The 72,089-nt window shown below is 37.3% G+C and overlaps 1 protein-coding gene across 1 annotated transcript; it reads right to left on the reverse strand.

Annotated features, from left to right (window-relative positions):
* Positions 1-19,631: 19,631 nt before the first annotated feature.
* Positions 19,632-52,624, reverse strand: TMEM161B (transmembrane protein 161B). Its single transcript, XM_066569174.1, has 12 exons — positions 52,575-52,624; positions 46,569-46,672; positions 41,991-42,071; positions 37,517-37,614; positions 35,688-35,844; positions 30,832-30,983; positions 30,256-30,316; positions 28,397-28,537; positions 25,216-25,329; positions 23,970-24,144; positions 21,840-21,936; positions 19,632-20,970 (listed from the first exon to the last, which is right to left on the reverse strand). Exons 2-12 carry the CDS (start codon positions 46,640-46,642, stop codon positions 20,693-20,695), a joined length of 1,428 nt encoding a protein of 475 aa, XP_066425271.1. The 5' UTR covers positions 46,643-46,672; positions 52,575-52,624; the 3' UTR covers positions 19,632-20,692.
* Positions 52,625-72,089: the final 19,465 nt, after the last annotated feature.

Here is a 72,089-nt window from a genome sequence, read left to right on the forward strand (position 1 = left end):
AGGTCTTCTTGCCCCTGGCATGGGAGTGGAATGATAGGAGCTTTAAGGTCCTTTCCAAACCAAATCATTCTATGATAGCAACAAAGACCATAAAGCCCCACTTCTCACCTGATTTCAGTCTTCCTTTATTGTCATTCATTGTTAACAAAACAGCTTAGAGGACCCAGGCGAATCAGTCAAGACAGGCTTAAGCTGCAAAGAGAACTTAAAGGGAAGAGCAAGACAGCTGTCTGCTACAGCCATAACCTAGCTGTGCACTCTGAATCTCTCAAAACTAGATGAAGGGAGTTAAATTATCCTAGAAGATGGTGGGCAGGGAGATGCATACACAGCCTCTGAGCATTACAACCATGACATCCATAAGCACTGATTGATAGCTCAGTGAAAGTATGAACCATCTATCAATCAAATCCTGCTGCTGGGCCACAGGTTCTGAAAGCTCAGCAGCTTTCAGAAGGGATTTTTTTTCTGGGAAGTGAAGTCTGGAAACAAGATATATGATATACAAGTTGGCAGCAGTTCTCTGCATTCAGAGGGAAGAGGTAGGTTGTAGATAGGAAGGGAGAGAACTATATCAAGAGCTAATCTTTCTGTTTTTCTTTGTTATATACACAACCCTACACATACATACATAGGAAAGGATCAGTGTTCAAAAGAAGGTGTAATTAAGATGTAATAACACGCAGAGGAGTGACCTGCTGTACTGCCTGAAGATGCTAGCAATGGCAGCAATGGGAGGAACAAGGTTTGGGGGAAACATTCCTGGAGCAGGCAGAGGTACCCTAAATAGTAATGATGCTGCTAAATTCTTAGAAAGGAAAGTATGGTGAAAACTTGAAGCTATGAAAGGGTGAGGAATACTCCTGGTGATGTGGAGTAACCTGTCACCCTAAAGAGGACAAACAGTAGAAAATAATTTTGACAGAAGAGAGAAAAAGTGATGGAAGAATGTCCCTTGAGATTGTAATTTGTACAACCTTGAAAGGTCCCTTGAGATTATAATTTGTACAACCTGTGAAATCATGCTCTTGGAAGCTCCAAAGTGGCCCTGAAGAAGATTAATTATGCTGATTTGTTGGAATAAGCTCTAGGAGAGAACCTGGCACAGCCGGAACAGGATTTTGCAATGGATGCATCTGCCCACCGTCCTCAGCAGAGAGCAGGACTCTGAGGGAAAAAATACCTGCAGCATATCTCATAGTGTTGCACTTTGTCTGCCACCAATTCCAGTCCAGACCTTTTATATTGTCCTTGTTGCTGTATCACATGAATTCTCACCTCTCCTGACATCACTTCTTCCTTCTCTCACCAGGACTTGCACTCATGTTACACCATGTTGTGCTTCTACGGTGGGAATTCAAATTTCCAGTGCTATGGCGGCAGCCAGGGCATAGGGTAGGCATTTATTGACTGAATGGTGGGTAAACTTTGCACACCACAGTAAAGGTCAATGAGCCTTTGTTGCCTTCCAACTGTCAAATCACTCAACCCTTCATGTATGGGCCTGTGAGTGCTTTGAGTGGGACTCTTAGCAGGCCTTCCTCACCACCCAGCTGCAACACTTCAAACCTCCAGGAATTTGCAACTTCATGACTAGAATGTCTTAAATTTTATGTATGTGTGTGTAAGACTGTGCATAATTATATTTGAATTACTGCCACTTTTTAACACTCCTTAGTCCTAAAATGTCAGATTTATCCATGGCAACAACTAAAACAGTCTGCCAGGCCTTATCAATAGTATTTCAAAATGATAGCTATACAGGGTATGGCATATCGGACAAATGTGTCCTTAACATAAATGCTCTAAATAGGAAAGTTTAAAGATGCATTATTATGGATAGACCTGAATACTAACACAAATTTTACATGAATACTCTTAATATTTTTTTTTCTTTTTTCTTTGTGTGAATGTTCCCATCAACTTTGAAGGAATCAAAGTGCTGTCACTTGCCTCCAGGCAACCAACCCTTGAGAAAACAAATACACATCTCTGAACAGGCAAACATAAAGTTAGGGAGGTAGAACCAGATAATCTTGCCAGTGATCCCTTGCAACCTTACTGTGGTTTTGTTTATGATCTAGGTTTTACAGTCATTCAGAAGACAAAATACAATTTGAAGCACAGCTGAGAAGATGTTGGATTTCAGAACAACACATAAAAAAAAACAAGACACAGATCATTCCAAATGCATAATGCTGAAAAAAAATCAAGATTTTGCAACAAAATTAGCGTAAATTTTTCAAGAAATTTTACTTTATTCTGTGTAATATTAACTGGAAAATGCACATTATAGGATTTGTGAATGCTAGTTATTTCAAGGCAAAATGTCTATATTATAAATCCACAGCTTTGAGGCATTCCTGCCTGACTAGGATGGACACCTGAAATTGCTGAGCGATCAAACTAATTTTTTCCCATATTGCTTTTCAAAATGAGATGAAAAAATTGAGGGAAAGCCATGATTTACACTCCAAATATCCAAACCACACCATCGCATGATTAGACAGTTTCTCTACAATTCATAAGACAACTTTGAATAGGAAAATAAATTCATGTCCTGGATAGTTAGTAAAAAAGTGACAACTTCAGGTTTTTCTGTTTGGGTTGTTTTTGTTTTTTAACTAGCATGTAATTTTTTTGAAACTCATTTTTGCAAACTGTTTAGTCATCAGATCTGTGAGGGTAAAATGCACCCTCTTTTTCCACAGCAAGGGGGTGATGCCCCTTTCACACGAATTCTGCCACCTCCAGGATTGGAGTATGGTGGTAGAGCTGCACTGATCCCCCTCCCTTTTGCCTGGCCAGGCTGAGTCTATGGGATGCTGCTGCTCACTGGAAATATTTATATAAGCTGAGGGAGACTTAGAGCAATAGCACCAACATGCAGATTGGGAAAAAAGACAGGAAAAATTATAAGACCATTTACAGGTTGTTCACACAACCTTGCTAAGAGCTCTACAAAACTCATTACAACACAGCTAGAGTCACTAACAAATTGAAGCACTTTACAAAACTTGAAGTGCTTCAATAATTCTGAATTGCTCTGAAACACTTGTGCTCCAAACACTCATATTCCATAAAGTCTCTTTCAACCACTGCAGATTTATAAAAGGAATATAGTCGAAATTATGGTAATTCAACTCCTTCAATCACAGGTGTGAAATGAAATGGTTCTGTATTTTTCTTGTAATTTTTGCTATTCACAAAGTAAAAAAGTGGATTATAGGATGCAAGAAAAAATAAAAAAAGAAATTACTTTTCTGGATTAAAAAAAATTCAGTAATGCAACATTGTCTAAGCTACCATGAATTCTTTCTTTTTTTTTTAATATCCACTTCATGACCAAAAAAACCCCAAAAAATGAAGGGGCTGGACAATCTTCAGAGAATTTCCTTTAGTATTGAAAGCGTTTCCTGGTCAGGAGAAGATGTACACTTTAAGCAAGATGTGCTGGGAACTGAAAATATATTAGAAAATACATTAAGCTTACAATTTTTTTTTCCTATTACACCACACAGCAGAGAGCAACACTGAATTGTCTAGATCAGACATGCTTAACCAGGAAGTTGTGTGAATAAGGCCTATCTCAGTTTAGCTACTAAAACAAAAGAATATTGGTATGTGGGAGGAAAAATTTCAGAATAACTCAAAAGGACAGGAAAATTTATTCAGCTTCAATTAAGAAATAAATTACAAAAACATACTAAACTAATAAAAATCAAAAGAATTAGAAAATATGGGTTTCACCACAGTTATTAACGTAATTCACAAATATCTTAGTTCCTTGAAGAGAGTGGTTCTTTGGATTTTGATTTTAAGAAAATACCACTTCCTCTCATGCTGCCTACTGACAAAGTATAAACTTATCTTCCCAGGAAAATGCATTTCTGCTCACACTGTTGTTCTAAAAATCCTCCTGTCTCTGCTCCAGGAAGAGGTCTGAAGAGACATCTGCTGAAGCTGATAATCATGCAGTGGCACAGTATGGTATATGAGCAATCCTACGCTTAAAAGATGTGAAAAACCAGAGAAAGCTGCAAGGGAGAAAAATGAATGCATTGACAGAACTGGATGCAAAAAACTTCTTTTTTCTGGTTTCTGCCCCATCCCCTCCCCCACCCTTTTTTCTTTTTAATCCTTTCTTCGCTCCCCTCCCATCAAATAAATTAATCACAAAATCTAGGTCAGCACAAATGAACAAAGTGACCCAGCTTCAAACTAAATGGGTAAAACAGCAACAAGTGAGGTTGCTGTGAAGGCATATGCCCCAGAGTTCAAATTGCTAGGGAACAGCTTCATGCAGCTCTAACCAATTTTTAAATGTGCTTACTCTTGGTTTTTACAAGTGAGTTTAAAACCACATATTGAGCACTAATTTCTGAAATATATCTTTTGATTCATCAGGGACTAAGAGAGCATCTGTCTTGGTTTGAAAGACAAGTGTCAGCTAAGGAAGGCAGGAGCCTCCCTTGAAATGGAAAATGTAAACCCCTTCTCACCAAATTACTGTAATTTTGAAACCAAGGGGCTATCAGGCAAAGATACGGGAAAAAGGAGTAACAGTTATTTACTAGTATGTATAACAAGGCAAACAAACAACAACAATGGCAATGAAAAATAACAGGGCACTTTCCCCTTTGGTGTAGTTACGGTCACAGACGGCAGGAATGAGCAAAACTCCCGGGGTGGTGGGACGATTTATGGGAAGCACCGCAACTGTAGCTGGAACCACGGGGCGTCTCAGCAGGCAGGGGGTGCAGGGCTACAGTCCAGCAAAGCTCTGAGCACTGGCAAAGTGGCGGGGCGGAGCAGCAGGCAGGGCAGGGAAAGGTGGGCTCAGGATCCGGCCACCCCAGCCGATTATGAGAAGTCCTTTTTTCAGTGAGGCAGCTGTTAATAAGGTTCCAGTTCAGTGGCTGCTTTCATGAGCGGAGGCTCACCCCACAGCAGAGAGAGAGAGAGACAGAGAGAGAGAGAGAGAGGGAGAAAGGGAGAGGATATCTCTGCCCTACGCTGGAAACCTCAGGTAAAGAATGAGTAGCCAGCTTCTGAGTAGTACAACTTCTTTTCTATTTATTATGTATCCAGTCATTAATGTCTCCTAGCGGCATGTATGAGGGAAAATTCCTTAAGTGGAAAAATCCCTTAAGTGGAAAAATCCAAAAGGAAAACTCCTAAAACCCCAACAGCATCTGTGCCCAGATTCCCTTAAAAGCTTTTCACACATGAAATCTGTAAAATGTGTGTCTTTATTGGTGAAACACAAGTTAAAAAGAAACAAAAACCCCCAAAATAATGAAACCAAAACAAACCAGAAAAATAAAACAAAAAAAAATGCTGTAAGTACATGGCAATTCTCTCAAAGAGTAAGAAAAAGTATGGAATAAAGGAAGACAAGAACAGGAATTTTTCAGAAGGTTGCACACAAAAAGAAAATACCTGCAAAAGTAAACTACATGACATTCCTCAACTATACGACAAAACCAGTTCTGTGAAAAGGAACTGCATGTGCTACATGAAACAAATGAAGTAACTCTCATGTAGAGATGGATCTCATACTCATCTTTGTCCAGAGCATAGAAGGGGAACCTGCTGCCTCCCCGATTTTTCGTCACCCCTGGGGCAATATCCAGCCCTCATATAAAGGGTGACTGTTCATGGGAGAAAATAAAGGAGAATTCAATTGTGATTTGCAATGGGCTAAACACTGCTACATGTAAATCCAGTATCAATGTGCTTCTACTTAACCAACAGAAGACCAGTTAGACACATGCCTGAGTATAAATGTCTGTGGTAATCACATATTCTTTGAACAGAGAGAGACATAGCTGTCCCAGTATTTTCTTGGGAAGCTGTGAGAAGCTGTGAGAAAGCTCAGAGAAATAATTTAAACAATTATTATCTCTCTTTCTGTAACTGTTGTTTATAGATGTGATTCTCCAGAGTGTGCTATTCATAGTTCACCAATAGTGTGAGAGAAGATTCCTAAAGGCCAATCAGGTCTTAGGTCCAGCATTGTTTCTAGATGAACCGTAGATTTCTAATAATAAATTTTTTTTTCATGCCTTCTGATGATGGGGTCTCTGTATCACCTTTGTCTGTCCCCCAGTACCCCTTCGGTGATAAACGTCTTAGCAAAACAAGACCAGGGCTTCCACAAACATTTAAGAACTCACTCTGAGGTGGACAGGCTTGAACACTTCACTCTGTAAAACTATCTCTCCATGTTTCTAACCATGTAATGGTCTAACATTTACCCACTAAACAATTTAGTTTTGTTCCTCACACAGTGGGCACCAATTGTTCAGGATACAGAAAGATGGGGTCAACTGACTAGGCAATAAAAGAAGGTTTATTGGAAAATCAGTTTCATGGAAGGGTGAGGCTGTAAGGTTGTTACATCCAAAGCCATCACATCAGAAGCCATTCTGATAGTACAGCGTACAATTCATTGTAATTCTAGTTACAATGTCTTTTATAAATTTCTTGTCCAATCAGCTACTTCCACAAAACTCCCTAGCATCTTCATAAATCAATTGCTAATTGCTACGTTTTACACAATTTGCTGCAATGCATATTTTTCTATCCAATCATATAACTCTACAAAAACTTATTGCTGTATCTTCTACTTTTTACCACCTCTATAACAAGTTCTATAGGTAGACTTTAAAACTATTTTTTTGATTTACAAATTTATTTGCTTACATGAGGCATATTTCTACTTGCTTAAAACATTTCTGCTTAAACTACAAATCTTTATTCGTATTTTATGCTTGTTTGACTATTCTATTTTAAACCTTCAAGCCTTCTCCAAGGTCTTAGGTGAAACACTGTATTCATTCTATCTCTGAGCTTGTAAGTCTGAGGCCTTAGGAATTCTCTGTTCTTGCTCCTTCTCACACATTGCTAGTTCAGATTCATTGCAATATTGCTTGTTCAGGAAATTTAATGTAAAAACCTTTTTAATTGAATGACCTGCTAGAAGGATATTAAAGTGATCTCATTATTTTAAAATTTCTTAAAAGAAAGGTTATTTGCATAGTGATAATTTTTCACATGCAAGACCAGTGGCTTTTTTCAGCATTCAGATTCCACATCTTCTTTCTCACCTTACATTTAATTTTTACAGCCAGTAGCAGACAGGTTAAAGAGACACCACAACCATGAAATACAGTCAAGTAATTTTAAAAGACTTTAAAATACAGCTTAAAAGCTAATTTTATATTTTAAGTCTATGAGGCACTTGTATGTTGTCATTTTCTCAGATGACAAGATATATATATATAGTACAAGATATATATAGAAAGATATATATAGTACATTGTATCTATATCTATAAATATACATATGTATATACACAATATATATATATATATATTGTACGTTGCCATTTTCTCAGATATATGTATATATGTCTCCCAATAAAGACTTTGCCAAAAATAAAACCATTACTCTTCTATGTAGTTGAATCAAAAGGTACAGAAGATAGAAGTAAAAACAGGATTGTAGAGACTGAATGCAAAATGAGGAAATAAATTTTATTTAAGCAGCATATCCTGCCCACTTCAAAACTTACTCTTCAGTATTTCAGGTTGATGTTTACATACCTAATTGATTTGTTAAAAAACAGAAATACTACTAAATCCACGTAAGCAAAGAAACCAATTTGCAGGGCACTTCTTCTGTCCTGCTGAAGAGCTGCTCTATTTAGCATAGCTGGGCATCAAAGGCATCAGCAGCTGACATTTGAGCGCATTTATCTCTAATGCACATCACAGATACTGCATTCTTGGCAAATGCCGCCTTCCTTGGTACAGCTCTGCAGTGGAGAGAAAATACCTAGAATTTTTTATGTTGATTAGCAAGTTAAGAGAACACAGACTGAAAGCACTGTGTTAATCAAAATCTGGTAAAAATAATGGTAAAGCTGAAATTAACTATTAATTTTGTAACAAAAATTCTTTTTCTGTGAGTTTAGAATAACTGTGTTTTGTATAGATGCAAACATCAGGAACTTATGGAGCTGCCAGAGATGGGAGGTTTTTACAAAAGGCAGCAAGCCTGGACTTAATACAATTTCCCAAAATGATTAATTCATGCTGTGGGGTAACTTAGGTATGTTTTAAATCTTGCAACAGCTCTTTCTCTAAAATGTCTAAGAAAAGTGACTTTTCTAGTGGGAATGAAGAGAGGTGATAAATAACAGTGGATAGGAGAAGTAGTAACATGGAAGGAGAAAATTAATGCAAGAAGAAAGCTGTATTTCTTTCATAACCAAACTCAAAATGAAAGCGGACAAACAGTACACAAATAAGAGGAAGTATAAGAAGAATCTACCACATGAAGACAGGGGAAAAAGCTAAGAAAGCTGAGAATGTCTAGGGGACAACAGAAATAAGAAAGTTTATAGCTGTCATTTAAGAGAGATTAAACAAATAAGCTGCTATGATGCCAGGATGATTTTCTGCCTTTTCTTTTATATACCTTTTATGTTGCTTTCATGTATCCTCAGTATTCTTATATGCATATTTGTAATTCCTTAAGTCTGATAACAGCATAGTCCTAGTATTTTGTTAGGCCAGGAGACCAAACATCCTAAAGGTCTTGTAGTATAAGGCCAGAAACCCTTACATTATCTTGAGAAACTGAGGCCCCCTCTAGAACACATCCTGTAAACTAGAGATTTGGCACATCCAGGAGGGTATTCCTCGGACGGGGGAGTATTATGCCATTCATCCAGGCCTTCCACTGGGGCATCCTTGTTAGATATGCTGATTTGTAAGGTCTATAAATTGTACATGCAGTCTATAGTGTCTGTGCTTTGCAGCACATGTCACCTTGGTGAAACAGAGCACCGTAAGTATGCTTACTAAAATACAGAGGTAAAAACCCATTATTCCCTAAACCATGTCTGGCTTTCAAATTTTTTCAGACCAGGATGAGGCATTAGCTGGAATACTCTTGTTTGTTTTTCAAAATGGCAGGCCAGGATACAGGAAAAAAACTAGGGAATATTAAGACAAATTAAATGTATAGACATAATCAGGAATGCTTGAGGAAACTCACTGGGTACCATGGAGTTGGTGGTTATATCTTAAAAGACGTATATGTAAACTTACACACAATGCATGTGTGCATGCACTTCTGTGATGACAACACATTTCAGTGTTTCCTTAAGATCTTGGGGACTGGACTGGATGACCCTTAAAGGTCCATTTTAGCGCAAACTATTCTATGACTATAAGATCCTAGTATGTTTCTGTAGAAAACAAACAAACAAAAAAAGTTAAAGTAGTTTGAATTGAAGTAACTTTGATGCATTGGAGAAATGGTCTAAAATTAGTATTTCTTTAGAAAGAAACACAACAAAGTACTAAGTACTAAATTTAATAAAAATGAAAACACATATATATACAAAATATGGGAAACAATTGTTTTGCAATTAGTACTGTCTAAAAGGAGCTGAGAATTATCAAATATCCATGAAAGAATCAGAGCTTCAAAGTTGTTGCAAGACAACAAGTAAAATTAATTGTGATTTGCATTAATAAGGCTACCTTATTAGCACTTGAGAGGTTATTATCTTGGTGGGTAGCATAAGGGGTCGCATGAAAAGACCATGAACACAGCATTCACCAACATCTTCAACAGTACTATTTTGTATGAGTATACACAGCGTGAGTAATAGTTTTGTAAATCTGTAATTACAAATTCATGTAGGAGCATTTGTGCCTGGTGGACTTCTTTGTCGGAGACGATGACAAAGGCATGGGATGCAAAGAGAAATGGTAAGTATATACCTGGGCTGCCTGGCCCACTGTGTCTGTGGGAGGACACAGCTGGCACCTTTGGAGATTGCTCCACTGAAAGCAACACTCCTCACCTAAAAACTGTGGTCAATAGCGTTGAATTCAGCAGCATTTAGAAAATGAGTTTTCATAGAAAGTTTTGCCTTTTAAGATATCATGGTCTTTAGAGCAAAACTTTTGTATTACCTTACTTTATATTTATTTTCAAATTTGTATTTATTTTCAAATTTATATTACCTTTTTACTAGACGCCAGAAACATTTTAAAATCTCTTACCACTAAAACTTTTTGAAAGCATTAAAAGCAATGCAGTATAAAAAAATGATGACGCATGGTCTGTGTTAAAGAAATTAGATTTGTGCCTTTAGTGTGGCAAACCAGCCACAGTTGTGCCAATCCAAAAGTTCGAAAATTCCAATCCTAAGAATAGAAATTGATTAAATAGTCATTTATTTGTTGATCGCTGGTGCCCTAGTTTTCCTAGAAAAACACATGAAAAACAATACACACCACCTCATCCTACAGTTTTACAGCATTAGTCCTACTTGTTCTGCAGTACACAACATCTACTCCTGCTTGCCCCTTGTGTTTTTTAGTAACTCTCATTCCTCACGTAGAGATGATGTCTAACAGCATGCACTGAAATGACAGATAACCACATCGTATTTTCCTGTGGAAAACAAATCCCGGTCCAGAACAACTGTTTTCATTTTGTAAATTGCAGCCCAAATTTCTTGATATATAACTCAGCTGATGTCCCTCCCCATGTCCCTTTTCTGTGAGCTCATGCTCTCTGTGGAATGGCAGCAACAGCTTAATCCCACTCCATGAAAAGAGGAAATGGCAATCCAGAAAATATACAGATGTTAGGGCTGAAGATTTTTGTATTTTTCTCTTCTTGTCAGGCTGATACCTAGATTTCACTCAAAGAAAAAACCAGATTATATGACCAAATCTTGAAGGTTTGTCCTACTCACAATATAAGCCAAATGAATAGGAAGCAAATGGACATTGCTGATGCTTGAAGACCAACCTAACTCCAACTAAGAGCCTGGATTCTTTTAGTTTCTGACAATGCACAAATTCTACACAGTATATTTCTATATATCTATAGAAATGACAACGTTGGGAAATCATACAAATTTTATACTTGTTAAAAAGCTGCTTTAAAATCTGACAGTTGAGAGGAATGAGAGGCTGGTTATCCAGAACCACTGAAAGTAGCTTGTAAAGCTCAAAATTCAGAGAGAAAAATTATTTATTTTCCTGTCTGCTTTAAAAAGAGACATATCATGCTCCCATTTCATAAAAAGCTGACCTTCCCTCAGAGTCAATGGTGCTGCACCCCCTGGAAAACAACACTTTAATCTCAACTCCAGAGTTATGTATAAAAACTACTTTCTTTTAATATGGAATGGAGCATGAATACTCCTCTAAAAGAGGCTTTTCTGGTCCATTTCACGGTTCACCAGGTAACAGCCTATTAAGGATGCAAGCAACAATAATTGTGTTTCATATTCTTTAAAAAATTGTCATAAAATCCAAATCAAACCACCAACATCTTCAACATTTTCTCAGCCCTACCTAGACCAGACAGCACAGGACAGGTGCCAGATGCTTACCCTTTTGCCTGGAGGATACTTCCAAGCTTTCCTCTTCCATGGCACATACTCAGCTAAAATAAACATTTCAAAAATTTGAATACTCCCTATGGAACTACACTGAATCATGCATGTTTGCACACGACAGCAGAGGTCAGCTGAAGACCTTTTAAGTCCTTTGAGTTACAGAGTCTGGACCTGGTGGATTCAAAAGCAAGATTTCATGTGACCCTTGAAATCCAAGGCTTGCTTTTATCCCAGAAGCATACTGCCAAAGCTTTCACTCTTGTATTTTGGGCTAAACCATTCTACTGCCTTTGGATTCCAAAGGCAGCCTGAAGCTTCAGGCTGCATGGAGAAAGCAGAAGGCTAAGCTGCCTTCTGAGACATAACCAGATCTCCCACTATAGTTCTGTTCTTTCCTCTTAACCATCACTAAAAACCATTTTTACACTTTCAGGAAAGGGTCCCACAGCTCAAATGCCTTGTAGACTTTCAAATTCCCATCCCAAATGGCAACACTGGCTCTTCTCAGCACCACACCACACTTGGCTTCTGCAACACAACTGATGGCTATTGCTGAAGGGGTCTTTGGTACCACTTTGGGTTTAGGCTAAAGAAGGATGTTTCCTTAAGGATTTATTTTTTGCAACTGTGGAACTATTTGAGCAATTTTGGCATAATTCACCTGCATTTGTTGCATACACAGAAAGAAAATACATGCATAACCAAATCTGGTATTCCAAAAATCAAATTCAAGATGGTTACAAGATTATTAAGATTATTAAGTATACTCTTTCTTAGTGCTGCTATGATCAAACAAATAGGAGAGACAATATAATGTTTTTAAATACATTTCTTTTTATAAGATGCAAACACAACCCCTTTCTAAGCGCTAGGAAGGGCAACAGTCAAGAAGGGTGACAAATCCTTTGAGTGTAAAACCCAGAATTTCCTCCACTTATCATGGTGTACCACGAATCTTTCTCTAGAAATGGATCAAAAATTTAAATACTTAAATACACAAAAATAGAACCACTCATATGAAATCTGTAATGGTTGTGATTAAACTGCTGTCCACATGAATAAGACACTACCTGCATTGAGACTCAAAAAGTATTTATTCTGCTACGCCCAAAAGGAGGAGGGAATAAATAGCCTACTCAATTACTTCTATAAGAAGTAAAAAATTTACACTCATAGAAAAACTGATAAGAAGCCTGGTTATTACATGCTCTTTGGAGATTTTGCAAGCTGATAAAGAGTAGTATATATCACAAAAAGTAGGAAAAAAGCACACTGGTAGACAATAAACATTTATTGATCTTTGGCTTTAGAAATTGTCGTATCTTGGATATGGGAAAACCTATGTAAAAACTGAGTTTTTTTTAATTCTTTACAGTGCACAAGTGCAAGGCATGCAGAGTACATGTAAGGATACTAAAATACTATAGGAACATTACTGCAGTAGATATTATATGTCCAACATGGGTTAACGCTTTACAAAGGCAAACAAGTTGATGGAGCCACTTGATAAACAGCAGATAACATAGTTTCTCTTAGATTTGCTGTGGTATTACCATGAGCAACTAATAGACATAAATTTCATTTTAATAATGTATGCATTATAAAAGCGGAGTTAAGCTGTAACATTTCAACAAAATGAATAGGGAATAAGAAAGTACAACCTTGCTTCAGTTTTGTGAAATTAAGTGTTGTTAAAGAAATTTAGGCATTTAAAAGACAAACCAATTCTTATTATTTTCACATTAATACAAAATGAGCAAGGCAAAACTAGCTTCTTAAATGCTCTACAGTAAAAAATGTAATGTAACTTCTTACAAGTGGTGTAAGGAAATATTTAGCAAGCTTACTGTACCAGGTTTTCCCAAAGAGTGTACTATATACAGTACGGATTTCTATAGCCACTTTTTAGAGCTAAAAGCTCAACATGCTGTGACAAGCCTTCCTCAGAAGAAGGCTTCCTTTGGTAGATTTGAATCAGTAACACCATCTCAACTTAAAAGCACTTCACATGCAGAATGTATCATTAACGCAGGAGCAGGGGCCTGTTGTTTCCTCACTTTTTTAACCTCCTTGCTGTAGGTTCTACCTTCAGCTCTTGCATTCCTGAAGGTGGACAAGCAGTTTTAGAGTAAGGGTGGTTTCACTATTGAATACTCTCTAACAGAATTCTACAAAATTCTACAAGGTTCAACTTTTGGAAGCTTGGTGTCAGTCAGCAGTATCACAATTGGTACTATTTGTGCTCCAAATCCATAAGGATTCAGCGACCTTCAATGCTGCCTTTCTGAGCCCAAGCAGGACTACTTACCTGGCTGAAATCACCCATGTACCTGGGGTATAATTAACACCCAGGAGTCACTACAGAACTTTGTAAGTCAAACCATTCCAAATCTTGTAAATATTTGCCCTCAGTCATATAGAAAACATTGCAGATGTGGCAGAGGGAGGGGTGTTAATTTAAATTAGGGGTGTTCAATTATCAGTCATATATGGGCAAAATTGTTAGATTACCACTTAAGTAAGAGGAAAGGAAAAGATTTCTTCAAAATCTTATTTGTTTCCAATATGTAATAGCAAAAAACCACACATGGATATTACATAAGCCAAAAACTGTATGAAAAAAATACTTTCATAGCAAATCCTATTTCAAGGGCAATCAGAATCACCCACGATTAGGCACTTTACAGTATACAAAAAGAATATTGGAGGTTGTTTATTTGCTGTAGTAGTTGTACCCAAGTATTATCCACACCACTAAAAAAACCCAAATATAACCAAAAAAACACCCCAAAGTGACATTTTTCAACTTGTGCTGTGCTTTTCTGATCACAGATTCTGATGAACATTTAAAAGCATAGAAGCCAATATGTTTTTAAACAACAGGTAATGCAGCACCATATCCATTTAACGCAAACACCACTTGACACCATCCTCATTGTGAAGCATGACAGTCTTAATACTTGTAAAGCTGTAACTATAAAAATCATTTTAACAGTATTATAGCAGTAAGAGGAAGCTAAAATTTACATATATAACACCAGAGTCTTCTCCATTTAGCAAATACTGAAATGCAGGTAGGGGAATCTTTTTGTCTCAGGTCTTTATTCTAGAGTAGAAAGTATTATGTGCTTTTCACTTAAAGACAAAAATAAAAAACACTATTTACCGATAAACAACATTGAGTTTGTGTGTTCCCAGTAACAGTGAGACAAGTAGAAGATTTAAAGTAAAATATTTACAACTTGGAAGATGTTCCCTGTGCAATGTGTAATATGTCTACCTTATGAGAAATTTTAGGCTGAAATTATTCAATAGCATCTTTGCATTAATATTTGCTCACATAAATGGGAAGACTGAAACATTAGACAGCTTTCAGTATCTTCTATTACAGAATTTTTTCCTTGTATATTCCTCCTAGAAAGCCTTACATACTGTTAACAATGGAACAAAGAAATGACCAAAGATAGGAAAAATAAAAACTGTTGGCACATCATGACATGGGTATGAACTGCAGTTATGAAATATAATTTTTGGTGCCTTTTTCTTTGTCCTATGCTTTTATGAAAAATACTGTGAATATGTATTCTGGAAGCTTGGAGCACATAAGGGAGGCAGAGTTACTATGAACAGAAGAAGAGAGAGTAAGTCTGACTTTAAGGAATTTTAAGCCAGGTTTTAAAAAATATAACGCAGCACAATAAAAGAAGAATGACTTACTACTAAGGAGTTTGTAAAAAGCTATTCAAACTATTTTGAGAAATGTATTTTATAGACAGCAGGGTCATATGGATAGTATGTTGTTGTGAAAAAATGCTGCAAGTACAAATTCTAAGGGCTCTTGACTGATGTGTAATCACATGGAAAAAATCTGGTATTTACAGGTGGATTTTGGACTTTACTATAAAACTGCATACCTGTTAATACGTCAGCCAAAGCATCAAGCTTTAAAAAAACAGTGTAGAAGTTTTTGACTTCTAGTTGCAGGCACCGATAATAATTTTAAAAAATGAAAATATGAGCCATGGTATTAGGATTAAAAATAATTTCCATTAAAAACACCATTGAAATCAAAGGTATAAAAATACATATACACTGGCATGCAAAAACAACATCCAGTGCAATATTACCCTCCTGGCAGTCCACAGTGAGAGAATGGAAAAGTTAAGTGCAGCATATACAGATGTCAGTAAAAGCAGCCTGGAAATGACATGTTGGCTTCATGATCTCACCTAGAGGTGGAAGACCTTTCAGTCTAGTACTCAGGAATGCCAATGAGACATGCCATCTACTTCATCATACAGCACATGACTGTATGTGCCGCACAGGTCACAAAGCATGGCAGGCCTTCCGAAAAAAGTAGTTGCACAAAAATCACTCTGAAGCACAGACACCAATCTGAATCAGCCTGCTTAGTGAGATCAGACATCTGCCTTCTAAGCATCTGTTGTCTAGATGCTCTTTAGAGTAGGTATCTGCAAGGTCAAAATATTGCGCTTTCTTTACCATTTTGGATTTAGGCTGTAGATGCTAAAAATAACAGTCTTACTCATAATTCACATTTAATATTTTATTTCAGATACAAGTAAACTGCTGCTGCCTTCCTCCATTAAGATTTTGCTCAGGCATACAGATTCCTCCAAGAGAACACAGAGTATTCTTTGGCCTTGTTCTTGTTCAATGTCTCCATTTTGTCTGGGCACTCAATTCTTAAACTTTTAGTTGAAGTATCTAGGAACTTTATAGTGACAACATTAACTGTGGGGTTAAGTCTGAGTGTAGAGGTGCTGTGTGGAACACATTAATGTGCAAAATGTGTCATGAGAAAAATCATGAAGCATAGTATTTAAAAACTGATCAAAATTATCTCTGTGAAAAGCACAGATATTTGAGAATAAAGAAACATAAGGCCTTTTACCTTGGAGAACCTTCCAACAGCTTTAATACTTTAATAATCAGATATGCTCAATTTTCTATTTCATACATCCCAAATGCCTATTACCACTTAGGTGTAGTTATTGTAAGGAAGCACAGCTCTTTGAATTGTTCCTTGAAAGTTAGCTGAAATTTCTGTGCTTGCTAACCCTACACAGAGTGAGGTGATGCTGCCTAAATGTTGTGTTGATGTCTTGGTAGCATTTTTGTTCTTAAGACAAATTTGACTTTACAATCCAGGGAAGAACGCATCTCTGTTTAAACACCTTGCAGTACTTGTGATCAAAATGAGAAGAACAACTGCAACAGAAATTAATTTTCTGTAAGTATCTTCTGTACAAGGATGTTCTCTTGTACTGATGCTACTATTTAACCTGTGGATCCTTTATGCAGGCAAATTCTGGAGGAGGGAAAGACTGTGCAGCTAAGAAAACCTCAAAAACTGGCATAACCTACAGTTTGAGAAGGAATTAAAAGAGGACAAGTGCAGCCTGAGAATGTCACCTACAAAGTGAAAGAATAGGCTTTCTATAGTCTACTCTCCTGTTCTTAATCAATGTCTCTTAGCTCAAAAATAGCCCAAGTGTTATGTTTGGACCTCTCTGAACTTGCTGGAAGACTTGGATTTTTTTGCTGTCTTAACCTTTTGTCTAAAGGGACCCACATAATAAAAGTGCAGAGTTGAAACAAGTAAGAACAAGTTTGTTCATGTTTCAGATGGAATTTTAAGTTATTTGAACTATTTAATGGAACTAATCCTTCAAAAATAGATAAATTTAAACTAAACAGAAGTCAAAATACAATCTTGAACTAGTTTAGCCTACTTGGTTCTGAGAAGGGAACACAGGGACAGTACTGTAGATCGCCAATGGAAGTCACATCACTAGGAGAGGAAGGGAGATCAGAATTTAAGAAGAAACAGACATGGACTCTTTGCCAAAGGAACATTTCCTTCTAAAATCTCTCAGAAACTAAGGGAGATCTCACTGTGGCCTCCCAGTACTTAAAGGGGGCTTATAATAAAGAGGGAGAATGATTTTTTGCACAGGCAGGAAGTTATAGGACAAGGGGGAACACTTCTAAACTAGGAGAAATTTAGATTAGGTATTAGATGGAGACTCTTGCCTGTGAGGGTGGTGAGGTATTAGATAAGGTTACCCAGAGAAGCTATGGCTGCCCATCTCTGGAGGTGTTCGAGGCCATGTTTGATGAGGCTTGGAGCAACCTGGTCTGGTGAGAAGTGATCCATTCCAGATTCATTCCAACCCAAAACATTCTACAATTTTTTTTATTAAGTAGTGGGCAAAAAGCAAGACAAAATGTTTAAGAAACCTGAGTAACACCTACCAACCTTTCAGTCACATTTTATTGCTTTTCCATTTCTGCAAGATGCTTTCCCCCCATTGCCAGGTGCCGCTAAAGGTCTTCAGGAAACAAACAAAAAAAAGCATTTGCCAGCTGCTGTTTCAAAGGAACTTACTACAGCAGTAAGCAGATATTCCTTTGACCCTTACACAATATATATGGAAGTCAGGACTATCAGGGTTGCTACTTTACTTTAAAACACATTTTTGATCATATCACATACTTGTCTGAAGCACTGCTCACAACCTTAGCAATATGGTCTCTCTGGTTTCACTGTCACCACATGTTTCAAAGGCTTTTATTATCATATTTTAGTTTTTCATAAGCCTTCTGGACTCATGTCAGGATTAAATGGATCCAAAGAAAGACCATCTCCCACTCACTGCTGACCAGAAGGTCAACCATTCAATTCTGCACAACATTGGTTTGTAGAAAAATGGAACAGCTCAGTGGCTACAAGCACTGATCTTCATGTTTGTAACACTAGGTGCCTATTTTTCACTGTGATCAGTGTAATGTCTGAATAGTAAGCATGAGCTCTTAGCAAAAGCTTTGTGCAGTTCAGCTACATGATCCTTATTACTTTGCTGAATGCATTATTATATAACTACAGTTCACTTTTGCTTATAAGCTTCCAGAATGACTATGTCAGCAAAAACTGTTGCTTAACATTATTTTGAAGTATTCTCAAGTATCCAAAATTTAATCCTTCAGACTTCAACAACAGGTTACATCTCCTATACAGTGAGCTTCATCATGCAAGTTCATGATCAGAATCAAACTGTTTTGCATTGTTTTATTTTTCTGAACAAAAGATTGGCATTGAACACCTAACTCTAACTTAAAAGCTGGCCTTACTAATTCTGTAAGTAATGATGTATCTTGTAATGATATATCTCGAACTAATGTGAAAGTGGGTGCAGTATTATTGGACCTGTCATTTTTGTCATTCAATTATTCATGTGAAAAATACTTCCAAGGAATGATTGAAATTTGAAACTATGAGGTCAAATATTATTCTTTAGGCCAATTCACAGTTAAGCGCTTGTCCCTATTAGTTACAAAAAGTTGGTGTGAAAATAACAAAGCTTGCAGTCCCAGTCACACTGAAATACTGCAATGAAACCAGTAGCATCATGCAAGGTGTTCTCAGATGTCCCAAACACATGCAGTAGGTACTATGCTGGTGTACACAAATCTTTCTCCAGTAAATGCAACTTAATAAACTAATAAATAACTTTAAAAGCTTTCAACACAGCAAGATAGTTTATCACCAGCTTAAAATCTTGACTTTCTGCATTCATTGAGTTTGTTCTCCCATATGGTAGGTTTGCTACATATTAAAAAATTAGTTAAGCTTTTCCATTTATAAATGCTTATTATATGCCAAAGCTGTACACAAATTCAAGAGAAAAAGAACAGTAACATAAAACCAGCTAGTATTAGCTAAAAAACCCACTGACCTCTGTGAAGTTTAATATTAACTGTTTAAAAAAGCTACTGCATATAAATCCCCATTCCTGTTTTGCAAATACATAAAACATCTGAAAAACTGTAAATAATTTTATGACTGGAATATATCTATCCAGTTAAGCAAAAATTGTAAAGTTAATACTTTGCTCTTTTTCTTATTACACGGCTGTTTTATTATACAGAAAATCTATTTCTGAAGCCAAGATATCTTAATTGTCATTATATGGTCAAGTTAGCACAGATTAAAGTGGCAAAAGATGATGATTTGACAGAACAGAAATTTTAAGATTAACAGTTTAGGTAGATCTTTTCTTCCAAGACATAGTAAGTTCTTTAGTATAGCTAAGTACCTCTAAAGAGGCACAAAAACCAAATAGCCCTTTCAACTGAATTGAAAAAAAAAAAAAGAAAAAAAAAAGAGAAAAATTTAAAAGTTTAATTTCAAAAGGGAATCTTGAAATTATTAGATACATATACACCCTTCTCCTATAGCACTGTAAGATACATTCAGGAATTTAAAAGAAAGATTCCATATTTCATACCTTCATATATATTATATATTTAATATATAATATACATGTACATTACACATATACATACACTATCAGTCAGCAGGATTAAACTGTTTGGTTTTGAAATACTTGACTGGTGTCACTGATTATTTTCTATTCTTTTGTAAACTCAATGGAACTTATCTACTACCTCAAAAGAAGAAATTTAAAAGATCCAGACACAATGTGTGGATCAATACTAGCACCAATACAGATGGCCATTATTTCAAAATGACTGCAGGGACTGAAATAATATAATTGTTGTAACTCTCTTCTTACTGCACAAGCACTCCTGCAAAATACGTAGGCAGCAATACCTGTCAGGTACATACATCTACTCCTGTTAAATTTATATTTTATACAACTTTCCTTACTGTAATATACAGTATCTCTTTTGTCCTGTTGGATTTTTAATTTTCCAAGGAGAAAAGTGATCAATAGCTATCCAACAGATTTTTTTTTTAAATCCCCTCTCTCTCCTTTCACTTGTATGGCTCAGTTTCAAGACTTAATCGATAGGCAGCCACCATCACTACATCCAGTACCCTTTGAATACAGTTCAGTCAGTGACTGTTGATGCTTAAAAACCAAATTTTTGAGTTTGGCTTGCTGTTTATGGAAACCAAGATACTCAGAGGTCATATCTTTTCAGCATGCTTATCACCATCTACAACACAATAATGTCAGTCAGTCCCAGGACTATAACTGAATTAGTTACCTACCATTTGGGTAACAAAAATAACCAACCCAGTTGCAATTTTAAACATTTTAAGATTATTCGCCCTGAGAACACCAAGGAAGTCTTTAAAAATAATTCTGATATGTTTTCTCTTCACATATATAGTTTTCTTTTCTCTTCATCTCCTCTTGGGTACCTGGGATACCTTGTATCTAGAATCTGACCTCACACTTGCTCAGTCAGTTGACTTGTTCATGCCACAGTCAAGTACTGGTGATAGAAGAGACCAAAAAGGCTTGTAGAAAAAAGGCAAGCAGCAATCCACCAAGTGAGGAAAGACAGGAGTCCCCGGAACAGGAGAGGAGTGAAAATATTCTTTAGGCTTCCCAGAGCCATTGTTATTTGTACTACAGTTACTTTCATCTTTCCATCAGCAGGTGGAGACTCAGAATAAACAGAATTGGGAAGCAGACTGTTTTCTACTGGAGTGTCAGAATTCAATCCTGGGTAGATGCCCCAAGAATAATTACCTGTTAAAAATAAACAAGTTAACAGATTTTTGTAGAATTAAATTCAAGTTCTGTTAATTCAATCACTCTACAGTCTTTGATGTATATTTTAATACACACACAGAAAATGCTGTTTTTATAACTTAGTAAATACAAAGTATATTCATCTGCATGACTTCCTGGTCATACCAGGAAGTAGGATGAATCAATCCTACTTCATCCTGGGGTAGGATTCATCTTGTATTTTGACATCCTAACATCTACATGTGATATAGCTGCCTTGAAACCTCTGTATGTCCTGGGTATGACTGATCTTACCAGATGGAGACATCTACTCCAAGGCAGGATGAATCACAACTTACTAAAGCCAATCTCTATCCACTGCCTTTTTGCAAACAGAACGATACAACCGCATGGCAGGCTATGAAATACAAGTCTTACAGGAAAGAAAGACCCAAACCAGAGCTACTTCAGATCTCCCACTAACTACATGAACCCCCTATCGCACAATTTCCATTCTAAAAGCCTACTAATGATAAAAAAAGCTGAAAAATTCATGTATGAGATGCTAATGAAGTAAAGTCAATCATATTTTATACAGTCCACTTTTAAAATACTTCTAAAAAGACAAATATTTCAACAGAAGTAAACAGTTTAATTGGTTGCATTACACAATCTCTCAGAAATAAATAAAACAAATTAGCATGTAATTGGAAGATATCAAAAGCAGCAACAGAAATAAGTACTTACAAGCCACATATGAATGTTTTAAAGTACATGATCTTTTTCTATTGCAAGTACTCATGAATTCCAATTCTCTTTAGTCAGGTGAAAATAAAAAAAGCCCCATGTAGAACCGAACAAACTACTGTTGATCCAATTTTGCCTACCTAGCGTTTTCAAGAGCAGAGTTGTGTGAAGAAGCATTACCAATGGTGCAACATACTGCAGCGCAATTACACAGAGATAATAGAATACCCGAGCCACCTAGAAAAAAGAAAGAGTATAAGTTCATGATTCCTGGTTGATCAAAGCAGAGTTTTATGAACATGTCTAGAAAAAGCAATTTATTAAAAAAACCCAGTATTTGTGCATCAAAGCTGTTTTAAGAATTTTCTAGTAACTCTTGGCATGTGACATATTGTCTTCAAAAGACCTAATAAAGAAATCCCCATAATGAATTCTAGTTTCAGGACATTTACAGATCTGAGAAGAAGGGCTGAAAGGAAATAATTAAAAGCATCAATTCTGTTAAAAAATAGAGACTCAATTTTGCTTCTGCAGACTGTATGCCATTCATTATTCAATGACTCCTACTTTAGTACACCAGAAACAAAATTAAACATACATGTTTAATTTTTCAAGTTCCCAGCCATTTACAAGCTAAATCCTATTTCAAAAATGAAGTAGTAGTCCAAAGCCCCATAAAAGGTAAATGAAAGCTTTGTTAATATTACAGTCCTTTTTCAAAAGTGAGATATTTTTAAGATTTCCAACTGGAAAACACTTGTATTTTAGAAACAATGATAAGTTGAGTTTTCATTAGATCAATAACAGCATTTAAATGGTCTTTATTTCAGTCATACACTATGTTTCATCCTAGTCCATTCAGATACATCCCTCCCCCTACTCTCTCATAGGTTCCATTTTTCTCAAAATTGTAACAGTACATATTTTTATAAGCTATTGACCTAGAAGATTCAATTAAATAAAGACAGAAAAAAGTGATAAAATAAGAGCAAGCAAGCAGTGAAATAAAACTACCCATGTTTTATAAAAGAAGAGAATGCGGGTTGGCAAAAATGATGAAGATAGATGTGACAGTTTTGGGAATACCTCTCAACAGGCTTCTTAATGAGCATGCATCAAAAAACTAACATGAAAAAGAAAAGTAGTAAGACACTGACAGAAGAAATAGCATGAGACAAAAAAAATTGTCAAAAGATTGATGGAATATGACAAAAATAACAAATTAAAAAGTAACGATCACTGTAGAATGACAGACAGGAAAGAATTCACTGGCAGAAGTTCCTAAAAAAGGTAAAGCAGATATGATTAGTAAAACAAAACAAGACATAGGCCATCTAGTAACTATGGCCTTCTCAAACAGAATATATGAAGATGGAGAAATGGATATAAGAAATGCCACATGGAGAAGACACTAATGTTTAACAGATAGGAAGAAAATTCCCAGTATTAAAATAGCACATTTACAGCAACTGGCACAGTTCCATCCTAACCAGCTGCTACTATATGTACTCCCTAGATTTTTTTCTGGAGCAAATTCCTAGCCGCTTTGTAAATAACTACTGCACCTTCAGACTATGACATTTAGACACTTAGTGTAACTACATGTAATAATGACAATCCTAGAAGAGGAATCTCTGTCTTGCGGCATGCTACAAATATTCCTCCTGCAACAGACCCCAACTCTGCAGAATCATTAGACAGCACGCTCATACAACAATAGAAATATAAGTTTATTTTGCAGACAACACACAACAGCCATTTGTTCAAGGTATGCTTTACAACTTTTCTTTAAAAAAAAGAAACCTCAGAAATTTTGTCTTGTCCACAATATGGTAAGTAATTTTTTAACTAGGCAGGTGCACTTCTAAGAGGTCTGACAGAATTAAACATCTGTCATTTTATTCCAAAATATAAGCACCTTGTCATAAATTTTCCCTCAATTTAAAAATCATAGTTGGTAACAGTATATTACCCTTCCATAAAAATTCACTTTTTTCTTTCCCATGTTGTAGTTACAGATCACCACTCATTGGAAGGGATCTTTTATAAAAACTTCCAAATAACCAAGGAAAAACTACCTGCATAACAGAGATGATACATCTCTAAGTATTTTGGTTTGCAGGATTTTTCTGTATTTTTATAGGAGATATAGTCTAGCAAACTTCATTCAGATTTGAGCTCTGCTGCCACAGAAGACAACAAATTGGAAAAAAAATCATTTCCACAGTCAAAATACTACAAATATATAATCTAAGTGCCACCATACTTACCATTTTCTGTAAATCAACCATACTTATTCTACCAGCTTCCTTTTTCATCTGGTCGACACTTTTCTGGGCTAAATTCAGATAGGCCTGTAAATGATGACGCATCATAGCCAACCGTAAAACACACAACAGGATTATAATCCACAATCTGATGGTATCAAATGTATCTTCTGACATTCTGTGGATAAAGAAAAAGGGTAATGCCGTTTTCCAAAGACCACCTACTACTACAGTTATTTGTTTTTATCATCTGTAAAGTAATTTTGAGACAAATTGTCAAAAACAGTTAACACACAAACTATAGTTATGAAGTTCACATGCAAGTAATGCCTTCTATGTCTCTTTCCCATGACTTCTCAGTAGCCCTACAGCATAGATCCAAATTAGTATTCATTTGTCTGTAAACAATAGCAGTTCTCAACTGCTTAAATTCTAAGAAATGAAGGCTGGACACTAAAACCGAAGGTTGCTCAGATAATTACAGGTTTTTGGACACACAGGACTAGATAGCAAATAGTACTAGATTGTAAATGGGTACTTCAGTTACCTGAGATACCCAGTAAAAGCTCAACCCTCATTTTAAGACAAACTGAGGAACAGAAGACATACAAAATATGTATATCTGTTGTGTTTTATGTAATAGCTCAATGGTCACAGGATCACTTTAGAAGCTTATCTCACCTCTTTCAAGTCTATTTTGAATTAGCAAGACTAATTGTGACAATGACAATCAACTCTACTTATACATCATTTCAAATACCACTCTTCCTGGAAACTCTTTCCCTTTCTATATTTTAAATATTTTACCTATCAATTCAATACCACTTCATCAGTATGTAAATATTAAGACAAACCTCCTAGCTTAGTTCTCATGCCAACATATCTTGACTGTTTTCACTGAAACCAGTTCTCTCCTACACCAATATCCAAGATATAAGGTTCCAGCAGGTAAATAATTAAATAAATAAATACCAGAGAGGTGGTATTCCACCCCTACAAAAAACAACACAATACTGACAAGGAGTCATCAAGAGACAGCAGTTTTTTGGGAACCACCACCTCAACACTCAACATTCTGCTACTCATTCTTTTGAAATAAGAGATGCTCCTTATAATTCAGCTGCACCTTCCACAATAACTCTGACAGCCGATGCTACTAAAGTCTTTCACGTTTCTTCAACTTGCAAAGAGCGCTAAGACAATGTTTTGTTCTCAATACCCCAGAAAGAACATTTAAATGAAATCTTACAAAGGAATGCTCTCTTTGCCCAAAGGTGGGCTCATAATGTAGTCCTTAGTGATTGGTTTTACCCACAGTAGAACCATAAATAAAGGTGCCAAGAAGTTTATATGTAGCAATGTTCTGAAAAAGAAAAAAAACAGGGAACTTAGTAAATGAAAACAATGACCACACTGTTGAAAGTATATACAGATTCAAAACGAGAAATATTAACTTTAAAATAATTGGAAGAAAGATAAATAAGAAAATTTCTTCCCTATTTTATAGGTATGCCTTACATTTCAACAAAACAGTAACATTATGTATTGTGAAATCACACTGGATTTTGGCTTTAAAAAGAACAGGATAAACAGTTGTCAGAGGTCAGATTACACAGTTTAATGAAGCATTTTATTTATAAACCCTGATTAAAGTTGGTACTTACATTAAAGATACTCAGACAAAAAAAAATACTGTAGAAAACTGCACAACGAAAATAAAAGTAGTACTCTTTAGTAAACTTTGAGTACAACCTAGCTGAATTTTAAAAGGGGATAATAGTTTTTGGAGTTCTCCCTTAAATTAATATCCTTCTTTATTTCTAAACTTCTGAATCTTATTCTCTATTTCGAAACCCATTTTCCCCAATCATTTTTTGTTACTAAAATGAAATGAGAACAGTGGAAGGGATTGGGTTGTTTTGTTAGTGCAGTGTTTCCTCACTAACAGAATCAGGTTTGTCTCTACCTTCACTACAGTACTTCTGCACTACAGAAAAAATTATGTAATCAAAAATTGTTCTAAAGAACACAAGACCTTCTTGATTACTAACTATCAAGCTTCCTAAAACCACTAAAATGTTTGCATATTACAGAAGCTGTCATCAAACACAAATTTAAATCTTCGGTTTCAGATGAAGAAATAAGCCCTGCTAGCTATTAAGTAGTGCTTGGGAATGCAACAGCACCAAGGATCAGTCCAAAGCATTTAATTAGATTATTAAAGCCTTTTACCTGAGCTTCTACTTATTTAGGAGATCCTACTGAGTTAACGGACTGGAGTGATGGACTGCAATGTGCCAAAGGGTGATGGGAATCTCTATTTTTTTTGTTCTTGTTTTTGTTTTGTTTTTGTTTAATGGAACAGGAGGTAAGGCTGAAATACTCTTGATGCAGACTCTGGCAAAGGAGGAAACGTGTATGAAAATTGTACAACTTTGTTAAGAAGACTCCAAATATATGCAAGTAAGGATACTACTGCCGAAGAAAAAAAATCAAACTAGTTCTCAAAACCAAAAGGGACACCAGATGATTTTTATTCTGTTTACCTAAAAACAATGAACTTACTTCCTACATTCATAAAAGAATCACAATTAAATTTTGAACATATTAGTAAGATGGTTCTTGATCATTAGCCTTTAACTTTTGGGGCTTTTTTTGGTCAGTGCTTCCTGCAAGTTAAGTGTTCCATTCCATTACGGAATAGGTTTTGTGTTGGATATTTTTGAGTTGTTTAGTTTTGGTTCTTTTGTTTTAAGAGAGATTTGTGGGTTTTTCGGGCGGCTTAAGGGATTAGTTTGATTACCTTTTAGTTTGATTACCTTTTTTTTCTTTGGTTTTAGTTGTTTTTGTATTTTGTTTAGTTGGTTGGCTTTTTCTTTGCAGTTGTTTTGGTTGGGGTTTTTTAAGCAGAGTATGTATCTGACTGCAAAGACAGACATTGTTTTAGTACCCAACTTAGAGAGCTTTCTATCAGTGGCAAGTCATCCTCATTAACAACCCCCCTCTTTAATCCCTGTCAAACAAGTGTAGTCAATAACACTAACAAAAATGCATCAGCAAGGACAAGTTATGTTGTTCAGGTTTATCAGAACCTATCACTTGACAAATATTCTTTATAATGGCTTTATCTAATTATATGGATACCTTATCATGTATCCATTTAATACCCATTTAATGTAATTTTCACATTGTTCCAGTTGAATAGTCAAAATATTGGTAGACTTTCAAAAATAACTTGGTGGTGCTGAACAAAATTATCTTCAACAACCAGTTCCAATACCGTCTAAAGAAGCTAGAGAAGTTTTAATTTTCATAACCACACTTCAGTGGATATTAATTGCCCTTCAGGTCTTAATTAACGGATTTTTGTTTCAGAGGGTTTATATTTCTGCCTAGGATGTTATGTCCATTGATCACGGAAGATGCTGGAATACTTAGAGAAAAGACATAAAGAATTTTAAAATAGTGAGAACTATAGCAATTAAGAACTAAGTAGTTTATCTGTCTGGAAAGAACAGATTAAGAAGTGACTCAGTCACAGTCTACACACAGACAAAAATGTAACAGCAGATAAAACAATCCAATAGCTGGCTGCTACATAGAAAACTACACTGAGTGCAAGTGTACTTGCTTATAAATTACCAAGACTGATGGACTCACTTCAAACAGTATAATTTTTAAGCTGGGCATTCCTGAAGGGAAAGGAAAAAATTGCAATTTGAACAAAAATTATTTTCCTACTGGAAAACATAGTGGTTCTCTTAGGAAATTTACCAGACTGAATACCTAAACTGCCCTATGCTGCAGAATCTGTTATTATCATGTATTAAACATCAACAGTCAAGATCTCTGAAAGCCACTTGGAGTTTCACCCTCTCAACCAGAGAATGCTCAAGAGAAACAGTTAAATTGGACAGAACATTTTACTACCAAATGGAAGGGTGACTGAAAATGAAAATACTCCTTTAAATCGGTATTAGCATATGACCCTAATTAAATATTCTGGGTCATTTTTGCATTTTATCGTATGGTAAATTTATTAAAGGAATAATGCCCATCTGTAAGTGTGGGTGGAAAAAAACCAGTCTGTGGTCATATTTGTACTTCCTGAAGATTATCTTAACTTCTGGAAAGACATGATGGTGGAAAGAAAGCTGGACACGGAGACATTCATGGTGGAGCTTTTGCTGGAGGAAAGGAAAGCTCCTTTAATTGAGACTCTTAATTACAAGGCAAAGAATGTAAGACTGGCAAAGCACAGGTTGAGCAGAAAGTGGCAGGTGGCAAATCTGCTCAAGATACGAAAAGCAGGCAGCAACAGAAGTCTTAAGTCACTACCTTTTTTTTTGGAATAGTTTGCTTAGACATTTTTAGACATAAAAGTTTTAAGACTGAGTAGCATATACCTATTTGCATATATTTTCTCTTACTGTGTTATTTTTTCTGTTGCTAAATTCAGAGCATCCAGATGCATTTGAGCCAGTCGCAAGCCAGGGAATGTCAAAAAAGCACCAATAAGTGAACACAGAACAGCCAGGAACAATTTGAAGGTTAGTTTAGACACAGGACCCCTAAAAGAAAAGAAAGGAAGTAAGCATTTTCTTGGGGAGGACGTTGGGGGAGCGGGGAGTATCAGAGACTACTTTCAATCCAACAGTATCTAATATTTAATAAAAAAAGCCAACAGTATTCTATAGGCTTCCTCCAAAATACTAGCATTATTAAAAACCAATCAGAAATTAAATTTTTTAAAAATACTTTCAAAACCAAACCAATAATCTATTTATTTCCTAGAAAAACAGAAAACCTAATTTACTGACTGTGAGATATTAATTTGTTAGTAGAGAAGAAAAAAAAAATAATTTTATGTTGTAATTAGCAACAAATTATATAACAGAAATAGCTGAAATAGAATGAATTTCATTATTGTCTTTTTAAGAGGAACCGATGTTTCCTAAGTTTAACTGCTTGAAGACAAAATGGATACTTTAGTCTACCATTATCCATTAAAAATCTCTATCAAACTGTTATTACTGCAACTTTTCACAGATTTATCTGAAATGTACACATGGTCGTTAACATGTCACTTTTAAGTGATTAGTATTGTACATAAGAAAAGCTACAGGAAAGGTATCCATGATCAAAGAAATCACAGAATTAATCACATAATTAACAAATACAGGTTTACACAAAGAAAAAAAGAGAACAAAACAAAACCCTCAAACAAACAATAAAACCATCATAGTTACAGTGAAATGTAACTAGCAGATCAAAGAGGAACAAAACCAAATCTAGTGATTCAAATGAGTTTCAGATTCTTTCTTAATCTATATCACCTAAACTATCAAGCGACACCATCATTAACTCGGGTACTGCTAAAAAAGGCAAAGCACTGCAATAATTTATAACTAAACAAACAACATGAAAGTGAATACAGAAGGTAGTGACTTTGCAATAGTTTAGGAAAGCATATTGAAGAAAGGCTAAGAAACATATGGGGTTCAGTTAATGGTTTCCCATGAGTTTATTCATAAATTACACTGATCTAGTTTGAGGAAGCTTCTGTTCCTCAAAAATAAAGATATGCCATGGCTTCTGCATGATACTTGAGACCTACCAAGCAAGACATTCAATGTGCTCCCAGTGATGAAATGGTCCCTATATTTTAGCACACAAGTATAAGGAACTGTAACAGAAATCCATTTTGCAATATACAAAGCCTGCCTATGACAGTGTTTGTGTATTTATGTAACATCACAAGATATGGCATGCTCCTTTAACAGTCTATATGAGGCTTGGATGTCCTGCAGCAAGCAGATGTTTTTGCATGACCGGAACACAGCTATAACATGAAAACATGAATAACACAATTTATTCCTAATGCAAAATTTAACACAAACTCCGTCTTGTAGCTTTTGCACACTCCTCCTCTTACATGCCATAGGAATGACAAAAAATACTTCTCTATTTAAACAATCCTTTTTGAAGGGAAATACTGTGGAAAAAGTGTTTACAGTTTTGAACTATATTTTATGAACTGACAATCAAAATGTCAGTAATTATCTCCATATTAAAAAGAAAACTTAAATGCAATTTCAGTTACTTGTGGGTACTTTCAGATCTTTTCATTAATCTCTTTAAAGTGTTGTAGGGATTATAATCATGTACAAAAGCAAAACACGCAAGACAAAGGCTTGCAAAGAAAATCCAAATGGTTCATAAATTCACATATAGACAGACAAGTTGTAAGTTGACATATAAACAGACAAGTGTATTTTCAGAAACTTACTGGGATTCCAAACCTTGTTTTTCGAGAAACTGCATAGCACTTTCTGAGAAATTCGAGAATCCTGCAGGGACATATATATTTCTTTTATTACAGTACAAACAAAGAATCCCTTTTGTGAAATAAAACGCTAGGTAACAAGTAATCTTTTAAACAATTTTTCATATGTGTAACAGGGCTCTTTCGTGTGCTAATTAGTTGGCCACAATAAAGTAAAGCTTGATTAACAACATCTGTAATATTTGAACATTTTGGGAAGATGAAAGAAGATAACATTTTAAACTCTTTTCCAGTAAGGGAGCTACACTTTACTATGAAAGTCAAAAAGGGCTAAATCTGTAACTGGAGGGCAAATACAATTAACAAAACAAACAACCTAGGCAAAAAATAGACTATTTAAGAGAACGGTAGGAAAATGCACAGGATATTATCTAGAATCTTCATTCCAAAGCAAATTTCCTTAGAAGCACATAACTTACAGCATTCATTTTAACACAGATTTTCTCAATAACTCTGGAAATATTTTATTCAGATCATGCAATCACTACAGCTATTTCAAACACTAAAGAAAGGAGTTACCTGATTCCAATCCAAACTCTAGATAGTTTTCTGTCACAATGAGTATTGCCATGGCTTTCACAAAGAAGAAAAATCCAAAGGTGACACAGACTGATCTTTCACCTCCATCTTCAACTTTGAAATAGTGGGTAGTCAATGAAAACAGTACCTTACTACGTAATAAAAAAGTCAAGGAAAATTAAGTTTGTAAAATAACAAAGAATCTTATAACTAAAAATTTTATTCTGTTCATCTACAGGGTTGTTCTATGATGTGCATTTATTTCTTTGGAAGGTATTATGTATTCAGCTGATTTCAGGTTAAATTACAGAACACATTAAAGCATAATAATCTCATAATGCTTAGCCAGGAGTACTCTGGAGTAGCATTTTGATCTAGGCTTACTTACAGTAAGAAAGAAGACACATGAAAAGATGAACTTATATTTCTCCCCTTTCAGATAAATAATTTTGTTTGGAAAATACTTTTAGGATCAAATCCAACCATCATCCTAACACCAGGAAGTTCATCACTAAGCCATTTCCTCAAGCATCCTTTTATCTAGCTCTACTGCCACGAAGACAAATATTTAAGACATCACCTGCTCTGTTATCAGGGTGTTTTAAAAATATTTTTAAAGTATTCTTTTTTACACATTTCTAAATCAGTTATCAAGTGTAACAGATTAGGATAAACTTTTCATTATACACTCTTATTACTACGAACTGCAGCTCATTATAATTTAAATGGTATGCAATATCCAGCCCAGATTTAAATAAAGTATTTGGAGATAATTCCAGGCATTACGTGATTTGAAAAAAATACAGACAAAAAGGAAGAAAAAAAGATTTTAAGTGTAATCTGTAGCACTTTTTTCCTCCACTATGCAATAATGCAGTTGAATTTGCCTATTTCTAATACTGAAATAATATTAATATGTAGAGTACATGAAAACATTTTTGGTTGTATCTATTTAGTAAAACATTTGAACAGTCATCAATCTCTCAAGAAACGATGATTATGCTTCAACAGGCAGCACACATATACACTGCTGAATTTCATGTATACGCAGAGAGATTCTAATGTGCACAATGCGGTCTAAGGACAGCATCTAGTAATTCTAATCTCATACAGTAATCACCTTCAGACCCCTCTATACTTTACAGAAAGAACTGATACATCAAAAGGAAGACTTAACTCATCCCAAAAAGAAGTACATAATAGATCATACAGACTGTGTTCTGGACATTGTTTCTCTAATAACACATGCTTAAACCAAGGCTCTTTTTACAGCTAGCAGCATTAATCACAAACTGAAAACACCCTGAAGTTATACAAAGGACTTAATAAGTTTGTGACCAACAAACCTAATCTATCATCAGATTTATGACCCCCCAGATACTTTATGACTTCAAGTATGGATTGTGCCTGAAGGATTTGGAAAATTCAAGGAGGAAAAAGAAAGCATGCTAAAATTACAGTGCAGATTCAGAACTCAGTAAATAGATCCATGATTATGCAAACTACACATGACTGAAACCCTCTGTTAGTTAAATAATCACCACTGTTTCTATTTTTGGGTTGGAGAAGACTGAAGCATTATTGCTTGCTTCATCGCTTCCTTCCATTGCAAGACCCAATATTCAGGATGTACTGAATGAATAATTTAGAAGTATTTAGTGCAAAGTTAATAGAATGCCTGCACCAGTTCCCCCCTTCATTTAGTTTTTTTTCTCCCACAAGAGGCATTATAGAATTGTATACTTTGCATATTGTATTTAGTTGCAGGCATTGTAGAAATCATGGTATGCCCTTTTACAAAAATAATTTTATTTTTTAAACTGCTGCGATTATGGAATTCTTTAATTTTATAGTTCATATATTGAAGTGAAAAAGATACATCTTCTGTTCCTACTAAAACACATGAAAACTCTGAATTCACAGAAGCAGAGAACATTCTGAGTTGGACAGGACCCATAGGATCATCTAGCTCCTGGGCCTGCACAGCACCATCCCCAGGAATCACACCATGCGCCCAGCACCACTGTCCAAATGCTTCTTGAACTGTCAGGCTTGGTGCTGTAAGCACTTCCCCAGGGAGCCTGTTCCAGTAATCAATCATCCTCCATGTGAAAACTTTTTCTTAATATTCAATCTAAACTTCCCTGACTTAACTTCAGGTCTTCCCTGGCCTCACTTAACTTCAGGCTATTTACTTGAGTCCTGTCACTGGGCACCACAGAGAAGATATCAGTGTCTGCCCCTTCTCTTCTCTCACAAAAAAGGTGTAGACTGCAATGAGGTCTCCCCTCAGTCTCCTCTTCTCCAGGCTGAACAGTCCCAGTGAGCTCAGACACTCCTCATACAGCTTCCCCTCCTTCATTCTCCTCGTGGCTTATTTAGCCACTCTCTAATAGCTGAATGTCTTTCTTAGCACAGGACAAACTGGCCAAACTTAACGCAGGACAAACTGGCCAAGCTGGTCTCACACTCTTGCACTGATGTCTCACACTCAACTTTCTGTCAACCAGCAGCACCAGGTCCTCTTCTGTGGCACTACTTTCTAGGCTCCTGTTCCATGGTCTGCCCATACAACCAGGGCTGCCCCATCCCAGGTCCAGAATCCAGCACTTTCCCTTGTTGAACTTAGAATAGTTGGTGATTGCCCATATCTCTTTGGGTTTGAATTTGTTGAGGTTACTCTGCAGGGCCACCCTGCCTTCAAGGGAGTCAAAAGCTCCTCCCAGTTTTCTATCATCTGCAAACTTGCTCTGTATCCTCAGTACAACTTTTCATCTCTTAACACACTGGCATGAAACGGAAGAAACCCTTGTCAATAAAACACAAAATTGCTCTATATTTAACTATAACATATCATGTTAACTGCTTTCTGTCAAAAATACGTAGGCAACCAAATTTTTCTGAATCTTCCGTTATCGTAGAATAATTTCTGGTCTCGACATACTGAGATAGTGAGTAGTTGAGTAAGTTTTAAGTATTCTCTGCATCCCAAAAGCCTAATGTCACAACACAGGAATGAACCCCTTCTGAAACCTCATCTAACTAGGTTCCAGTGACCACAGGAATTGTTACCAATACCCTCTGTATTGTACCTCCTCCTACAATATACAATTCACAACCCTGTTTCACCTAGAATTGCAATTACTATAGGGTTGTTTAAATTGATTACTCCTGAGATACAAGAGATGAAGCAAACAAGGCATTGTCACCAATAAATCTAAGAGTACATTGTGGCTTTTGTATTAGAAGCTTTTTTTTCCATTAGTTCTATTAAACTCCCCCTCATCCTTAAAAATCAGAGTGAAAGTGTTGGTGATCTTCTGATTTTTGAAACAGTAGCCACCTCTTTCTCCTTCCTTCTGCAGAAACTAAACTAAAATTCTCAACCTCACACCAAAAAAATAAAACAAAGGATGTGCAGTAACAATTATACATTACCTATACTATACCTATAATACAATTAAAAGGTGCCCAAGAGCCAAACACTGATTTTCTTCCCACAGCAGACTAGAAAAACACCTTTTGGACCATGGATCTGTTCACTGACATGTCTAAGGGCAAATACCTGATCTGGAAGCATGCTAACTGACATTCTTTTTCCCAAATGTGAGTTGACATTCTCTTCTAGCAAGTTTTTATACATTACAAGGAAAAAATTCTGGAGAAATTCTATGATTTGTGCTCCAGTCTACTTAGAAAAGAACTCCTGTCCATGCTATAAAGGCATCACACATTTTAATAATTATCAAGGACAGGCAAGCATGAAGCATATTCAGAACTCTTAGCCAAATGTAACCAAACATTAGAGTTCAAGATTTTATATAACACCAGCAGCTACTGCTGATATTACAAAGCAACTGACCAAACGACAACACATTAAGAAGCTTTAAAGCTGCCATTTATATAGAGGAAACAATTTTGAATATTCAAGAGGTTTATCAACTGTAGCTTCGCATTTTATCTGTTCTCAGCTGCTGAAGGAGCAGAGGAGCTGTAGCAATTCACTTTCCAGTTCACCTTTCTATAATTTGCTCTCTTAAAAGCCCTTTATTCCATTCCACTGCTTTATCTCCGATCATATCTTTAAACTGCAACTTTCCTCCCTAAAGCACGAGTCTGGATTCGTATGGGGTACACAGTTAATTACCATGCAAGCATCTATGAGTGATAATGCCTTCTCCAGTAAAATAAATTTAAAAATTAACTGCCTCCTCCGTAACAAAACAAACATTTTATGGTTTGATAATGCCTGTTTCCTAAATACTCCACTTCTGTTTCCCTCAGTTTCAGAGGTGAGTTTAGCTTTTCACAGAGCTCAGTTTCTACAACTGTTTACATACCTTATTTTCTGTAAGAATACCTTGAATGTATTTTAAAATTATGAATTCACACATGTATTTTTGCAGTAAACTAGTATACACATCACTGTGCTATTCTGATCAAGAAGCATCAGGTTAAACATATAGAAAAAAAAAAAGGCACACTAAATTTCCAAACTTCTTCAAAAGCTGTAATTTCTGTACACATAACCATTTCTGATTGCCAAATTGAACAAAATCAAGTTAGTTTAGAACCACTACATACTACAGATGAACACTAACTATCTTTGCATACATGCATTTTTCTCCTAAATGGTCTGGTATTAATGTTAGCAAGCTAATGATACCAGCATTTGCAAAGAGCACGTACAGCGTATATATTATTCAACAATAACATTAGCTTACAGGATCCTTTTTCCAAATGGCAAATATTTTTGTGTCCTGCCCAACAGTGGCATGGAGATTGATATGAATTGCAGAATTATGTAAACTATTTGGAACCGGTAGAGGGGGATTCAACACAAGAGAAAAGGATACATTGCAAAGCCCAAGACAAGCAGACACCACACTATGCTTATATTCATTTCTTGTGAGGGCTTCATAATGCTGTAGTAGACTTCTGTCACCACATACACAACTGTAGCTGCAACAGTAAAATCCACCAACCACTGATATTCTGGAAAGTAATGCAATGCTGAAAAATATATGTTTGTGAATGTTAAAGGTATGTTTTAAGGCAGTTACTGATATATATGGAATGGAGAAGCAATTAAAAAAGGTTTTAAACTATGTATTAAGTGTATTGAAATGAAATTTAGGTAGACCGACATTGACCAAGTGAAATGTAACAATGAAAAAGTTACTCAACAATGTGAATGTCATTCTTTACTTCTGTCATCCAATACTTCATAACTACTCAAATTTATAAGGCTGTGAGGTTTTACTATTTTATCACCTCAGCTTTTATACATTAACATCCTAAATCCAAAAAGCATACTTAATTTAGATTTCACAACACAGAGAGTAAATGGTTTTCCAGCTGAGTCTGGCTGCAATTCCAGGTAAGATGGTTTGTTTTGACCCTTTGTAAAAGATTGATATCTCACTGGCAATCATTTACTATAATACAAATAAACAGTTCTTTTTATTTTACAAACCCCACTATCTAAGATAACTGATGGATTGCTCATCAAGATTTTGTTAATACGTCCTATAAAGCAATAATCGTTGTGTAAACTTCACTGTAAAAATTCTGGGAATCATACTGTGTTGCATACAGGCTAGATGTTATGGAGAGAGTTCCTTCAGGTGTTGGAAATTCCAAAGAACCATTTGTGACAACACAAATTGTCTCCCCCAAACACCTTCCCTACATGTACACAATTTTAAAGTGAGAAAACACTACTGAACGTTTGACTTGACTACAAGCTACCTGTTGGCAAAGATACGAAACTGGGCAAACTTTAATATTTCCAAGTCCTACGCTTGTTATTTTGAAATAACTATCTGGTTAGATTTACAAACAAATTGTATATATTATTTTTCAAACACAGTCAAACCCTATCATTCAGTTTGACAATTACATGACATAATTTCAGGTAAGTAACACTAATTGAAACTTGTGAATGTTTTGTTTATTTATTTCAAAAACTTCATTTATGTTACACACATGCTGTCTCCTACAATTTAAGCTGAGAATATACATACTTTCTTTCTATATTTATCCAGAGTACACATAAATATAAAAATGTAGGTAGAAAGAAAATATGTATCACATACATACTCATATATGACCTTTCTGTACAGAACGACTGATTATGATTTAATAATCAAAAATTACCATCTAAAAAATTATAGTCATACTTTCCATTTCCTTCAAAACACTTAATGCTGCATATTTCTGTACTGTCGCTTGCTATTTTTAAGCATTTTACCTGAATGCTTGAGATGTATGGCTGAAAGGGCTTAGGTTCCAATACGATAGCACATACCCTATGTTAGATGAGCAGAAAGTATGACTTGACATCTACAAATTATTATTTTCTTGTACAAAGTTAAATGCTCTATTTTGAATAGACAATTATGTGATTGTTTCAGTGCTGTCTCATATTGCTATAACTGATAAAGTTGTGCTTTATGTTGGCTTTCATCTACTCATCCTTTTCCACAACACCGCTATTAACTGTCATTCATAGAACAATAAAGGAGACTCAGCCCTACTACGTGCTTTCTCATTTATGACCAGCTGTGCATTCTATTCATTCACATTCTACAAAAAGGACATTTCAGCATTAATTACAAATAAACACTTGATAGAAAGAATCAGGATATATTCGAAATAATGTATTATTGTTGCATACTCTTACCAATAGTGTCCCTTTCTGTTACAGATTTTGTTTCCAGATGAAGATCAATATCTTTTGGAATGGTTAAGGGTTTGTTTTCAATATGACCATTATATTTTCTGTAAAATAAATAAATAAATAGATAGTACAAGCATGGGTATGACAAAATAATTTTTTTCAATATAGAATGACATTTCAAATTTTAGAAAAATGTAGAATGCTTTTTTTTCCCCAAATACAAGTATTTTTATCTTTTTAACTAAAAGTAGAACTTCAAGTTAAAATCTTGGAAAACAACCAGATATGTCAATGGCTTCCAGCTATAACTTGACAGACTCTGATATACTACTGTGGTATGGATTTAAATGGCTTCCAGCTCCTTCAATCTGAGCATGCATTGTATCAAGGTCCAGGAGACAGTATTTATTTCAGCCAACTAATTTTATCTATTTAGAGCTACAGGGTGATGTCAAAAAAAAAGAAATAAAAAACTTGCATCAGTCCTTCTTGTCACAACAAGGTACATCACATGAGCTGAGCTAAACTAACCTAGATCTTTGAAAGGTCCAACCTACTAACCATCAAGCAAGGCAATTTAAGGCATCTTTCTAATCTAAAAGGATGTGTATTTAGACCAAAAGGTGCTTTTCATCTGGAGCTCTCAAACTATACCAATATCATGATTTTCACTTCCCTGAAATTAAGTCATACTGGAAGACTTTAAATTTAAAACCCAGCACACTCTTAAAAGAAGATTAACGAAGTTAAAGAATTTAATCTGGGAGTCCAGCATTAGTAACTAGTGTAAAACTTCCTTCTCAAACTATTAAAAAGAAAATCATTAAAGGAGATCAGAAGATGTTTTGCTACATTAAAAAAACATACCTAAAACTTAAGACCTCTAAAAGGCTAGAAGAAAACAATAAACTGCCACATTTTACAATATCACCTCTGAAATTAGAAAAGGAGAGGTGGACTTTCCATAGGAAAACAAATTATTGCAATATAAGCATTAAAAAGAAATCAAATCAATCACAAACTTAGTTTTCAGGAATGCTTTCATCTCAGCTCATATGTGAGAGGAAAATACGAGCAGAAAACAGTAATAAAAATTTTCAGGTTATATTTATGCCTAGGATAACCTGAAGCATAAGAATTTTAATGGACAAACTATATATAGATAGCAATCTAAAGTATTACCCAAAAAATTGAGTTATGCAAATCTACAAAAGAAGTCCCAAACACTGCCCAAGGACTAGACTACCTGCAAGCTCCTGTGTACTTCCATGCCTGCAGCTGTACTCCTGATTTTTTTCCTACTACCTGTATCCAGGAGTACTATCATCTTGAGCCATATCACTGAAGCCATTTCAGATCAACAAAACTTGGTGTTCCTACACTTTAATTATCCCAGGCAATCCAAGAGGCACAGACAGAACATACCTAGGATCATTGAATGGTTTAGTTCAAAGTAAAACACAGTAGCTATGGATCTTTTCATAAGCCTAACAATTTTGTATAATATAAACAATTCAGAAGCAGAAAACCCACCTAATATTCTTGTGGTCCTAAAGCCTACAGTATAATACACTGAAGGGTAATATGCACTGAATAAAATTAACTAAAATTTCACACTACAGCTGTTTCTAAGGCAAGTTTTCAAGCAAGCTCCTTGTATCTCCTTTAACCATTTCTCTTTAAATTAGTTCAGACTGAGAGTGTGTGTATTTAAGGAGCTGGTAATGCACTTTGCAAGACTGTGGTCTTGACAAAGCTGATTCTTTATCCTGCAAAGTATTCTTTATCATGGGGAGTATAAACAAGATGGATCTTTATTTCTCTAACACTGTTTCACATCTCCTTGTTGGGATGATTCAGAAGATGTACATTCCATTTTGTGCAACCTGAATCAGTAAATCCAAACCAACTCGACAGGAACAATTCCCACTTAACCATGGCTCTTCACAAACAAGAGTCTCTTCTTTCAAGGACACAGAGGTACACTCATTCATTAAAAAATAAATTATTATTCAGTCAGTGGTTAAACAAGTAAAGCAAACAAAACATCATTTAAGCCCCCACATTACTGCTTCAGTTTCTTTGAAGTTTTATATTCCCCTTTGATTAACATTCACCCTGGTACAAACACGTACTACTACTATTGCAAAAGACTGGCAAGGCTGAGGAAAGGCAATAAGAGCAAAGGCACAATTATTATGTGGCAGTACAATTGTGTTTTTCAGTTTAAGGCTCCTATGGGTGGACTTAAACTTATAATTACATAAATTAAGTTATTTCACATATGAATAAATATCACTGGTTACATGGATAATTATTAATTATGTTCTTATTCACAATTATTTTGCCTCATTTTTGTCACAGAAAACTGTTAAGATAAAAAGACATTCTTAATTTTAAGGAATGTTGTAAAAAAACATTACTACTTTACAAGGAACAACTTAACCCAGAGAATGGCGGTGAATGATGCTGCATCAAGTTGACAGCTGGTCACTCATAGTGTTCCATAAGGCTCAGTACTGGGCCCCATCCTGCTCAAGATCTTTACAGATCATCTGGACAAGGGGATGGAGGGCACCCTCAGTCAATTTCCAAACACTAAGTTGGATGGGCATGTTGATCTCCTGAAGGGCAGGAAGGCTCTTGGGAGGGATCTGGACAGGCTGGATTGGGCTGATACCATGGCATGAGGTTCAACAAGTCCAAGTACTGCGTCCTATACCTGAGTCACAACAACCCTATGCAGTGCTACAGGATGGGGCAGAGTCACTGAGTACTGCCCAGCGGAAGAGGATCTGGGGCTGCTGGTTAACAGTGACTGAACATTAGCCAGCATGGGCCTAGAGGACCAAGAAGACCAAGCACATCCTGGCCTGTGTCAGACATACTGTGGGCAGCAGGACCAGGGCAGTGACTGTATTCTGTAGTCAGCACTGCTGAGGTCATACCTAGAATCCTGGGTTCAGTTTTGGGCCCTTCACAACCAGAAAGACATTGAGGTGCTCGAGCAAGTCCAGGGACAGGGAACTGGGGAAGGGTCTGGAGTACAAGTTAGATGAGGAGAAGCTGAAGGAGCTGGGGACTCTCAGCCTGGAGAAAAGGAGGCTCACAGGGAGCCTTTTTGTTCTCTACAACTGCCTGAGGGAAGGCAATAGCTCCGTGTGGGATGGTCTCTTCTCAAGGTTAACTAGTAACAGGATAAGAGGACCTAGCTTCAAGCTGTGCCAGGGGAGGTTCAGGATGGACCTGAAGAGGAATTTTGTCATGGTATTGGAATGGGCTGCCCTTCTTGGGCAGTATTTTGTGGAGTCATCATTCCTAGAGGTTTTCAACAAATGACTGGATGTGGCCTTCAGGGCTGTAATTAACGTGTGATCAAAGGTTGATCTCAGAGGTCTTTTCCAACCTAAAAGAGGCAAATACAATTGCTAACCATGCTGCTTAAGAGCTAGGAAACAGGAAGAAAAATTAAATTACAATTAACGTTGTATGAGCAGTGCAGAGATTAATTCAAATCTTAAGATTTATAAGGGAGTTCATACTGGGATAGAAGAAACAGAGCTAGAAAAAACCTCCTGTGTTACCAAAAAGAAAACCACAGTGCATTGTCTGGTTCTAAACAAAGCCAATTTAGACATATTTCATCAACATGAACAGCTCCACCACCTCAAGATGTCTCAGTTCCTGATGCAGCTGTACTTTTGGTACAGTTTGGAACTTCATGTCTGAATACCAGAAATCTATTTCCAGCTTAAGCTGATAGAGAGCCATTCCATCCCCTCAGTTGTCTTTTGATTCAGAAAGCCTAGCTCTTTTAGCCCCCTTGAATAAGACAGACTTTGTTTCCTGGATGATCCCAGCAGCTCTCTTTTCCTGTTCACATACAAATTTTATTTTTCTTGAACACAAGTGATCGGAACTGTATACAGTAATCCAGATAAAGTTCTACATTGGTGTCTTGTCCAAGAGGATTAATATTTCCCTCTCCCTTCAGTAGAAACATTTAATGTAATATATCCTAAGAGCCCATTTGCCTTTATCACAGCTGTGTTAAGAGTGGTGGCTTACAGTAATCCTATGTTAAACTAATATACTCAAATCTTTCTTCTCTCACTTCAAGATGAAAAGCTGCAATCCTAAGATTTGTTTCCACAATTTTTATCTAAATGCATACACTCACTGAAAAAACTTGTCATTGAATTAGCATTTCACAGACCGTTCTGTGGGCAGAAATTAACCAGTTCTGCCCAATTTGGGAATGTCCAACTCTGTTAAACTGATAAAACATGTTTTGATAAAGAACTGTGACAATTAATGCAAGAAGGGCAGTCATATGCAACTAGCAGTTTTTAACTCATGCTAAGACAAAAGTAGCCTGGTGACAGACAAAAGTAGTATGGTTCATTACTAGATGAACCATATAATGCTGAAAAAAACCCAAAAGGTGGGGGAAGACAAGCTTAAAAGGAGTATTTACCTATCTTTTTTACTTTTCCCTCTTTGCTTCCCTGCAAGAATCCGCAGTTCTTCTTCAGTGGGATGTTGATACCACCGTAAGCTAAAGAAAAAGAAAACCTCAAGTAAAACAAGACCATTAGTAGCAATTTAGAGCATGGCTTTCAAAAAATTGTATAACAACACAGATTTATATACTTACTAAGACACCTAATTTGTCACTCCTAAGCAAGACACCTTTGTGTGTCAGTACCAACCCTACCTGAACTGAACAACAGCTAGAGTTCAGTTCTCTACAGCAAATCAGGTATTTATAAATAACTAGAAAGCTTTGCCACTTTGTAATTCACATGAAAGCCCTTCAAGTCTCTGAACAACAACTTTTAAAGATATCATCAAATACAGCAAACACAGTCATACAAGGTGGGAAAGTTCACTAGAATAATTATACCACTACAATTACTCATTAGAACCATATTCTAAACAACTTAATAAAGTATATTATATCCCTGCCAAACCCAGTAATTTCCCAGAATCTGAAATATCTATTATCTAATAATCATTACCAAACATAATCAAATGTTTTTTCTTAAGCAGAGTACATCGTAACCCCTTTCCTTAAACAACTTCTACTAGAAAAAGTGCTATTAAAAAAATCACTAATTTACACATAATTGACCTACAAGTCTTTTCATTTTCATAGATCAATGCAAGTCTTTTCACTTTCATAGATCAATCACTTTCATAGATCAATTAATTGCCCATTCATTTCAAAAGGCAAGAAATGGCATGGAAATTTTGAAGAGGACAAACAGAGATGGTTAAGTGTCTAAAATGGTATCTTTTACCTAAATTTCTAAGTATGGCAAAAATCTTAGTAGCTGAAACAAGCATTTTCCACATTCTGTCCAGATTCGGGAAGTCACTATGATCTCCACATATCACTATGATCTCCCCTCTGAAATGCTGCAGTAAAGGAGACCAAGTATTAACAAGGACAGACATGAGAAATGTGTGTGGAAGTAGAAGACCACTAATTGTCACACATGGTGATGCAGGTCAATACATGATAAAGGAATCCTCAACCACCACCTCACATAAAGAAAACTTCACCAAGTAGGACCATTCAAATCCATATTGGTGAATTAGAGATGATGTCAGATGCAATTTCAAAAAGTTAGCAAAGGCAAATTTGGAAGGCATCAAAACTCAAACAATCTCAAGCCATTTAATAACACTTGATTCCCGGCTCCGTTTTAGAAAGGGTGCCTTCATGTTGGGAACTCTTCAAGAGAAAAGAACGCTAATACCAGCCAACAGACCATCAAACCATTGCACACTGCAAATTTCCACTAAAGGAATTCACTGCCAGTTCCAAAAGTGAAAATGGCAAATATTACAAATTTTGCATGAACACAGTTTTGGATGGGGAAAAAAACGAACTCAATTTTGTATAAGTAAGAGTGAAAGTTACTTCGTTAATTTATTTTTATTATGTATAGTACAGTTGAGGGATCTGTGATTTGCAAACTTCGCTGCAAAAAAGACTTTAAGACTGAGACACAAATAAATCAGAGAAACAAGCTTTGCATCCAAGTCAAACTACTCTAGAGATGTTAACTTCTGTCCTTCACATGACCCAAAGCAACTGTGAAAAAGCAGAAATATATTCTCCTGTTTTGTCATTTACCACATCTCCCTGATCTGTACTTGGGATGCTAATGATGAAAGCCACCTATGTGGTAAAGAAACTTTTCAAAATCTTTCCTGCACAGACAGAGAAATGGCACCTTATGCAGCAGAACAAACAAAATTCTTGTTCTGTGTAGCATGCTAACACAAATCAAACCACAAATTATACCACAATTTGCTCCTAATTATACTACAAAATGACATTGCAAGTGATAGCCAATTAGAACTAATAGGATAAAGAGTTTTGGTATTTTTCAGTTGATAAACCCTACACATCTTGCATTTAAAATCTCAAAACCAAAAGACTTGAACAAACATTTTCATAAAGACAGAGATAATAGAAAGTAGTTTATATCTGTTTTAGCTTACATATGCTTAAAACTGAAATCCCACAACTGATTACCTTATGGCTTTGACATATCCAAGTCAGTCTGAATAGCAACCGACACACAGACATGCCCTAGTTAATTTGAATAAAGGTCATTAACGAATCTACAACAAAACATCCATTTTCCCCTGTATCCTGACATGGCCTGAAAACATAGTAGCTGAAATAGATGAGTAACTTAAAAAGCAATGTTTTGGTAGAGAATGTTTTATTAGTTAAAAATGATGCAAGGCCTATGCAGATATTTAGGCTGCCAAATATTTCAATAAATCTATTTAATTGCATTCAAGTTCTGAAAATAGCACTGATTGAAAAAGTTTGTATTTCTTAACAAATTTATGTAAATTGCTCTTCAAGAATCAATGATAGCTATTTATTCCATTAGTAAGTAACTACCTTAAATCTGTCTATCCTAACAATTCTTTTAGATTTTGAGAAGTCTTTGTTTCCTTTTAACAAACTTCCCATAAACACAAACAGCCATCCTTAAACAAACAAGTCACTTAATGTTTCTGTCTTGTCTGATAACATGTTTATCCTCCCTCCCATTTAGTGAGGACTATCTACAGACATTTCAGATCCGTCTTGCCTGCTAATCCTTTGGAAGCAGGACATTCAAACAAAGTCACTTAAAAACCACTGTTAGATATCAAAGATTAGTTGAAGTTTACAAACAAAGGTTAGGAGGAGCAGGTGATAATTTTTTCTTAGACAGATGGACTGCTTTAGGAGTGTGCCTGTACCTGCATGCTTACGTCTGTAAAATCCTCTATAAAACCCACCCCACCCACACAGGTCTGTCAAATATCACTGGGAAAAAGACAATGGAGAAATGGGTTAAAGATAAAAGATAACCTTAGTTATCAGGTTAACTAAGAAAATAACTGCTTTTCTTTCTATCATTAAAATTCAGATTCTTGTTGCAGTGAATCTTCTGACTTATTCTTATTTCTAGACCACAGGATTATTTCTGACTCTTTATACAATTCCTGTATTCAGGGAATTATTCAGAGTGCCTGACATTACAATACACTAAAATAGCTATCAGATATATAAAAGAAAACTGAAAAGCAACAACCAGCTACTAACATGGAAGGCAATAATAAAATTCCCACTGACTTCAATAAGAGCAAAATTACCCAAGCACAAGTGCTGAAATCCTGCTTGAAGTATTTATCAATCTGCAGATGCGCGAAGATAAATTAAGAAATGGATTTGAAAAATATTTGAACAACAAACTTCTCCCTATTGCTGGTACGTGGCATGCCTTAAAACAAGGATACTTGTTTTCACTTGTAAGTGAAAACTTCACAAAAATGAAGAACGTGGGCATAATACTGACAAATTATTTTGCAAGAGCAATTAGATATTTAAATTTTCAAATAAAAGTTTACATCAATCTTAGACATAAAAGGTACAATATGCAATTTGGATAATTGCTGATAAAAAATACTCTCACACTGACACACACTAAAAATAAATGGTAGCCAGTTTCATATTGATTAGTGTAATGTTCTTTTTGGAGCACAAGAAAGGTGATCAATATCCTGCCAATATGGTTAACAGTGAAACTTCACACAACAATTAAGAGTATGATTCCTGTTTGTGTCATCCACCTGACAATTACTGTTTTCTGTTATATCTAACATACATCTAAACAACATTTACAGTCACTTTTCATTAGCAACTTGATGGGTGATGAAATCTGGAATATTAAAAAGGAACAAGTTGATAATTATGAGATGCAGAGAAAAAAGACAATGCAAAGATTTGTTAATACTCCTATGGAGTACATTATTATTCAAGGATACTCCTTTAGAAAGTAGGCAGTAAGGATCTGATATTCTCAAAATTTTAACAGTTACAAAAGACAGCACACTACCTGCTAATCGTACAAAGTGTTCCTCTTACCAAATGAAATCACACAGTACCTATGATTCTTTTTAATATTTAACATAGTGGTTTATATTCAAAACAGCTGCTGTTTTAAATTGTTATTATGGATACAGCAACACAGGGAATGCTCCCCTAGGAACTCACTATGTCTGTTTGATCTATTGCTACAAGGAAGTAGTGTACTGAAATTTATATTAATCCTGTCCTTTGACGTATTAAAAAGGAATAGAATTTTTAATAAATACCTAAGCACTCTTCATATGCAAGGCTAATCAGAAGGTAGTTTATCAACAACACAGAGACAGTGCAGAGGAAAAGAAAACTCTTTTATTCTTCAGTATATTGTATTGAATTTAGCTTTTTAATATTAAAGGATGCACCTTGTACCTTTAATAGAAGAGTTGAACAACAATTAACTTTGTGACTGATACAATTAATAGCAACAAACAAGTATGTTCTTTTACAGCAACACTGTCATTTTGCCTTGAGACCACAAATCAGGTGTAACAATGCTATGGTAATAAATTTAATAAAAGTCAATTACTTAAAAAAAACCCAAACAAGATCAGTATGTTTTACTTTTACCACCCTGTTGCATAATTACCATATTCACACTTATCTTACCTGCCACTACAGAGAAGCCAACGAGCAAGAGAATAGTGAGGTATGATCTTCTGTATGACACTAGCCATTACCATGGTAACCACCAACTGTACACCTATCACACCCTGTGGAGAAATAAGTTAATAACAAGTCAGTATGTGCTTCAGAAAAGTGTTTAAGTATCTTAAAAAAAAAAAAAAACCAAACTTAGTAACAGTCTGTATAACAGGCATGATAACACTGGGGAGGAATGGGGGGAGTGAGGAGGCAAAATACTAAAGTTGTTAAAAAAAATTCTCTGAAACTTCTACAATAACTTACAAAATTCATCAAAGGGAAAAGGCATTCTCAGGTCACCACAGCTAATCTCCCTGAAGAGGAGATCCTCCCCCTAAGATCCTCCCCCTCATAATGCTGGCCTCATTATGTATGTACAGACATTTCCTCTTTGTTTACCTAAATATGTGGGTTTCTATCTTCTCTGATTAGTCATTTTCAAGGACTCCTCTCCACATCATCATCATCCCTACTATACCAGCTCAGTCCACCACCTTTTCCTCTTGATTTAAGGGTCATCAACTCTTTCCTCTCTAAATCCTAGTCTAAATACCAGTTTGGCCAGACTGCTGGCGAAGATGCTCTTGTCCCACTTGATTGGGTGGATACTGTTCTGTCTTACCAATCCTTGCACCTCAACAGAGTCCCATGGTCACATAAGCCAAATACCTTCTACCAACACCTGCTATGCAATGAGCTGTTAACCTACAACTCTACATCAACCCTCCCCCTCCCTACCAGCAGTATAATCTTTCATCCTAAATAATGCACTAAGGAAAGTACACGCACTCTTTTCTTCCTTTAATGCTTTCTTCCTTAGTAAAACAAAATTGTGCAGATACTGCTTTTATTAAAAAACATAGGCAGATGAAATGTTTTGGATATACATTATTATCTGTAATTCAACACGATTGAGGGAGATAAAGACAGAATAAATTATCCTTTAACTATTTATAAACACTTTCAATATGTTACCATACGTCTCACAAAAAAGTGCCATGTATCAATAAAAGGATGTACTACTTTTTTATACTTTGAAGTAACACCTTTGGAGGGCGTCAGATACCAGCAAGTTTCTTTGGTGCTCAAGAGTCTCCTCGCCTCCTCCTTCTTTGGAATTTCTACTGCTTCTACACTTTGGTGCCATCAACTCCTTGAGGTATCTCAAAAAGTAAAACCTCACTTTTGTTTATGTTCTGTTTCACTGATATCAGGATCAGGAGCTGTACATATTTGAACACTCAATCTTTATTAAGGTTATGCAGAGTTCTGCACATAGATTACTCAAACCAATTCCACCAGCTTCCTAGCTAAGACAAGTGCATTCCTAACAAAAAAGTGTTACCAGCTGCATGCATAATATATATGCTATACTTACATTACTAAATTGCTAAGTATATACTCTTTGAGTACAAAACAAACCATTTTAAAAGCAAATGTTTCTTCTGACCATCTTACACTAAGCCCTATAACCACTTCCACCCAATGTAAGCGAGAAATCACTGTCCCTTCATCTAGCCTCTCTACTAAGCCATTATTCTCAGAATTCACTCTCTCAGGGTGAACTTACATTAATATTCCTCTAGAATAATGCATTTATTAGAAGCACAGCCTAATCAGATGCCAATATGTCTCTTCATTTACTCCTAGAGCTTCCTATCTGTAAGGGAAAGAAATTGCCTTAACTCAAGACAAGAGAAGGGAAAAAGATGCAAAATAGGCAGTTTTTTTTATATAGGGCAGCAGGTCCACTAGCTGAGCTAAAATACTTACAATTCAAGAGACTACTTAAAAGTGTACCCATAGAAACTAATTTCCTTACTCAAATAAAGTCTGCACATTGTAACAGAACCCATCAGGAACAATTCCTCTTAGCCACTGAATGCCTTGCTGCACCCTATATACCTGTTTCCAGCAGAAATTTATAGTGCTTAATCCCATAAAGTTACTGATGTATTTGATAAAAATAGAAATACCTGCAAACCTTTCGGTGTACAAATAAAAATAACCTAGCAAGTTTTAAGCCATTTGAAAAAAAAAAAAAACAACAACCAAACCTAAAACCCCAATGATATCTCTAAACTTAATTTTGACTTTGTGGAGGAAATATCCTAATATCCTTCTGGTATTTTTCTACATTTTAAGCAATTAAAAAATGTATATACATCCATATATACAGATATGCCATATGTGGGCATTTTTCTTGATTCCTGAAAGTTAGTATTTAATCACAAGCAATATACTAATAGAGAAAAGCTGTCACAAGAAATTTTTTAAAAAATCCACTGCATTAATCTTCCTGCAATCTACCAAGAATACTAGTCACAGGAACACATTAGACAATACAATGAGTCAAAATAACATGCTATGTGCACAGCACAACTTTTTGCAAACTCTACCTGTCTGGATGTGTTTACACTCTACTTGTAGGTTAACTAACACACTCCAGGAAAATCTACAACACCCCAAACTACCCCCATATTACAACACTAGAACACATTTTCCCTCCATCCCCAAATACAGGGTTCAATTCAGGCTCTGTCTAGAGCCAGTCACCCTCAACTTCTGAGTCTTCACTTTACACTAATATCAGTTTAAATTCAAAACAACTAATTTCAGAACCATAAATGAAGATTAGGTGCTGATTTCCACAAATATCATACATCCTCTACTTGCACATTAGAGGACACAGGATTCAGATCTTCATCAGAAAAGTACAACTTTAAAAATCTAGAGTATAAGAAATAGAGTGATAGATATTTGAGGAAGGAGATGCTCAATGTCAAGGCTGACACCGCAGGGGGTTTTGAGGATCTGTGGTAAACAAACCCTGGAACCTACCACTTGATGTATATTGAAGTAATAAACACACAGTTGGTGACTGGGTTGACTCAAAACTAAGAGAAACACTACTCACTGTTAAGAGATGAGGAACTGCTGCACAGATTAAATAACATGTCTGCAGTTACAGAATAGTTTGTGGAATTGAAACCATTTCATAAGGCCTCCAACACTGATTCCACATACATGCATGTCCATAATTATCGTGCTTCAGCTTTGCAGCTTGAAACCAGGTTCAAGACACTAGAGAGAGAGGTCTGCATTCTGCTGATCAAGACATTTTTGTCAATCTCTCTAATACTGGGAAGCATAGGGACTAAGTCAGTTTTTCTGCAAAACACAGGCTGGCAAGCAACCTCCTGGTCAAAAACAAGACTGAAATGGTACAGCCATGCAGCAACAACACAGTCCAATAAACTGCAGTCTGTCTTTCTGCCACAGAGGAAGATCTTTGATGGAGAAGATCTTGAGGTCTATGTTCACTTCCTGACCCTCCAGTAACCATGGCATTCCCACCTTTGTTTGAGTAACATAACACACTTTACATAAAAGCTTTAAATAAAACATAGCAGAGAAAACATTAAGTAGTCCACAAGAATAGTTTCAGCAGTTACTCTAATGTGAAGCTTGACAGATTTCTTAAAATTGGTAGGAAAGAAATGGCAGGCTGAAAATGCAAAAGTGTAAGGTTGAATAAAGTATAACCTGGACTTTGGTTTTCACAGTCTTTTATAGTACATACCTGGAGACAGACTTGCTGATTAGTAGAAGGACAAAAACTAAGAATAAGCAATTAAGATAAATTTACAATACTCTTATCTACACAGTAAGTGTACTTATAAAACACCAACAGCTACCTCACAGTAAGAAAAAAAAAACACAACAAATTTTTAAAAGTACTTCTACCTAAAGAACATTTTTCTTTTCATCATTACTTGATTTATAGAACATGAAATAAAAAGATAGACAAGGTTGATTGTATTATGCAAAGACACCACTCCAGTCTCCTTATTTTGACCTTGCCCAAGGTTATTCCTCCTTACCTGTAGTAAAAGGGCATGGTTTCCGTCTTTTCTTCCTTTTACCACTTATCTACCTATTACAAATAATTCAAATATCAGCTTTACACAGGACTTTAAAACTACTTGTTCTCATACAGTAACCATTTCCTCTATTACAAGATGAGGGCCTTGAGCTGAAGCCAACTGCTGTATGCACCAGGACTGCAGTAGGGATACAACTGCACAACTGAAAAAAAGCTGGTAGAATCCCATTCACAACTTTACCTTCAGAAATTTAATGCCCACTACTTACTTTCTGAAGTGGCAAGTCTTGTAAAAACAAGATTTTAACACAACTGTACTTGAGTATCCTACAGATGTTAATACAGGGCATAATAATATCTTTCAATGGTAGCACACAAACACACTAATATGGCTGATGATTTTTCAAGTAAGAAACTGAAAAGGTATTGTAATAGTAGTGGCCACCAAGATTTTTAAGAGAATATAACAAATATTCCTATCTCCTGCAATTTTAAAAGTGCGATGGTATTTGTGAAGTCTGGAAGATAAATCCGCTTTGAAATACCATTTAATAGCTGACACATTACTGCTTTTCCTGTAAGTGAGACTTCCCCATATAATTTTTTCTTCATATGAAAATTTTTCTCCTTATGTCCATGCTAAAGCTCCAGCTTGCAAAAGCAAAACAGTGTTCTCCTGAAACATAAATGCAATTCAAAATTGTTTCCTAAATAGTAGAAAATATTATATAGGATGGCCAAGAAAAGTGAGCTTGCTGTACAACATCTTAAAGTGAATGCTTCCTGTGAAAATGACTACTTTCACAGAATACCTTTAGTCATTACGATAATCAGCATCCTGAGGCAGTTCAAATCCTACGGTTTGTAGAAATCAGACATTCATACAGCTAATTTTGAAAAAGAAATCTACACTAAGAGAACTTTTTTAAAAAAAATCAGATTTTTACTGTTTTTTCTATTCTCAGGACCAAGGCTTCCCTGAATTAGAATTTTCACACACCTACCACTGTTTACAAAAAAGTTGCTTAAAGGGGCATAAAGAATATACAAGGTGTTCAATAATATCACCTAACTGCTCACCCTCACAGAGTCTTTCATACCCAAAGGTCACTTCTCTCTTGACCAGTGTCTTTCCACAGAGACAAAGAACAACCATAAACTGCTGCGTGGAAGGACTCAGATGTGCATGACTCCCTTTGAAACAAGGTGATTTGTTTGAAACCAAACAGTTTTAGTCAGTGAACAGCATCTTACCTGACAGTCTTGCTTCATTTACCACTGAGGCTCTCTAAGTACAAGATTACAGAACTAGTGGTCATTAGGCCAACCACGTTATTCTACAGAAATCTTATGGACAGAACAAGGGCATTTATAAAAATGCAAATTTATCATTATTACTGAAGAAGCAATACAGAATACCTGTTGCAGTGAACACCAATATATACAGAATATATTATTAAATTATAACTAAAACTAGTTCAGAGAAATTATGTACTACAGAGGGAAAAGAAGGTTATACTCCATTATTACTTTTCCAAGATTTTCAAAATTTAGTTTGCCCAGTATTTCCACAAATAAGACAAGCAGAAACTACAGGAAGTTCCCACTCTCTAAAAGATTGGCTTTTTAAAGAACAGGCTCTGTCATTACAGGAATTATTCCAAGTATGAAAAGTGAGAAGACTTTAACGCCTCTCCTGAACAGTCTAAAACACCATGGTCTTACAAAGTGTTAAGACACTTGCGCAGAGCTTGAAGTCATGGCCTAACTGGCATTGCAACTGCACAGAAGAGTCCTGACAGTCCCAGCCTGGCAGGTGTTGATGTTTATAACCTGATTTCTAAGCTCTTGGTACAAAAGAAACTGATCTATGTTTCATTCTCCTGTTGCTTTGGAACTGGAAAATACAGCTTCCAAACAGCACAGAAGTAGACTACCATCTTTTGCCTTCGCTTATGTCATGCAATCACACACAAAGATTATTTGCCCACACTGCAAGCACACAGTAAAGAAAACCGGACCTGATCTTTCAACCCCATTAGGCAACACAAGCAAGCACTCAATTACTTTAAATAAGGACCTACACTGAAAGGAAAAACTTTTTTGCTTGCAATTTTCCAAATATAGCTTCCCATACTAGACCACAGCACTCATGGACTCCTACAAATGAGAGGAGCATCTCAAGGCCTTTTGAATAAGTATTCTAACCCCTGCGGAAAAGAAAAAAAAAAGAAAAAAGGAAAAGACTTCATGAGAAAAAAATACAATTTCTTTCATATACAAGAATTTACACTATAAAAACTACTTTAGTGGAACAACATGATTAAACTTCTAAATAGGAGAATAGCTAAAAGGCAAATTTTATCAAAAATATACTTGTAAAGTGCATTTCTTAAGACTTAGATCAATGAACAAACACTGGTGCCATAGCTAAAATGACATATTGACACTTACATTCATATAGTCATATGGAAGAGCAATATATTAATGGCACATGCAAAATACATTTTTATGCCTGCAGACTCTGTTCCTTGTATCTCAAATATAAGTACATTCAAGGCTAAGTAAATCAATTCCAGTGTTTTAAATGCTAAGACCTAAATACAAAATTCAGCATACCTCTATAGAAATATATCTTTATATAATTTAGTATTCATTAAATACTTAGCCTGCTCTATTGAAGCAACATATATCCAACAAGGCTACATCGTTAGTAGGAATTAGACCAAACTTCATTCTACTGTGTTACAAGGTCATTTATTGTGCACTACATTTAGCCCAATAAATTCTAGCTGTGCTGAAATACTTGCTGCAAAAAAGCAATTTGAGGTGGGACTCTTTTCATGAGATCCTCTCCAGCCCAAACTGTACTGTGATTCTACGACACTCATGTGCTGCCATAGTACACATGGCTGCTGTGACATGATCCAGGGCACAAAGAGTAAACTTGTGGCAATGAACAACAAAGCATCTGGCAAAGGTTTCTGGATATATCGAAGATCACATACACGCTCCGTTTACAGAGGATTTAAGAAGACCTGACAAAACAGTTATACTCACAGAATCAATGCCTGAAAAGAACTTAGGATCATCAAGACCAAATGTCAACCCAGCACGGCCACTGTAATCCCTGAACCTCTAAAACACACCACCGAGCACCAGGTTCAAACGTTTCTAAAACACTTCCATGGATCGTGACTCCACCACCTCGTTGGGCAACTTATTCCAATGCCTGACCACTCAAACAATGAATTTTCTTTTTACTAGTATGTGTAGAAATTTTTATTTCCAATCTCTTAGCTTGAGGCCATTTCCCTGCATCTCACTGCAGGCAGGGTAGAAGAGACCAGCCCCCACCCCACTACAACCTCTGTCAGGTAGTTATAGAGAGGGAAAAGAATCTTGTGCATTTATACAGACACATCCTAACCCCATTACAGAGCACTAAGTGCAATGGCTCACTCTACTTCCCAACGGAAAAGCAGCAGAGAAGGAAACAACCACTGGTCAGTGGAACCGTATCGGCATTAGACCGCGGAAGGCTGCAGACGCCTCGGTGTTCTGTTCACGAGCGCCAACTGCAACGCTCGATGGTGTCACTCCGCTGCCTCCCTGCCCCCGACGCACCCAAACCCCCGAGCTGTCCCAACAGCCAGGGACCGGGGCCTGCAACAGCTTAGCCCCGATTCAAGGGAGGCGAGCGGACCCAGCCGCCCCGCTCACCATGGTGCCCGCCTCGGCCCCGCCAGCCGCCGCTGCCGTCCAGCTCGGCCCCACTCCCGGCACATAAATCCGCCCGCTCGCCGCTCCTGGCCAGCGGACCCCGAGGTCACACCGCGATCCCGCCGCGACCAAGGCCCGCCAGAGCTGTCCGACCAGCTGCCTGCGCGGGCGGGGCTCCGGAGCGCTGAGACGGCGCCGCGACGGACAGTCCCGGCCTCACCGCTCCACCCTCGCCGGCCAGAGAGAAGCGGAGAAGGTAGAGACGCCTGCCACGGCGCACGGCCCGCGGGCCCCTTGGCGACAGCCCTGTTAGGCGTCGCGGGGCCAGCCTGTTCCGGGCAGCGCACCGCCGCGACCCCAACCACGTGACGCGGGAGGTCGCCCCGAGCGCGGAGTTTCTCCAACTCCCGACCCCCCACGTGAGGCACGGCACCGCTGGAGCACCGGGAGAGGAGCGGGCGGAGCGGAGAGAGGTCTGACACGGAGGCAGCGTGAACGGAGCCCGGCGGAGGAGTGGGGGGAAGCAGGGAGTGCGCATGCGCCGAGGTCACATCGCCCTCTCCCGTGCCGTCGCTGCGCATGCGCAATGGTGCGGCGTGAGGGCGGAAGGGTGGGGGGGCCGGCCTGTACGCGGTCGTGGCTGTGGTTAGCGGTACCCAAGGGAGGCTCTCCGAGGAGCGAGGCGGAGTCGCTTGGCCCGAGGGAAATAGGTGTTCTCCTTGCAGAATACTCAGTACTGCGCACTACCTGGATCTGTCCGAAAGGGATGCACCTGGATAGTCCGTCCCAAAACAGCCATGGGGAACAGTCGCGTTGCTCAACAGTTTTGTCGTAAATCGTGCGGTTTTAAATGCGTCGCTGTGGTCCCTTATGCATGAGTTAGATAGGAGCATTCTACTTAAATAGATAAATAGTATTTCTGTAGAAAATACTTAACGTCTGTTCGTATTTTGTCAAGCTTTATCTGCCTCCTGAGAAACCTAGGAGGGTAATTCATAGAATCACAGGATGGTTTGAGCTGGAAGGATCTGTATGGATAATCTCATTCCAAGCCCGTACCATGTCAGGGACACCTTTCATCAGAGCAGGTTGCTTAGAGTCCTGTCCAGCCTAGTCTTCCAGGGATGGAGTGTCCATCCAGTTTCCCTCACCACCCTCACAGTAAGGAACTTCTTAACATCTAATCGAAATCCATCCACTTTCAGTTTAAAACTGCTTGTCCTGGTCCTGTCACTAACTGCCTGTGTAAAAACTCATTATTGCTCTTATAACGCCATCTTTAGGTAAAAGGGCTCTAAGGTCTCTCAGGAGCTTTTTCTTCTCTAGACTGATGATTGCCAACTTTCTCAGCGTGTCTCTTTTGCACAGGTGCTCCAGTCCTGTGATCACCTTTGCAGACCTCATCTGGACTCACTCCAGGAGGTTCCTGCTTTTCTTGTGCTCAGGACCCCAGAGCTGGACACAAAACCCCAGGTGAAGGTCTCAGGAGGTCAGAACAGACCTCCTCATCCTTCAATCCTCCTCCTCCTTCCATCTGCTGACCAGGCTGGTTAGGATGCAGCTTGGGACATGGTTGTCTTTCTATGCTCCACATGTAACTGGTAGGCTCATGTCCAGCTTTTCGTCCACCAGAATCTTGAAAGAAGGATCTCTGCAGGGCTGCTCACAGTGAATCTAAATCTTGCTCCACACACAAATCCCTAGGAAAAGCTAATGTAGTGAAGTCTCAACAACTATCAGGAAGTTACAAACTCTCTAATTCTGACATTTTTAATTCTTCCTTTGAATTATGTCGCAGCTAAAAAAAAACACCAAAAAACACTCAAAATCACATTTCTAAAACAGTAGAACAAATAGATTGCAAAGAAAATAGTCTCTGATACTAGAGATTATACTGCCAAAGGCAAGATGATTCTGACCTATTCAAACCATTTAATTTTAGTCAACAAGTAGGTCTTTAGCCTCCCAATTTATTAATGCTTATTTGGTCACATTTATGGCAAATGTTGCATGTCAAGAAAATAACAAATTCTAAAGGCATTTGTTCTACTCCATGTGTTTCTTGCATGCAGAATACTAAAGAAAATCAATAAGCTCTTTAAAAGGCAAATTTACAAGAAAAAGGTATCAATCTTATTGCAGAGATGGTAAGAGATGAGATGCATTTGGACACCAACTGATTTGAGGCATGTTTACTTGTGGAGGTAAGAGTCTCAAAAGTGTTTTAAACAAAATTCTTAATCTGGAACTCTTTGGCATAAGATATCATCACTGATACAAATTGGTGGCATTTTATGAAAAATAATCAAAATTGGAAGTGAGCAGAACTGTTTAATTAACTGAAACAAGAATTAGTCAGCTTGAACTCTAGCAATCACAATTTCAGAGCTCTAGTATTTTAATTCTAGTGTTGTTTGAATTTGTATTTCACACAAAGACAAGGCCAAAGTTGTTCTAATCACTATGGAAAAATGTATTTTTGGATGGATGTATATGAGCTGAGTGGACCTTTGCAGCAGCGAGGTAAAGAAAACTTCCCCATGCGTTACTGCCAAACACCACTACTGGTACAAACATGACCTGACCTGTGAAGTTACTCTCTTGAGCCCTCTTGTCTCAAAGAGTGAGTAAGTTATAAGAAAAGCATTAAAGGAGACAGGTTTTTACTGCCTGTGCCAGCTGAATACAAGGCAGTCTTAAGTTGCATGTATATGCCCCATTATTCAGAATATATGAAAGTACGTATTTTTAATACATTGGTTTGCACAGCTAAGCTATGCATACAATATTAATGTATGCATGCACCTCTATATGCATAGAAAACTTAATGCTCTCTAAATGTGCTGTTTCAAATGGAACACAACATAAAACAGACAAATCAAATATATCACTGCTAAAACTAGGCACTCCTCATTTTATCTACTGTGTGACATTTAAGTCATTACTGTTCTGTTCAATTAACTTGAAATATGCTTTCTGATAGCACTTTTTGTTCCCCTAAAAATCATATTACTGAGCAAGTGCCTTCTTGCTGAGCAGTTCATCAGTGCTAAAAGGTGTGTTGTGATTGGATTTAACCACTATTAAAAGTGGATAAAACGACTTGTTAAAAGAATTTTAAAATACATGTCTCTGATGGTAGTATTTCCTTTTAAAAAGCACAGAGAGGTTTTGATGCATTTTTCTCTGTATTGTATCTTGAGGCTTCATGTACATTGTTTTAATATACAGTAAAGTATCTGAAAAACAAAGTCATAACAGCATAATCAGAACATAACTATATCAGCAGTGGGCTGGTACATACTGCAGTGTCCCAGAGTGGCATTTGTGTGTAAAAAATCTTGTCCTGAGTCAATGGGCTACAAATCAGCAAAGCATTCGAGATATGTAATGCAAAAAAAAGGGGAAGTTCTTTGTTATGTTGGTATTAGAGCCAGCAGTAGATGATGATGAGTGGACTGCAATCTGCAGTGCAGCTGGGGAAAAGATCTTGTGCTTGTGTGCAGGAGCTGGACCACTGAAGGTCTTGCAGGTCAGAACAAGAATTTTAAAATTAATATTCTGCTTCTCAGAGAAGCAGAGTAGTGGGCAGAGTAACTATGGTAAGTTGGAGCCTTGGAAGCAAGCTAGCAATCTGTCAGGAACATTCTTTAAATACTTGGGGATGGTGCCACAAGCCTTTACTCTGTCTCAGTTCCTTGGGCATTAGGAAGTATATCCCAAGCACTTGTAAGTATTACAAACATGTTAAACAAACAAACAAACAAACAAAACACTGACTAGAAGAATATTCTCCTTCTACAAATCAGAACATAAAGGCAGCATTTGTAAGACTCAGGACTAGGAATTCTCCAACCCCTCTTTATGCTCTGGTCAAATGCCTCTCATTCCTCACAAGAATGATGATTTGTGCAGCTCTAAACCATAGCAGAGGCCCCAAATAGACTGACCATGAGTGGGTAGTGATCAGGTAATTACTTATGCTAGTCCCATGCTGTCAAAGGGGAGATGAGGGTCAGAATGCAAGTTCTGCGCCCCCTCCCAGTCCCTCTGACCTCAAGGTCAGTGATGAATTATTCACTTTCCTATGCTTTCAGGGAAGGGAACAGGTGAGGCTTAGTCAGCTTTGTACAGAGGGCTGCATGCACAGAAAACCAAGCAGCCCCTCATTTTTATCTGTTGTTTCTGTCTACCTTTCAATGCATAAACAAATCATATGTGCAATCCTTTCTTCAGAAGAATCCCCAAAAGACTAGCATTGGAAAATCTGTAACACAGTCAGCCCTGAAGAAGTTAGCTGTTGTTATAGTGCAAAGCACTACTGCTGTCTAATAAATGAGAGTTAATAAAATGAAGTGGTAAACCAACATGTGAGTTATGAAGATCATCCTTCTCTAATGGGTGTTATCTAGTGTCCCATAGATGCTCAATATGTGTTGTTTGTATCAAATAATAAAGTCTTGTGTCAGTAGCATTAACTGGAAATGGTTCTCTGTGATCATAGAATAAAAGCTATCAAGGAGTTTTGTTGCCTGTACTTAGTTCTCTCTCCTTTTTTTCCTCACTCTTCTCTGTGCTTCCTGTCAGAATGGTATTTATAGGAGCAATTCTTCAATTAGTTTTAAAAAAAGCTTAAAAACATCTTGATACAGATGAAGACATAGGAATGTTAGTGTAATAGGCCAAGTTAATCCCCATTGTAAATCCATTTTTTCAACGCAGGGTAAATCTGTGTCAAAAATGTCCAAAAAAAATTTAGTCAAGATGTAAAGCTCAAATTAAAAAGTGCAACAGAACAATGCATCTATTGAGTGTTTCAAGTGTGTCTTTGTATGCCTTATTGTGATTCCAACATAGCTCTGTGGTAAAAATGTTAAGAACTCTTCTATTCTTCTGTAATTTGAAGTATCACATTCTTCTGTAATATGAATGCAGAGTTACCATTAGATCTCTGGTATGCAAAGGAGAGATCAATTAATTTTATAAACTGGCTTTGGACAAATGATGCTGAAACAATCAGTGTTTTGGTGTTAACAGGAGTTACACAGTTTTGAATGCCAGGATTCTTAAATTTTGGGACATATTGAAAAAAGCTGAATGTTTTCAATTGTGCCCTACTGTTTCTCTGAGATTAAAGGGAATAATAAATTAAAAGTTGAAAGATATTTATATTAAAAAAATTACTCTGTCAAACTCTGCTATAGTGCTCTAAAGTGATTCTCTAAAAGCCAAAATACTGTGGGGAACAGGAAGGCTAAAACATACTTAAAGTAAACATGTTTTTATATCCTTTAACATTTTGGTCTATTTGCTAAGGAATTCTGGTGGTTTTAATCATTCTATATTTCCATGTGAGTGTGTGCATGATAATATCATAGTTATTTCACCTGGTTACTTTAGGCCTTGTTGTCCAGTTCCTACCTAAATGCCCCGAAACAAACTAACTTCTTACAAGTCTGATGAAATTGTGAACCCTGGGGATTCTCAAGGAGTGTGTTAGTTTTGCATTACTTGATTTTTTGGTAAGGAGGGAAGAAGCAGGAGGCAGGAGATGCTCTGGTCATCGGAGCTGAGATTCTTCTACAAGCCATGATGAGGACTAATACAACAAATTGTTTCCCTGTAATTCATAAAGTGCATGCGTGGATGCAGAGACCCACCCGCTGCCTTTGAGAAAAGGTGTTCACACTGGAGTGCATGGATCTGGAGCGCATGGATGCTGAAAAGCTGTATTCTAGTAGGAAACTCAGAGAGAAGATAGAGAAGGAGAACCCTTGCTTCCAAACTCATCCTTAAAAACTTACAACAAATCATCCTTAAGAAACTACACCCCATGAACTAAAATGACCCACGCCATGTAGTTAAAGAAGACTATTTTGCCCATGGGAGAGACTCACATTACAGCCAGTTGGAGAGGACTGCTACTCCTAAATATTAGAACCATGTTGGAGAAGTCCATGGAAAGAACCCTATGAAGAGACTCTTCTCCTTAGGTGAACTGAAGAAAGATTCTAGAAGTGACAAACTGACTAAACCCCCATGTTTTGTCTCCCTCCACTATCAGTGGGAAGGAAAGTAGGGCTGGGGAGGGAGGGGAGGCATTCTAATGGTTTATTTTAGCTCTCATTATCCTTTTATTGTTTTAATACATTTTTCTTTATACCTATTAGTTTTGAGTTGATTTTGTCCTTAAAGTGTTTTCTCCTAATCCTTATCTCACCCCATGAGCCTTTTGGTTTTTCTTTCCCCCTCCTCTGCTCAACTACAGTAGAGGAAAATGAGTGAATGTTGTTTTGTTGGTCCCTAGCTTCTAGCCAGTGTCAAACCCCAACAAGGGGAGACCCTTATTACTGCTACAAGCAGGGAGAGTGCTACAGTGTGAACTCTCCCTTATTAAAATTTATGTCTAAATGCAGACAAAGCATCAGCTGGCCCACATATCTTATTCAGACAGGAGCAAATCCAAGCACAAGAAACAGATACAAAGCAGATGAGGGCTCGTTAGCTCCACTGCTAATATGACATTTATACTCAATTGAGTTTGAGCCTCTTGTTCAGTAGCACCCTGGACAAGAAAGTTGACTGTTTCAAAGTGTTTCTGACAACTTATGCACTCTCTTTAATGCAATAATCTCTAAAGTGTTCTTCACAATTGTTATACAGGTGGAACCTGGCCGTGCAGATATTCAGAAGTACAGAGAAAGACAGCATAAATAAATATATATCTATATATACACATGTGTGTGTGTGCACTCGTCTATAAATATACATACATTTGAAAGGTCTTTAGATATATGTATATATGTGTGTACACATATCTAATGTGTGTTTGTGTATGAATATGCGAGTCTATATTCTACGAATATCAGTACTTAAAAAAACTTGGTAAAATGGTATTGCGTCATTCTCAATTAACACTCTCAGAATAGTCCTCAATCGAGGACTTCATAGTTAGACTCCAGTGAACACTGGTGAATTTAATATTTTAAAACTCAGCAACTAAGGAGACCAAAAAATACATTTATCAAAATATATTTATCTACCTATGGAGCAAATATTGGACTTCAGGCAGAGGGACAATATCATGCAAGTGCTTCCCTTCCCTTCCCTGAACCTTCCCTGAACCTTCCCTTCCCTGAACCTTCCCTGAACCTTCCCTTCCCGGAACCTTCCCTGAACCTTCTCTTCCCTGAACCTTCCCTTCCCTGAACCTTCCCTTCCCTGAACCTTCCCTGAACCTTCCCTTCCCAGAACCTTCCCGGAACCTTCCCGGAACTTTCCCTTCCCGGAACTTTCTCTTCTCCGAACTTTCCTGGAACCTTCCCGGAACCTTCCCTTTCCTTCCCTTTCCTTTTTCCTTCTATTTTTCCTTTCTTTTCCAAACCTTTCCTTTCCTTTCTGAACCTTTCCTTTCCTTTCCAAACCTTTCCTTTCTGAACCCTTCCCCTTACCTTTCCTCTTTCCTTTCCTTTTTCCTTTTTCTGTTTTTTCTGAGTGGATGCCTGAACAGGGGTTATTATTCTGAACCACTACAGTCATTAATTATCTGTGTTCTCTGATTTGTTAATAATAATTAGCACTTCAATGTGCTTTGCATTCAACAAAAAGCCGATGAAACAAAAGACAAGCCTAATTAGTGTTGTGATTCTATTTTACATTTTAGGCCTTTTCCTTTTTTTCCTTTTTTTTTCCTTTGGAAGGGAAAAGTTTTTAATTTTCAGCAAGTTTTCAAACTAATTTAAACTGACTACGTTCAGACTACTACTAAAAGTTAGTCACTAACTTGCCAATACCAGCTTAATCAATTACATCTGGAGCAGCTAATGCGGAACTGAACAGTATGCATGTTAATGACTGTTGCTGATGGCATTTATTTCATTGACAAATTGCTTTACATTCTTATTTTCAGGTTTCTGATGGCCAAGTTGTGAATATTCAAATTTTACTTTCCTTCTAAAAAAATCTAACCAGGTAGGAACATCATAATACTCATTTATGAAATCTAAATTACAATAAGCAGATTTTTTGGGGGGGTTTGACATTTTATTTTTGAGCCTACCTCTTTAAACTACACAGTATTTTAAGTACAAAGATAAGAATTGCATTAAATATTTATTTTGTTGAAATATAAGCAACATTAACAAGTATCAAATCTCTTAAACTTTCCACAGTGACAATGTGAACATTTAAAACAGTAATCAGTTTTTTTCAATAAATATTAGCCAGAACAAAGTTAATTTAGGGGAGGGTTCATCCAGGAGATTTCCAGGAGCACTTGTTTTAGTGTTCCTGAATGGCATACCTGCACGTTACTTTGCAGGGAAATTGATCTTGTTTACAATACTAATATTTTGTCTACATATTTGCTTTGTGCAAATACATTTCCACAAAGGGCCACAGAATGCAAGAATTATTAGATGTAATTTCCTTGTAACCACTAGACAGTGACTGCCTGAAGTGGCAAAGGGGAATACTTTTGCTGCATATGGACCAATTTTTTTTTTTTTTTTTTTTTTTTTTACATCAAGTACTATCTTTGTGGTCAAACAAGGTAAAAGCAAATACAACAACAAAATAAAAGAAGGGCTCTGTGGAAAAGAACCACAGAGTAAAAGTGCAATATGACACCTACAAGATGGCTGCCTTTTCATTTTTTGTCCATGATTATAGACCACTTTCTATAAGAAACTTAATGGAAAATGTCCATTAACAAATGTCCTAGAGGAACTGCAGCTACATCCCCCTAACACTCTTGCAAAGAGTAACAAAATATATTAAACATATTAAGCTTATATACACAGCAGAACATCACACAGATTTGTCTGGAGGAATATCTGCACATGAGTCATCACACTGATATCAACAAGTTTGGGTGCATGAAGAGGACAGAAAGACACAGATGAATATGAATAATATAAAAGAAATCCCTTCACAGATTAATAACATAGAAGAAATCCCTTAAATATAATAGGCAAAATTAGCATAGATTTATCCAACAGTGACACCATTTTAGCAGATGATTAATATTTATATATATGTACGACTAATACATATATAGTGTGTTAAAAAGATCTTTAGGGAGGCTTCTCAAATTTGCATAGAAAATACAACTTTGTATGAGGTATTAACTCCTCTGCTCTTGGTTTAAAAGTTATGGAAACAATATGAAGGTAATGTTCAACATTGGATCACGAACTTGCTAAAAAAGACCACACAGTCTTACAAAACATTAGATCAAGTCCAGCAACAATTTTGTGGACAAAATTAAGGTTTCTTAAAAACTGTAAATAGTTTGGTTTTTAGTCTATTCAGCAAAAATTGGTAGGTTACAAGGTTACTCAGTGGGCTGAGACTGCAGATGAAGAACAAAGCAAATGGTTCAGTTTCAATGGGAAATATAATAAAAACCCCTTTATCTAAAAGCCATCAGGGACAAGCACTAAATACAAGTTAACAAGCAGGAACTGATAAGATAACATTTATGTGAGGTCAGAAGTCAAATGCCAGTCAAAAGCTTTTAGCCTCTTGGGTTATAAACAAGAATAGATAAAACACAGATAGATACTTATTGGATTTTAAAGGAATCTGATAATCATGAGTGAATAACTCGATGATTTATGTAATTGGGACTTACAGAATAGGAACTTCATCATTAATATAAAATGCAAAGCTTCTGGTCTGTAATTCTCCTGGGTTTTCGTCTTTTTCTTCTTTTAATTCACTTTTCTCTCTCTTGTTAATCCATACAATCCAAAGCAGACAGGCAATCAAAACGATAATAATTGTCTTAAAACAGGTGCATATTATCTTTTATATTATCAATTATCTTATTTTGTCAATAAGATAATTGATCTGTGCAATCCAAGGTTTGTCTGAGCATTCAATAGGCTAAATATTTACAGTCAGCATATATAAAAGAACAATAGTCACCCTCCCCATTGGGGTGTTAATACCAATGGAGTTCTGTTTTGTTGATTTTCTTTGAGTCCACTAAAATAAAAAGCAATCTCATTTCACATTAAAGGGATGTCCCTTTAAAGAGATGACAACAAGAAAAAATCAACCAGCATCTGATATTAAAAGAAATCTAGTTTTTACATGCATAAATGTTTCATGTGGATTCACAAAAACTTTAATTACACTTCTAATATATCCAGGGAATAGTAACTTCTCCTCTATGTGCTACTTCATGTAGTTTAAATCTTCAAATTCTGTTTATTGCCTGTATTTTTGTCCAAAAGTAATTCTGAAGGTAACGCTAAAAAAAAAAAAACAAATAAAATGTAATATTCACCATCCAAGAAAGAAACAAGGATTGACAGAAGGCCTTTCTAGGCCTACTTACTGTTTCTTTAAACAGAGTTCACAATTCACTAGGCAAACACTGTGGATTTAAAATGCTTAAAAATATTTATCAGAAGAATTTTATCACCAGATTTAAATGATACCTGGAGCGCATTCACCTTTATTGACAATCTCTGTTCCAAATGTCCATTTGTTCCACAAGAGATCCCAAAGCAAAACAACAAGGACTAACTGTTTTGATTCAGTCAATGTTTAGTAAAAAAACCCAAGCAACCCTAATCAGCATATTGATTGCATTGTCAACCAACAAATCTGAGCATTACATGCCATTAAAGGCTCATTAAATTTTCTGTTCTACAATGGGAGCTTTAGCTTTTGAGCTGCATGCTTTTTGCTCCAAATTATTGCTTAATCCATACTTTTTTCACTTCTGACTGTCCCCCTGTGTCCCCCCCCCTCCACATCATAGGCAGAAATTTCAATACCTAGATACATGAAAGCAAGGTAAATAGAGCTCAGATTTTTATTTCTTTTCTGAATTCAAGCTGTTTGGGTGTCACGAGTGATCAAGAGTGAAACTACTTTGCTAGATTCTCACTCTGAGTGGTTTAACTTCAGTGAAGCATCCCTCTTCCAAGGACAGGAATAGTAGGTGATTTAGGTATGGGAATGCTTGAACAATTTGGTGGGTTGGGAGAGAAACACTTAAGACAGCAACATTTTGTCCTTTAAATTGGAAGTGATTGCTTAATGAGAGAGAAAAGCAAAAACTTGTCAAAAACCTCCAAACCCTTTCTATTGTATTAATGTAAACACTGAACAAAATAAAGAAACCCACCCTTTAGGTTACAGAGCACAAAATTTCTTGTCTGTCTCAAATATCAAGGACTGCAGTTAGGACACTTTGGTAGGGCTCACAGGGGAGTAAAAAGTTTATCTGCCTCCGCCTTGCATACTAAGGAGCACATAATCATTATTAAAATGCAAGCAAATGTCAGCCACTAAATTAAAATGCATCTTTGGATTGCTAATTGTGCTTATTGCAAATTTGGGTCATTTTGCATGAGTGATGACTCTAATGTGGGGCTGAGATTGCCATGTAGCACAGTGAATTCCTGATTCCCTGCACTAATCCTGAACTCAGTGATTGTGTCAGGTGCAGTTCTGTATGCTCCAGGAGCTGGTTCATCTGTATCAATACAAATAAGGCAACTCCTACAATCAAAGCCTCATGAGTCTAAAGCCTGATTGCTGAGAGCAGGCTTAAGTGCTACACAGGCTGACTTTCAAATCATGCTAACTGGCAAAACAGCTGTAATGTCCCCCCCGGTTTCAAAGCCAGCCTTTTGCCAAAAAAGACCAAACAATGCAGGACAAGCATCGTTTTGGGTGCTTAGAAAATTAATTCATATATATATATATATATATATATATAGAGCCAGTGATTCCTGGCATAGCCCGCCTCTTTTCTCAAGGACGATCCTCTAGGTCTTGTGGTTTCTCCACCCCTGCCCCCCCCCACCCTGTGCATTGTCCCTGCCGCCCATCCCAAAGAGGAGCTGTTTTTGTCATGTCTCTCACTCACTCACCTCTTCCTCCTGGCTTTCAAGAAAATCCTAAGGAAACTCCTTACTGAAATCTTCTCTCTGTCTGCTCCCTAGTTTTTAGGCCTTGTTCTGTCTGCCTTTCCATTAAGTCTACGAAACTGGAGAAGAATGCTACCTTGAAAAAGAATAAGGCAGTGAAGGGGTTATAAAAATCCAAAGGCTGCTCCAGGGGATCTGTATCAACGTATATAATACGTGAGCATACCCTATAAATATAATACACAGAGTACTATAATTGCAAAACAGGAGAAAAAATAGCCTTTCCAGCAAGAGCAAACCCCTTGGGCAGGGCAAAGAGGAGACCTACATCCCAAGTACCCTGCCCAGAAGCTAAAAACTCTGTCACAGCCAACATTGGTTCCAGAAAACCAGAGTTTCAGGCAGCAGGAGCTGCACTGCTTTCCTCACTCCAGGCAGAGAGTGGCCACTTGTAATAATCAATTTGAAGGATTATTTTTTTCAACATTCCACTTCATCCAGAGGCTGGTAACATGGCAGCCCGGGCCTTCGACAAGGCTTCGACTTCACTTTTGGATGGGAAACTGAGCAAAACCAAACAACCTCTATAAAGTATGTGAAAGGAAACACCAGACTTTCACACTTCCCTCCACATCTTACCCCTTCTGTTTACTCTGTTCACAGGTCTTAGGAGGCATGGGCAAGGCCAAAAGTGCGACAAGTAAATCCAACCTCAAAATCCTGTATTCCCACAGTGGCTACAACCAGACACCTGGTCCATGCCCACTAGCGCCTCACCCTCTCCCGTCCCCATAACAGAATTAACAGATATTTTCCTAAGAGCAAATCAGAATTTGGCAAATTGTGTGTGACAGTCAATTTGCTCACAATATCCACTCTTTCCTAGAGTTATAGATGGATAATGAGATGATTGGCTCTCACAATTAAGGGATGAATATTGTGTGAATATTAAGAAAATCTTTAGTGATGTATAGTTATGTTTATTGTACTTTAGATGTCCTCTGTTCTCCCCATAGTTCCCTTTCCCCCCATCCCCGTATTGTTGCCATCAGACAGCCTGGGTTGTCTAGGACGGGTAGAAAGAAGGTGTGCACATGTGGCCCTGGCATGGGGCAGTTGGGAATGGAAAAGCTTGTTGCTTACTTTCTTTTAATTTGATTGGAGATCAGGTGTTGCAGCATGGCAACACCTGATCTCCAATCAAATTAAAAGAAAGCAGTCTCCATTGATAAATGGCAAAGAAGAGCTGACTGACTGACTTTGGGAGAGGCCAGGGCTGGCTGATGCAACCCCCCAGGACTATAAAAGACTAAGCATCCATCTTAAAGATGAGCTAGCCACACGGTAGCCAGCCATAAGGGCAGCTTCCAGGCCTGCTTTTCCTTATGTGGTCATTTTGTTGTATTTTTGTTAAGGTTTAATCAACCCTTTAAATTTTCTAAAGAGCAGTCATTTCTTACAAAATGGGGGCTTGTCTGCGAGCATCTGGAAATGTCAGATTGAGGATCACCAGATTTAAACGGTGTTAGAGTGATGGCGAAAGTCACCATTCAGTAGAAATGGTGTTCGTGTTACGACAATTAGTCACAGCACATGGGGAGGGGAAGGAAACCGCGTAGCTACTCCACTTGGAGGAGCGGGGTGCACAGCACCCAGTGCAGTGAGCTTCTGGTGCACGAGCAGCACAATAACTTCCAGAGCTTACCAGCCAAGACACGCGCCTGCCTGCAGTGACTTCGTGGTGGCTGGTGCCAGCGGGGCCGCTGCTTGGGGTGGGCAAGCAGGGTTTCTCAGGATGCTATGGTGGTTCTCCTGACCCACGGGCATGGAGGAGGCCAGGGGCCAACTCTACATAGAGTCACGTTTGTGGCCACACTTGGTAGGGCGGCTTTCATGAGATCAGGGTATTGGGTGGCTGGCAGTGCCCAGAAGTGGTGGAAAACCGTGGGAAGTGGGGAGGCTGCTGGTGGCAACCATTTTGCCAATTATTTTGCTCTTGCCAAGTGCATAGAGTTTCCAAGCCAGGGACCACGTGGGCCCACGTGGCCAGTGGTGTGCTGGGGGAGGTGCCTGGCATGGGGACTTTCGGTGCTGCTAGCCAGTTTGGGGTTGGCTGCAGCAGTTGGGGGCATTGGAGCCTGGAGTCACCGGTGTGGGGCTGCTGGTGGCGAAGGATGCACTCGTGGACCAGAGGAGTTTGGAGGTGTGGGGCCACCAGTGGCAAGAGCTACGGGCACCAAGAGCCTTTGGGCTTGGCGCTGCTGGGGAGTTGGGGCGTTGGAGCCCAGAGCCACTGGTCCATCAGTGCAGGCTGCTGGCGGTGGGGGCTGTGCTCCTGTTGACTGAGAGATAGGGAGGCACGGAGCTGCAGGTGGCGGGGGGTCGCTACTGGGTGCGGCGGGGCATGCAGGGCACTTCATGACGAGCGTTGGGGATGGGCTCGGTTGTGCAAGGACCTTGTGGACACAGGTCACTAGCCCAGCAGCGGTGCCATGGGATGCATTCTGTGTGGAAACTGCTGAGAGTCAAAAACACCTGGTTGTGCAGGGGCTTCTCTGTGACCCATCAGTATTGGGCTGAACTGACCTGGAGCAGGGATGCGTGAAGGTGTGAGAAACGACTGCTCACTTTGAAAATTTAAAAAGGTTTTTTAAACCTTGACAACAAAAGGACTACATAAGGAAAAAGCTGCAGCACTGGGAACTGCCCCTCGTGCATACCACATGGCTAGCTCATCTTTAAGATGGATGCAAGAGTCTTTTATACCCCTGGGGACTGCATCAGCCAACCCTGGCCTCTCCCAAAGTCTGTCAGCCAGCTCTTCTTTGCCATTTATCGGTGGAGACTGCTTTCTTGTAACTTGATTGGAGATCAGGTGTTGCCATGCCGCATCCCCTAAGCAACAAGCTTTTGCATTCCCAACTGCCCCATGCAAGGGGCACATATGCACGTCTTCTCTCTACTTGTCCTAGACAACCCAGGCTGTCTGATGGCAACAATACAGAGTGGGGGGGGAAAGGGAACTTGGGGAAAACAGAGGACATCTAAACTACAATAATATAGCTATACATCACTAAAGATTTTCTTAATATTCACACAATATTCATCCCTTAAGTGCGAGAGCCAATCATCTCATTATCCATCTATAACAAGGAGCAGTACCAGCTCAACGGGGAGGGAGCAGCGACTCAAGGATGCCGCTCCTACCGCTCGGGCAGGGCTGGCCTGGGGGCACCAGGCTGCGGAGACTCCCCTGCAATGTTCACCAGCATGCAACTGTGCTGCTACAGGTGGATAACAATATTTGCAACTGATGATCTTTGGTAATTTGGGGTTGGGGGAATGAGACAGGTACATGTAACCAAAATGACACATTAACTTTTGAAACATAAAAAAATAGAGTGACCCACATTTTCTGAATAATTCACAGTGAGATGACAGAGCAGTAGCTCCATAATTTGCAGTTTTGAAGAATGTGGTATAAAGGCTTTAACCATATCTAGTCAGGGGATACAACAGTGCATGATCGTGTCTTTTCAGCAAGGGAGTCCCCCACCAGCAGCAACCTTCTAAATCCATTTGAGGAGATAACAGGTAACTATTCACAACATAACCTGAGAGCTGTATGGCTAACAGCTTTCCAGGACTAGTAAACAGACAGCAAATGAAATAAATTCCTCTCTCTAAGAAACACCAAAAGCTACCTTATACTGATCTCCACAAGTCTCTTAGTAGGCTTGGTAGGCTCCTTGCAGCTTGACCCAGCTCCCAATCTCCCTTCTGACTAGCGCTGAAATAGACACTTAGTTTTCCCTGCTTTTTATACTATCAGCTTAGGATTTCTAACTTGTCCCACAGTAAAGGCCACGTATTACTTTTTCACTGGGGGGGGGGGGAAATGGTGGCAGACATTCATGCCATTGTAAACTCATAAAAACTTATCAAGAGCCTGCTCATGATCAGTGACTGTCCTCAAAGAGGTTACCTGAAGGTATCTTGTTAACCAACCTGTTTTAATAAGGCTCCACATTTGTACACTACTTACCTCTCAGAGCCACCTTATATAGGTGATGTTCATAGCAAAAACTCAGTATGTTCTATTGTGTACTCACACTCCATGACTTATCACAGGCATTACGCTTTAAGAATTGGGATGTCCATTCAGTACAGGCTAAACAAACAAACCAGAGAAACTAAAAAATAGCAATATAGCTAAAAAACCCTCAACAAACCAAAACCAAAAAACCAAAACCACAAATAATGAATATATGAAGATGGCCTAATGTTGAATGTCTCAGTGACACCCTAGCTCTAGATAACAATAGCATATTCCATGGTAAGAGTCATTGTTTTGGTCCACACAGGTTATTGAACTGGAGTGAAACATAAACTTGAAGCTAAATTTAAGAAGACAGCTGCCACCCAACCTCTCAGCTAGCAAAAAAAAAAAAAAAAAAAAAAAAAAAAAAAAAAAAAAAAAAAAAAAAAAATTCAGCCCTGTACAAGAAAAAAGGAGAAAATACATGCCAGAACATAAAGCTGGTTTAGGTATATATTATAATCTTTAAGATTATAATCTTTACAAGTACAGCCACAATCCTTATGTATTCATGGAACTATCTCACTCTTCCAACTGATATTTTCTACTTTTTTGAATTTATCCTACTTGTACACCAAATTTTTATTTGAAATTCAAATAAAAACTGTAAAGTGATCACATAATAACTGTAAAATGATCATAATTTTAAATGTGCCAGTTCTGACCATTAAGGATAGATACTCTGCTGATAAACAAAGAGGATCAATTCTTGCTATGAAGAAGCAATGTGTCAAATCAGAGCTATGAAATCAATTTCATTTTCCATGATATCCTCATTTTCTTCTTTTCCTTGTACAGACAAAGAATGAGTATTTAAAGGAATATGGGATGGTGGAGCTGATTGTGGCATATTTACTCAATGAATATGTATTCGGGTATTGTAATGAACTTGTTTTAAAATATTCGTATTATATAAATGTTAGTTGAAGTTGACACTAAATATTGAATAAACGTATCAAAAGGGCAGTACGTCATCTTCACTTCTCCTGTATTGTGTAACATTTGGGCTGCTGTTTGCTCTGGTTGTATACATTTTCTTATGGAAAATTAATTTTTTAAACTTATACTGAAATGATGATTGAGTATGACAGATGAAGAAAGAAGGAGGGAGTATAACAGAGGGAGTTTAGAGACTGAGCCACCCACAAGAGATTATGATAAACTTCCCAGGGCTACTGTTCTATTTGTCTCAATTAATACTATTTAGTTAATAGGTCTCTTTCTCTGGACATTAGAATGGAAGACACAAGGAAGACTGAGGTTTAAACCTATTCCAATTTTTCAGCACAAGGGAAGAATCAGGAACATGCTGTTACTAAATGTCTTGGTTTGGAAAGACAAGAGTCTGCTAAGGGAGGCAGGAGCCTCCCCTGAAATGGAAAATATAAACCCCCTTTCTCCAAATTGTTATAAATTTTAAAAATTAAGGGGCTCTCAGGCAAAAATATGAGAGCAGGAATAACAGTTCTTTACTAGGGAAGAAAATAAAAAGATAAAATAATCTAAACAGATAAAATAAACTAAACACTGACAGAGTCAGAACTCAACCTGACGCCCTGTTGGTCAGGGTGTTGGTAGCAGTCCAATTGGAATTGTGGCTGCAGTCCTCCTGGAGTGTCAGGTGTGGTTCTGTTGGAGCCGGGATCCTGTAGAAAAGGATGTAGTCTTCCTCTGAAGATCCAGTGGAAGAAGCAGCTGTTTGTCTGGGAAATCCAGTGGAGAAGCCAAGCTGGTGTTCCAGAATCTCAAGATAATAGCTGGGTAGGAATGCTTGGCTCTTCCCTCTGGGCAGAGCATCTCAAAATAGGATGCTATCGTTCTTATCAGTCATGCAGTGACATTCAGTAGCCTGTTATCTGCAGATGGCTCCCCAGAGGGAGGATTGG

This window comes from Molothrus aeneus, chromosome Z (genome assembly GCF_037042795.1).
Source record: "Molothrus aeneus isolate 106 chromosome Z, BPBGC_Maene_1.0, whole genome shotgun sequence".
Taxonomy (NCBI): domain Eukaryota; kingdom Metazoa; phylum Chordata; class Aves; order Passeriformes; family Icteridae; genus Molothrus; species Molothrus aeneus.

Excerpts from the sequence above, each read along its gene's own strand:
- TMEM161B (XM_066569174.1), bottom strand. The coding sequence starts at position 46,642 with ATGGTAATGGCTAGTGTCATACAGAAGATCATACCTCACTATTCTCTT. Across the intron at positions 24,145-25,215 it reads GGCAAAGAGAGCATTCCTTT|AATGTCAGAAGATACATTTG; the intron begins GTAAGATTTCAT and ends CTTTATCCACAG. Across the intron at positions 21,937-23,969 it reads TGGTTGATTTACAGAAAATG|GTGGCTCGGGTATTCTATTA; the intron begins GTAAGTATGGTG and ends TCTTTTTTCTAG.